We start from the raw sequence: 72,089 nt of genomic DNA, 5'->3' as shown, positions 1-72,089 counted from the left end.
ATCCTATTCATGTTCACTCAACTATTTCAATATTTCCCGGTTCTACTTTCACAACTTTTGACGCATGAGTTTGACTGATTCTGAACAAAATAGATAATTCAATATAATCATTGGCCTGTCTCAACTTGATTGTAGTTAAAAACAACTGATCTTCCGCTAATAATAAATCATAGACCATTCCATCAAGATTATTGACAGCTGGACCAAGCACAGAGAATATTAAGGAAAAATGTGCAAAGTCATTAAATCCTGTATAATACTGAATGGCCTTATTGTCATTTTTAAACAGGAAGATAGAGAATCTAACATTCATAGAATTTAGTATCTCACACTGGATACCGTGGTCCTGGACCGATTTCTCTCCGTCAGCGTCACTTTGTAGAATCTCATTTCCCCTTTCAGCTGACACTACCTCTTCGTTGCCAACATCTTGAATATCTGGTTCATTTTGAAATAAACGTCTCCTCTTAGCTACCCTTTCTGCATTTAGTGTTGAGGTGAACATGGATGGTGTTGTATTAAAATAAAAAATATATGGAACCGCACCAGGTTTCAGTCTCTCACGAGAACCTGAAATTAAAGCAAAGAAAAATTTAGTTCTTTGTTTATCTTAGGAAGCAATAGAGTAAGGTTAGGGTAAGTGGTAAGGTCAGGGTTTGAGTTTAGGAGTCATAAAAGAACTTTGAAAAAAACGTAGCTCTTGATTTTTTACGTAAGTGACATCACAATGAAAGTGTGTTAAAAAACCTACGTAACTGTAGACATATCCTAATTTAAATAGTCCTTTAAAATCATTATTACCTTTCTGAGAATATGTACAACGACAGGTACATGAGTTAAAAAATAATGGCTGCTCCCCATAACAAAATTCTTATATTACACACACTTGACATGATGACACAGCATGGGGAACGAGTTATCTTGCTGAATTGTTAAAAAAGAATAGTACTTGTTATTTTTCTTTATATATAAATGACAACAAAGTTGAATATCACTTACCTAAAAGACCAGCAGGCATGTAGTCATCTGCTGTAAAATGTTTTGCATAGGCAACACTGTATTTCCTTGGAATCCACGGCTTATTTGTACCTGGTTCAAGGCGTTTTATCGCTATTCTCCACTTCATATTCATCTTCTCATCTGACGGAAACTTGGGTCCACCCTTATGTGCTGAACGCAGTGGAACAGAGCAATGCTGAGGCATTTTAAAGTTAGTTTTATCACGTTTGGAAACAAGACTGTAAAACAGGACGTGAACTTCACGACTCACCACACAGTGCTGTCATCTGGTGAGGTAATGCGTGCTTACTCCCATTGTCGTGGGACAAATCGTACATTGTCATTCGTTCTGGAAACCTCTATGTATCGGATCTATCATATCATCATGGCAATACTGGGGAGCATATATATATATTCCTTACCTCATCTCTTCCCCTTCCTTCCTTTCCACCTTTGTCTTATAACATATTCATCGGTTGACTTCGGGAATATGGCAGACCACCTCTGCGTCAGCTAACAATTTTCAATTTGTCACGCAGTCTACGCTGTCGGCGGCAGATGCTTCTTTGGCGTCATGTCGTTTCTCGATTTCAAACGACAGAGAAGACATTCGCTCGTTTCGCCTATTCTTCCCAGCGTTCATTTGATTTTCTTCGTATTCTTTTGGTCTATTTATCTATCTATTCGTTTACCTATCTACTTATTCTTATGTTTTTCTATTCATGTTCATTCATACCAAGCATTTCGTTCCTACAGTCCTGCATGTTCTATGAGATCAACGATGGCTACCTACATAATTTATGAACTTCGACAAAATTTCTTCCGACTTTTCTATATTTGAGTGTGAAAGTGGAAGAGGATTGCTGTCCTTCCCGGGACACCGGTTACCGGGAAGTGGTTGGAATGTCCATTCACGACCACAGGGGTGAGGGCGGGAAAGAGGGTGGAGACATATAATTCGTTGTGACTTAAACTCCACCCCTTCAAAACTCCGACCTTGGAAGAAGATACATACTGACCCGGCCAACTCCTCTGGTGTCCTGAAGGATGTTCCTACTCCACCCACGGTATCCATAGACCAAATGGCCAAGGAAATGGTCAAGGGTGGGAGTGTAGATTTTTAGTATACCACACAAACATTTTCCATGTTTGTTAAAAATGTGTTCAGTCTACATGACGTCACATCGCCAATGTGACGTCACTATTGACAAGCCCCGCCTTCTTGCATGCGGGTGGATTTTGTGTATTTGTGTTTCGGAGGTGTCAATGGTGGCTGCCTGGGCGAGATATTTGTGTAGGATGGACATTGGAGAGGAGCATTTCCACTCTACCGGTCTTCAAAGCCACTCCACTATGATCGATCGAAATGATCTTCCCCACTTTTGTGATAGAGAGAAACAAAAGGAGAATGAATGAGAGTTCCCTTAGCAAGTAGCCATTAGGCGCTTTCATTTCTTTGCGCTACAGACACAATGACCCATCACAGCATAAGCGAAATCTCTGTACAGCTGTGTAGAACTTGTTTTTCGTCTTTTTAATTCCCTCTTCTTTGTTTTCTTTTTTCTCTCTCTCGCCATCAATGTGGGTCAAAGTATCCTATAAATCTTCGCCAGGGCCTCCAAACGATAAAGAGAGCCATTGTTTAGACAATGCAAAAGGGTTTGCTGGAAGTAGCTGAAATCTAATGGCAAAGGGGCGGGGCTTATGATGAGTAACGTCAAGTCGTCTGTTGAGTTTGACTTGAATTTCAAGAATGTATGAGGGCCCGTGACGTCATGTCAACTGTGACAATTTTCAGAATGTTTATCTTCTTATCTATTTACTTATTTATTAATTTATTCATCTATTTATTTATTCATTTATATATTTATCTATTTATTCATCTGTTTACTTATTTATCTAACAAATTAATATGTTTATTGGTTTGTTTTCCAAAAACGTTGACGTAGCCTAACCCGAGTTAACCTAATATAATCTACTTACTTTCTATAACAGACGTTTAGTACAAAAAAAAAAGTGGATACTTTTTGGGAGTAGACGTTTTAGGGAAATCTCACAATAATGAGCCCTCAGCCGCATAATAGTGCGAGGAATTAGAACCTTTTCGCACGGAACAGACGAACATTACGCCACGTCGCGTCAGAGAGGAAGAGACTGGATGTAGAAGGAGGAGGAGGAGGAAAAGGAGGAGGCAGAGGTGGAATGTGAGGCAAGGTGAAATGAAAAAGATGGGGAGCCACGGAGGTGAATAAAATAGCCTGGCGGCTGTCAGAATAGAATGAAAAGGGCCACAAGGTAAGGAAGGAGTTGAAGGTGACGTCAAAGCTCACATCTAGCGAGTGACATCTAGCCTCTCCCGTGGATTTGGAAGATGAAGACATACTTGCGACTGCAGATGCCATGTCACTTAAAACTTGCTTATTCTAGTTGTAGACGACTGGATCAGACTTACACTATGTCCCAAATTTTGTTTTCTCACGAATTGCAATATTTTTTCATAAAATACCCTGGATGAGACGCTTGTGTTGATTTGTATATATTTGTTGTGTGATGTATTTGTTGCCAGTATTCGAACCGTCGTCCGAACGACTCTTCCATACAAGAGTACTTATAATTTTTATTTTGGCTCTCGCCAGATTAATGTTTTAATCATTTTAATCATTCCAATGCTATAAATTATTTTTGTTGCATTCTTCAGTTTTAATTCGTGTTTATATCAGGTCCATATGAAATCACTAAATCTTGGTAGTTGCTCCATCCTTTCCTTTAAAAAAAAATCAACAAATAAATCGTGTTTCATGTACGCTGCCGAGTGCTGCACTGAGAGACGTGGCCTGAAAGGTCGCCTCATGTGCCCATACACGCTCAAACTAGCCTGAAGCAGACGATGGCCGGACAGGCCGCCTGAACGTGTATGGGGTCCCTTAGACAGTAGAGATGGGAAGAAGGGGAAGAGGAAGAAGAGGAGGAGGAAGGGGACTGTATACATAACTGTTGCCTCGACGGGTTTTGAAAATGGGGAGCAGGGAGACGCTCCTCTCTGACGCCCATCTTGCAGGGCCACACCAACAACAGGTACCCATCATTGGTCTCTAAGGGGATTATCGCATTGGGCTATATTTCCTCCAGCACATTTTCCGCTAAAGAATCACAATGACAAGTTATTTTGTCTTCTCAACAATTAACATAGAATGCAATTTGATATTCTGGAAGAAATTTGTTTTCCACCGGTATATCAGATTCCTTTCCAAAAGCTGTGGGGGTGGAAATTTGCTTCAACAGCTGGAGGAAAAACAGCCCAATGATAGCGCCTTCAGCGGGGGGGGGGGGTAGAAACTTGGAAACGAAACAAACTTGTTATTTTAACCAAATCAACGTAAGTCTAGCCCAACGTCTCTTGTTCTCCATAATTCCTGTTTTTATTTATTTATTTATTTTTTTATGATCTCTTGTCGATCATTCTTCCAGAGATGGGCGCGTTCCTAGGTGCGTTCCTCGGCGGTGTCTTGAGCAAAGTCATACCAGTTAGGACAATGAGGAACGCACCGAGGGACGCTCCCAGTTCTGCATTCTTCTCGTACTAGTAATCCTTTTCTGCCCACTTTATCTAAATCGGTTTCCGGTTGAAATATCGTTGCCACGTTTCCTCTCTTCACTCCTCCAATGTGGGAATTCCTGTTTAATCTTTCCTCATACAGTAGCTTGTCGTTTAGACCAGGGATGATCGTATTAGTTGCCGTCTTTTGTATTTTTCATTTATATCTTTTCTTTTTTATATATTTTATGATGACCACATCACCGATGCGTATTCTATTCTGGGTCATATCAAGCTTTAGGTGGTTTTCTTAATCATGTCCTCAGTGTTTTTCTTCGCCACAATTATATTATTCAACAGTATGATCTCTCCTCTTGTTTTCTTTGTTGTAGCGGCATGGCTACAGAAAGTATAAGAACAACGGTTGGATTGAGAATACATTCTTGGCAAAAATCACAGGCCAATCACACGAATCTAGCGGCTCAAGAAGTGCGTGAATGGACCAATCACATGCGAGGCGTGATCCTGACCTGACCTGACCTCGTATATGATCATATACTCAGCACCACACCTACATAACCTGAGGGTGGGGTCGTCGTCGTCGTCGTCGTCTTGGATGAATGCTGGCGGCTTGAGGCGACCCGACGACATTACGTCATCGTCGTCCGCTCCCCTAACCGAACTCTGATGTCGTTTCCGAAGAAGAGGAACTTCGATAATTGTGGAAGTGTAGGTCCTTGGGGGACATTTGCTGGCTTGTACAGTAGGTATGTCCGCAAGGGGGGAATTTGACCATTTTTCATCTATCACTACTGTCATCATGTATGTGTGTGTATGGATGTGTATGTTTGTGTGTGTTTGTGTGTGTGTGTGTGTGTGTGGATGTGTATGTTTGTGTGTGTGTTTGTGTGTGTGTGTGTGTATGTGTATGTGCGTGTGATTGTGTGTATGTGTTTGTGTGTGTATGTGCATGTGTGTGTTTGTGTGTGTGATTGTGTGTTTGTGTGTGTGATTGTGTGTGTGTGTGTGTGTGTGTATGTGCGTGTGTGTGTTTGTGTGTGTGATTGTGTGTTTGTTTGTGTGTGTGTGTGTATGTACGTGTGTGTGTGTGTGTGTGTGTGTGTGTGTGTTTGTGTATTTTTTACCTAGTTGTATTTTACGAGACGAGACCTATGGTCGTAGTCAAGGTCGTAGTCAAGATCTAAGAATATAAGGTCTAATCACTTCCGACCGAATTTCGAGGGAGTTGGCGCAGCGGGCCCGTGAACGTCACCTGGCTGTTCAAAGTGGGGTTAGCGGGTCCTATAGCTGTCAGTTGAAGCTGGACCGTCGTTGGAAAATGACGTCGCCTTCGCTCGCACTGCTCCACGCAATTAGTTATATTCTGACAAATATTATATAAAATATATATATAAATATATATAAAATATTATAGTTCCTGTCTATATATATGAATATATAATATATAAAATATTATAGTTCCTGTCTTCCTTGGCGTTTCAGTTTTCTTCAGTGTATCACAAAGAGAAAATGGACTCAGCCAAATGACGTCAGAAGCTGCGCAGAAGAATGTAAACGGTCTGACCTGTATATTTAGACCTTGGTCGTAGTGACCCGTTCTCGTATCTCTCCGTATCCAGTTTATTCTTAAAATCGTGTATAGTTTTGTCACTCACTGTTTCTCCGTTTAGTTTGTTCTGTGGGAAGCTATTCTTTTTCAGGTCTCTTCTGTAACTGCCCTCCTTTAGCTTCTTTTCGTGCCCTCTTGTTTCTCTTCTGTCCCATTTTAATAAGTCGTCCCTATCGAGAATTTCCATCTCTTTCATAATTATGTAAATGGTCAACAAATCACCTCTTTCTCTTCTCTGTTCCAGTGTTGATAGATGTGTGTGTGTGTGTGTGTGTGTGTGTGTGTGTGTTTGAGGCTTTCTCTTGTCATCTTGTGATTTGGACTTGATTGACGTAACATGATTTGGTGGCGACATGACGTAAATATTACACCGTGTTGGATCAAGATTTAGAAAGACTTTTACAAATCAGTGGCTGGTGAACAAATTGTTGTTCATAAAAATTATGGGGAGGAATTGTCATTTTATGGGGGACGGAAATTTTAAATGTGAGAAAGAGAAAAGGTTTCGCTTTTCGTCTTGGTGAGGATGTGTGGTTAGCTGGTGGGTCGTCTTACGCGAACTCGGGGAAGGGGATGTCGGGTGAAGTTACTTGCAGATACAAAAATGACACGACAGTTACGCCAGTTTGGCATGAAGATAGAGCAAATGACTGGTAATGTATAATTATTCAGAGAACAGGGGTGGATTAGAATAGCGACTAAAAACGGAAGGTAATGTAGTGGGGTGTCAGTGACAACAACAAAGGAATGTAATTATAAAACCGGTTACTCAGAGCCAAATGGAGTATGTTTAGAGATTTCATGGCAGGCTGTTTCAAACAATGACATGAGAAATAAGTAGATTTTTTTTCGTCCATGCAGAGAAAAATAAAAACACCTCTCATGGTTTATTTATTTGTTTATCAATATAAAATCCATGTGTCAATGTTTGTGCATCGTATCCCATGCAGCCGTTAGTGCATTTCTGAGCGTATGTAACAGTGATCAATAATAAATGCATTTGATATCGTGTCGAATTTTGTGAGGACGCACTGGAAATGTAGTCAACTGTTAACCTGTAGAGGGCTGGATAACGAACCGCAGCTTCACAGATGATGTTGTATAATGTCGAATTAATTATTGGCGAAGTTTACGTAACTGAGCGCGTTCGATAGGGAATGAATAAGATCAATATTGTGAGAGAACCACGCTTTTTCTGAGTGTGCGTGAAATAAGGCTGCACGGGGAAATTGGGAAAGATGCTCACGAGAAATAATATCTTTTCATCACTGTCTTGTCGACGTGTGGAGTATTCTTCACTGTAAAAGATCTGAATATGACTGTGCGCTAGAGGTACGTGGTCACACCTGACGTTGTGTCGTAATGTCGCTTTCGCGTCCACGAGAGAGGAGTTGGATATTTTACCACGCCGGCTCTTGGCGACATAAATATTTAAAGGATGTGAACAAGAACTGCGAGAAATCAGATAGATTATCCTCTAAGCCTTTCGAAGCATGAGATAAGAAGAATGGGACAATTTCTACTACGATGAGATCTTGTGATTGAAGCAGTTTGTGTGATCAGGGCAGAGAGGGAATGGAAAAGGAGCTGGCATACAGGGTTGATAAAAATAATACTGAGATGGTTTGGGTAAATGGGAAAATGAGTGAAGAATAACAAAAAGAATGTGGAAAGCAGAGGTGAGTGGAATGAACTACAGCGAAAGACCGATGAATTATCTGTGTGGCATTGGATGCTGTCGAACAGGAAAGGAAGGGAGAACAAGAGATAGGTGTGATTGGAGGTCGGTTGGGAAAGGATGATAAATTGACGTTGCCAGAAGGGATTTCTTTTGGCTTTCTCTGTATTTCTACTGTTTCTGTCTTTCTGGATTGCTTCTGAATCAGCAGTGGGGTGGGGGAGGGGGAAGGGATGGCTATTTATCTAGGAGATAGGATAAAAAAATAGAATAAAATAAAATCGGATGAAGGGGGTTGTGCATGCCTTGTATGTGTATGAGAATGCCAACGTTGAATTGATAGGATTTTGTTTTTGTTTTTATTCTTTCGTCCAGTTGAAAGTCATCTTAGTTTTTATTTACTTATTGTTTGTTTATATCTATCTATATTTATCCATTGATCAATTTGCTTGTTTTTATCTATTTAATTATTTGTTTATCGCCATTAATATCACATGGTATTTTTTTGAGGTCTTATGGGTAATGTTTGTCACTGAATATGAATTATGATATTGAAATATATTGGAAATTCTTCACAAACTCGTCCTGTAGACGAATACAATTTCAGTGCGTTTGTATAATTATGCAATTCTTTACCAATTTATTAATCAATGAATCTGTTTGTTGATATATTTGCTCATTTATTTGTTTGGTGTAATTCTAACAGATATACATAACAAGTCTCATCGTTTGCATATATGGATGACCTACAATGAAGCATTTTTTCATATATAAGAAAATCTGTGCAAAATTTGAGGGTGAATATAATTTTTTTTTTTTTTTTTATAAATATAAATGTATGTTTTTAGCGTGGACTATTTTCGCGAGAAGCCAAAGGTGGGAAATTTGAACCCACAAGATTCAGTGCGTAACGTAAAATACTGTCTTAGATTACCGATCATCAACAAAGGCTGTCATCCCTAACCGCCCCGTAGAGCGGGGGGTAGGTGGATTATGGATGGAATTTTGGAAAGAAAAAAAAATCTCAAAGTGGTGGATAAAAGCTTTATTTCACTCTTTTGCCTTTTAATGTTTGTTATAAAACAGTGGGAATCAGCTTACATGTTTTTGTGTTATCCTCGGCATTTGTAATTGTTATTTCGAACTGTGTGTTCTTTTCATTATCTGCACTTCATGTATATTGATTCAATGCCAAATATGATTATTATTATTGTTATCATTATTATTATTATTATTAAGGTGATATGGCGATGCAGCAAAAAAAAAAAAAAAAAAAAAAAAAAAAATCGACCGGAGGATACTGCAGAAGAAGAAGAAAATAATACATCTCGGAAGACCAGATAATCATTCTGCAGAAGACAAAAAAAAAAAAAAAAAAAAAAATTATAGACCGGAGGACTTTCCTGTACCGACGGAAGCTAACGAAGGAAACATGAACAGGCCGTGGGGAACCTGTAGGTATCCAGGAAGAGCCCCTTGTACGGATCACACGGGTCCCACGACAGGAGCCTCTGATAGTTGTGCTTCTGCAGGCAGTGGCTCTGGTAAGAGGGCCCGATAGTGCGGCATGCTGCCCTTGGGAAGAGGCAGCTCTCGATGCGGATCGTCTGCATGACCTCCTGAAGATCATTCACAATAACCCTCCAGAAACCGCCAACGTTCCTTGCCCTCTTGGGGGTCGCGTAGGACACCTCCGAGGGACAGACGAAGCCGCTAGGCCCGGTCCAGTGGGTCAGGTCGAAGGGCGAGGACCCGGTCGAGGAACCCGTGTAGAAGGAGTAGTCCATGGTTTCCTCGTGTTCCCTCGTGATCCCGTCCACGAGATTGTCCGCCGACTGGCCCGGGACTTCGGCGTACTTGAGGCCGAACGTAGCGTCGGCCTGCACGAAGGCCTGGACCTCGAAGAGCGGGTAGTCCTCGTCCTCGAGGCAGTAGGTCAAGGACGTGTTGAGGGCGCACGCGGGCGGCTGGGAAGCGTCGCAGAAGATCCTCCTCGTGTACACGAAGTTGACGTAGTGGAGCCCGTGCGGGTCGGAGTCCGACCCCGGACCACCTCTTCTCTTGGGGTCAGACCCCCGTTGAGCTGCCGGGTCCGGCAAAGGCTCCGGGTAGGCTCCAGGATCCGGCAAGGGACCCGGGTAGGCTGCAGGATCCGGCAAGGGACCCGGATAGGCTGCAGGATCCGGCAAGGGATCCGGGTAGGCTTCAGGATCCGGCAAAGGCCCCGGATAGGCTTCAGGGTCCGGCAAGGGCTCCGGGTAGGCTGCGGCCTCGGGCGAAGGCAAGGGCTCGGGAGAGGCAGTAGCCATTAGTCCAGCCAGCACCAGCATCTGCACATTCAATGAATAAATGAAAATAGATAAACAAAGTAATACACAAATAAATAAATAAATAAAAATAAATAGATAATAAATAAAACATAAATGAATAAATCAATAAATGAATCAATTAATAAATAACAGATAAACAAATGAACAAATGAATAAATAAATAAATGAAGTAATACACAAGTAAATGAGCGAATGAACAAATGATTAAAATAGACAACAAATAATTGAATGAAAATATAATGAAATAAAATAGAATCAAATAATCACTCAATACAGGGGTGCAGGATAAGGTGCCATGACTATCAGTGAAATAATTTGACAAAAAAAAAAAAAAAAAAAGGCGATTAGGCGACAGTGTTAATTAGCATTTTGGACTCTGGAGTTAACTTCAGTTGTCAGAAACGACGGCCGCAGGTGTCGGAAACAGATGCAATGTCTAGGTCAGGGACAGATGTATTGGGGTAGATGTGTTTGTACTGTCTAATGCGAACAGGACAGTCATGTATCTGCGTACCAGCGTAGAGACAAATTCATCAACGGTTTTTGGTTCTCCCACTCCCCGCTAGCTATGGGGAGTAGTACTGTATTGTAGAACTTTTTGCTCCCGTTTTCAAACGGATACCAGTGTTGTGTGATTTTCGTAATTTTCTCAATAAAAATAAACACTACACTCGTTAACAACATCACAATGTTTCTTTATCTATTTTCTATATAGGTTGCGTATTCTTGATGATAAATAAGACTGAAAATCACCTGATTATGAAAATGTTCGGAAAGCCTTTGATTCAAACGACCGGACGAAATAATGACAGATAATATCTTAGAAAGGAGAGTTCGATTAGCAACGAAAAGGTAATTATACTCTCATGTCTTGATTCAAAGATCGGACGAAATGACACGAAATAAAGAAAGTAGAGTTCGATGAGCAACGAAAAGATGTTACTACTCTCGCGTCTGCCTCAGTGCCCTCTTTGCTTGTACAACATTCACTCGGCGTCAGGCGCCAAGAAGCAAGCAAGCCAATGAGGAGACAAGTTGCAGGTGTTCACTTACGTGCAGGTGCTACAAATCGTCTGGTCGTTCACTGAGTACACTAAAGATGTCTAACACCTTTGGAGTTGCGTTTGTAGGACGCCAAGATTTATTTATTATTTTTTTTTTTTTATAATCACGGGTTTCGGAAGGTGCAAAACTGCCCTTGGGTAATCGTCGTAGGACCCTCACACCCTTCTCTCCCCCATCCTTCTCCTCCCGTAGGACAACGACGACGCCCTCTTCAGGAGAACTCACCAGGTGGCCTGCCATGGCGGTTAGGGATCCAGTTGGTTGTGTATGTCGCGGGCTCCATCGTAAGGGAGCTTTATATACTTGACCCTGGGGTCCGGTCCATTTCCGCTTCCCACTCCCATTCCCCTCGCAAACACACTCACGCCCATCTTAGGCTCCTCCTCTTCCTGCTTCTTCTCTTTTTGTCCATCTTCTCCCGCCCCCACCTTCAGGTGATGCGTCTTGTCTCTTGTCATTTATTTCTTCGTTTTCCTTCTCATCCTCTTTCTCCCTCCTTCTCGTTCTCCTTCTCCTCCTCCTGTATTCTTCTCCCCCCCCCCCACACACACACCTTCAGGTGATGCGTCTTGTCTCTTGTCATTTATTTAAATTCATTTACTTCTTCGTTCTCCTTCTCATCCTCTTTCTTATTTCTCCTCCTCCTTTTCGTTCTCCTCCTCCTCCTCCTCCTGCATCCTTCTTCGCCTTTATTTTCTAATATTTTCTTTCATTTCTTTCTTTTCTTCCCTCTCTCCTTAATCTTTTTCTGCCCATTCCTCTCTCCTCTGTAATGTGGAAATTAGCTTTCCCCAGTTTCTCTATTGGAGATGTTCTCAAGCGAACATTTAATCAATTAATCTATTTATTAACCTATTCGCTGACTTATTTTCCTCAGGTCGTACAATTACAGTCACTTCAGCACGAGCCTGCCTGGCCCACATGCTGAATAAAGCAGTTTGGCTTTAGCCAGAATAAAATATGTAAACAATGTCATTATGATGAGGTTCTTTATTAAAATTCCCCCAGTGGGAGCCTTGTAACTAGGGCTTAGCCAAGAGGGGTGGGGGGCTATAGGAGGCTTAGCCCCCCAAAAAAATCCAATTAGCCCCCCAAATTGATTTTTGTTGAAAAATATTATAAATACACTCCACAAAAAAAAAAAAATAATAATAATAATAAATAAAATACAAAAAAGTAAGCTAAGTTTATGGTGAATTTGTGATAATGGCGTGTATACATAAGATATAAAATTGTAGCTCTCATTACAGGCATATCAAATATAATCAAATATTATATATTTATGTGTGTGTGTGTGGGCACATCACAGCGGTAGTCCCCCCTCCCCCCCAAAAAAGCATAATTACCCCCCCCCCCCAAAAAAAAAAAAAAAATCTGGCTACGGCCCTGCTTGTAACTCTTCCATAGACCAAAAAGCATTTTTCTCCTTATAAGGGAGGTGGGAAGGGGGCAAACTAGAGCATACACCCTAAACCTATTTCAAAACACATTTTCTATCTCTCCTTAGTATTTCGTAAATCAGCGTTTCCCAGACTTTTTTGTCCTCAGGCGACCGCATTAATCTATTTGTATACGTGTTAATATATATGATTAGTTGTTGATTGTAAAAAAGTAGGGGACAAGTATAATAAATATATGTGTAAGAAAGGTAATGTAAGGTTATAAAAGACAAATTTATAATTAAATTTTATTATAGCAATATGAATTTAGAAAAGAAAAAAATAGCATACAAGATGTCTTGGCGACCCAAGGAAACACGTTTGGGGACCCCACTTGGGGTCGCCTCCCCAGGGTTGATAAAGTGTCGTAGTTGTATTATACGAGAAGGGAGCTATGCTCGTGGTGACCCGTCTTTGTATCTTCCAGCATCAAGTTTTTTCTTAAAATCTTGAATAGTGTTTGCATACATTCTCTTTAAGTTATTCCAGATATCCAGCACTCTGTGTGGGAAGCTATTTTTTCAGATCTCTTCTATAGTTATCCTTTTTGAGTTTCTTTTCATGATCTGTGTGTGTGTGTGTGTGTGTATGTGTGTGCGCGCGCGCGCGTGCGTGTGTAGTTTATGTGTGTTGTATTTACCTAATTGTAATATACATGATACGAAGGCACGTGGGGATACGGTTTCTCTATCGATCAAGTTATAAATTCGTTTATGTTTTTTTTCCTTCAAGTTTACACATCATTCTGTAGAGCACAAAAAAAAAAACTTCCATTTAATAATTTTCCAGTCCCAGATCAAAAGATCTTGTCAATTATATTCACTCTTCTATTCTTTCTTTCAAGGTCCAATAATTCCAACAGTAATTTTGATATGGTTCACCTACTAAGCGTGATTATCATTGGTCATGATCTTGGATCACGTGCTGGACTAATTACATACATCTGTTATCCTTTATCATGAGATCATGTATGCGTATATGTAGGCTAATATTTATGTTATTGTATGTGTACACAAATGTAGGACTAAACAATACAAAGGTGGAAGTACACTTAGTGAGATAAACATGCGTTCTTGTTTGTACTCCAGTCGACCTAGACTATGTAAAGTCTTGGGTGTGTTTATCTTATCTGTCTTGCCACTCGTGAAAATTCTAATTATACAAAAGTACAGGAGTTTATTATGTTCAAACAGGTTTCCGCATTGCAACCGTGGCCCATAAACATCTATAGATTTCCCCAGTCAGAATAATTTTATTTAATGATAAAAAACATAAATACGGCTCCCATTATTTATTGGTAACTGAATAAACTTCTAACCTTTTGTCGAAATTAAACGAGATAGAATTAAGTAAGATTTTCAAGAAGTAGAAAAAAATATGAAAACGCATGTCGTCGTCTGTGGATTAAACACAACTAGACTGCATGGCGTGTTGGAGAAATGACGAAAACAAATGCACATCGCTTTGTCAGTTCCGCCGAACCACCCGATACCCGTCTATGAGCCATCTGGCGGTCACCAGACAAATGTCAGCATGACCTATAGCACACATCTCCGAACAACACAAATGCATCTAAATGTTGCTGCATGGATACAGTTTGGTTTACGAAAATTCACCTTCATTACATGGAAGCTGAAAGTATAAACAATACTTAACCGAGAAAGATATTTTGAAAAGTTATCATATAACACGGACCAGGTTCCAGTTGCCGCAATAATCACGAGTTTCTTAAATAATCACGAGTTTCTTAAAACCATGTACTTTAATGCTCGTAGTATTAGAAAAAAAAATCAAGAAATACAGGCGTATATCAAAAGCGAAAATCTCGATATGATAGGAATAACTGAGACATGGTTAAATGGTACAGAGTTCGAAGCTGAATTTAATATTGCGGGATTTAAACACTTTCATCAGGATAGAAACCACAAGAAAGGTGGGGGTGTTCTGTTGTACGTTAAAAACAATATTCATGCTTGTGTTTTAGAGAAAGTGAAACAGGATGCATATGATAGTTTGTGGGTTGAGTTAACCCAAACAAATGGACAAAAAATTAATATAGGTGTAGTATCATTAGCAGACGACAAACTGTTATTTCAAGAACTGTCTAGTTTCTGCAACCGGGATTTATTGATAATGGGTGATTTCAGTTTTACTGACATTGATTGGATGACCCTTGAACATGGCCATATAGGTAGTCGCTTGATTGATTTTCTTGGTGACAATTACTTAATTCAGCATGTAAAAGAGCCCACAAGATATGGAAACTTACTCGATCTATTGTTGCAAATAGCGATCACAACTTAGTTAGATTCAAACTCCTAAACAATTTTAGAATAGATACTTGTGTTTCTAAAATACCCGATTTCAGTAAAGCTCAGTTCATAGGACTACGTCAGGAGCTTCAGCTTACAGATTGGGAGGCAAAATTAAGGGGACCCCCCGCCCCCAGATTTAAGAAAAATTCGATTTTTTTTATTGCATTAATACATAGTAGGGATCTTGCTCTAGATGCTGGTAAAGTGTTTTTATCGTACCGCCATTTTTAAAGGGTTTAAAGGGCCTACCCTCCCTCCCCCCGGCAGCCACATGCTGCGCACGACCATTGTTTACATAAGTTTTGACCATATTTTACCCTATTTTTTTGCATTTGATACACTCATAAAGTTTTCTCTTACGTCCGGCATGCACGTGAGTATGTGGTGTGAGGAAGTTCAGCCTGCACAACTGGCAGTGGCCTGAGTCTTACAAAGTAAAGGACATGTACACATTAGCTTGCCGCATTCACTAATTTGCCGTGTGAAATTCGCATCTATTTTTCAGTGAAGAGATATTTGAAGATATTAGCCATGCCTAAGCTATCCAAACAAAAGGCACACTTGCAGAAGATAAGAACGTCTACATTAGCAACTCAAGGGGAGAAAGAAAGAACCCCAGCATCAACTTTGTTATCACCACCTCCGCCACCACCACTAGTACTCCCTCCAGCAGCTCTCTCCCTTCCATCTACATCCACATCCTCAGCACCTGATCCTCTGTCCTCTACAACTATATCAGACAAGTTGTCTCTACGCAAACAACTGTTTGCTAACAAGTGGCTACAAGGATGCCTCCTTGTTGCAACACCTTGGGTTTAGAGTCTCAAACCTCACAGTGATGTCCCTGATGCAGCAAGAGCCTGTTCCAACACCAGAAAGGAAACCCAAGAAAAGAAAGAGAGCTGAATCCCAGCAATCAGACTACCTTGCTGGGTCATTCTAGACCAAGAACTCAAACTTTGCGACAAAGAGTGAGGTGGCGGCTTATGAGACCCTCACTTTGAGTGAATGATATCCTACACTGTAGGAGGGTACAAAGTGCCTGAGTTACTTGAAAGATGCAAAATCATCATGAAAATACAATGGAACCTGTTTTCAATGGGTCTTAGGAGGTCCAATGTAAAATTTAGTCAAACTAAGGATAAAAAAACAACTTTAACACTCATTTCTGAAAAATGTAAGTTTTTGATACTCAAAGTCTATCTCCCTCAATTTTCAACCAATTTTTGCATATGAGGTCTCTATTAATAGCTAGATAAATGACAAAAAATAAAATAGTTTTTTTGCATATGTTAAATATTTCTTTTTAATAACGTGTCAAAGTCAAAATTTTGCTTTTTTTTCGATAATTTTATTTTTTTTATTTTTTTCCCTCGGCGTTAAACAAAGATATTAAAAAAAGCTCTCTATTTTGTTTTTTTATATATGTAGAAGATTCTTTTGCTGTAAAATGAAAGACATCGAATAAAAATTGTAAGAGGTGATAGGATTTGAAAGCCCAAAAATACGGTATTTTTCACGTTTTTTATTAAAAAATAAAAAACTACTCGTCAGATCTGAATAAAACTCATGCTGTGAAGGTTTCCTCAGACCTAGATATCACACAGACAAAATCAGCAAGATCCTTCAGAAAAAAAGATTTTGGTCGGGGGGGTCCCTTAAACGAAAGACCTGTAGATCAGATGTGGGAAATATTTCAAAATACGCTCACTAAGATGATTCAAACTTACATTCCTTTTAAGGACAGACGTCCCCCAAATCAGGCTCGCCCAAAGTGGCTCGACAAAGAAACTGAAAAAAGTATTGCTAAAAAGAGACAGGCTTATAAGAAATATAAGTGCTCGGGTGCATCTAATGACTATGAAAGTTATGTATCAATACAGAGAGATTTAAAAAAGACAATAAGAAAAAGAAAACGACAATACGAAATGAATATCGCTGATAAATCCAAAGAGAATCCCAAAGAATTCTATAGTTACATTAGAGATAAAAAGGTTGTTAGGAATCACATTGGTCCACTATTATCTGCTGACGGTCAACTTGAATATTCAAATGAAGGAATGTGTAATATCTTAAACAATTATTTTAGCTCGGTATTCGTAAACGAAACACCTCAAGGTGAACTCCAAACTGAAACCTGTGAAAAGTCTAGGGTAAACTTACTCACTACGGTAAATATAACAAAAGAAAATATTAAAAGGTGTATAGATAAACTCAAAGTTAATAAAACACCAGGGCCTGACGGTTGGCATCCAGGAATCTTAAAGGAAATGAAAAATGAGATTGTTGTTCCATTAGAATTTATTTTCAAGAAATTCATCATATCCGGAGATGTCCCAAGAGAATGGAAGCTAGCTAACGTTACTCCCATATTCAAAAAAGGTGACAAAAAGAAGCCAAATAACTATAGGCCTATAAGTTTGACTTCAATCGTAGGAAAAATAATGGAAACTATCGAACATCATTTAGAAAGTAACCGTTTGATAAATGATAGCCAGCATGGTTTCAGACGGAAACGTTCTTGCGTGACTAACTTACTCGAATTCTACAACACAGTTATCTCGAATTAAGACAAAAGAAACAATATAGACTTAGTATATCTAGACTTTGCAAAAGCTTTTGATACCGTCCTACACGAAAGACTACTTACTAAATTAGCTTTACACGGAATAAGTGGTAGCCTATTAGGTTGGACTAGTAATTGGTTGAATGGTCGAAAACAGAGTTGTTTTAAATGGAAAAACTTCTAGATGGAAAAATGTTACAAGTGGAGTTCCTCAGGGTTCCGTTCTTGGGCCACTTCTATTCATAGTATATATAAATGATATAGACCATGGACTAAAATCTACTGTTTCCAAATTTGCTGATGATACAAAACTGTGCGGAGTGGCAAATGATCACTCAAACCAATTAGATATTCAAGAAGATTTAGATAAATTACAGCAATGGTCTGAAAAGTGGCTAATGAAATTTAACACAAGTAAATGCAAGGTAATGCACATAGGTAAAAATAACAGTAAGTACGATTACAAGTTATTTGGAAATTCGTTAACAAAAGTGGATAGTGAAAAAGATCTCGGCGTAATTATCAGTAACGACCTCAAATCATCTAAGCAGTGTATTTCAGCCTCTGAGAAAGCAAATCAGATTCTAGGACTGCTTGCGCGATCTTTTGATTTCAAAAGTCCATCACTCATTAACAAGCTATACAAGTCGTTAGTTCGTCCACATTTGGAATATGCTGTTTCCGTATGGTCACCGAATCTCATTAAAGGCATTGACAGACTGGAAAAAGTACAACGGCGAGCCACAAAACTGATTCCAAATATTAAAAATAAATCATACGAAAATCGACTAAAACATATGAATCTATTTTCCCTAAAAAAGCGTAGACTCAGAGGTGACTTGATACAGGTCTTTAAAATTCTAAAGGGAATTGACAACATCAAAAGTGACCAAATTTTCACATTGAATGAGAATCAGACAAGAAACAATGGTCTCAAACTGTCCGGAAATAGATTCAATTTGGAAGTAGGTAGAAACAACTTTGCCAACCGTGTAGTTAATGAATGGAATAAACTTCCTGCACAGGTAGTGCAATGTAGTTCAGTTCGAAGCTTTAAGAATCATTTAGATAAACACCTAAGCAAGATGCTGTAATGATTATAATTTATTTTATATTATTTGTTTTTGTTTTGTCATAATTTGTCTGTCTGATTTTAATCTATTATTAGTTATATGTTAATTTATCATTATTTACTATTTACCTGTTTATTATTTAACTATACATATGCATTTATTTATTTTGTTATTTACATTATTATATTTTTATTATTTTATTATTATTATGATTTTTTTTCGTATCCGACCTAGATATGGACCAAAAGGTCTCCTGTCAGCATGCTCCGCCTTTGTAATCCTTTGTATTTTTAACTTTGGTATAGCCGCGCATTGTTTGGATTGACAAGCATCAAACGATTTTATTTAACTTGAACGGAGGGATGTAACAAGAGATGGGGCAAGTGGGAGGTGATGAGGGGAGTGAGAGGTGATGGGGGTGTTAGGTGCAACCAATCACATTGTACTGACCCCCTCCTCCTCACCTCAGTATGCGAATTTGGGGATGGGAACTTAGACGCTTTTAATGTGTGCATGTAAGGGAAATGTATCGAGTCGATTTTGTTTGTGTTTATTTTGTCATCGATCATTCGCCAATGCTTTCTTCCATGGAGAAGCTGAGTGGGATGCGATTAGGGCGAATAGGAGGTAAGATGATTAGGAGGATTGAGGAGTGATTGGGAAGATACTGATTGGGAGGTGATCAAGATTGTGACTGGCATGGGAAAGAGACGAGTGATTTTGAAATTATTAAGTGATTGGACAGATTGGTTTTATCCTGTGGGGCTTAAAAATGATTTTTAACCTAAATAGAATCGCCCGATTTCAGCCAGAAAAATATCTATTATTAGAAAGCGAGAGAGGGAGACGGAGAGAGGGAGAGAGGGACGAGGGAGACATGTTGGGAGAAGAGGGAGGTTAATTGATCGAGGAGAGCGAGGAAAGATTTGTTGCGCAAGGAGAGGGAGGAGAGAAATATTGGGTGAGCGAGGAGAGGGAAAATGATAGAGAGAATAGAGGGGGGTTATGCCAGTGAGAAAATAAGAGAAACAGACTGGAGACGGGAAGGGAGTGGAGGGGAGTACTGTACACCACGTCAGAGGCCATACACACCAAGTGGGAGCAATCAGCTTATGAATTGAAATTAAGTCATCTCGGGGTCCCTCTAGCCGCTCCGCGTGAGAGCAGAGCAAAGACCAGCAGAAGTGATACGAGAACTGAACCAAGAAAAGGACAGAAAAGGAAAACAAGGAATATACGGAATCATTGTTATTTCGTCAATAGCTAGCGTTTCTATCCGTTAGGACTGCTGCGTTGAGGAAGTGGAGTTTAAGATATGGTAAAGGAGAGACTGAAGGAGGGTAGTGGAAGTGAGAGGAGCCGGGGGCGAGGGAGAAAGGAGGAGAGGAGGAGGACGACCTAAAAAAGCGAAAGAAATAAAGTACAGGAGGGCAGGGCGGAGCACAGGGGAGGAGGGCAGAGGTGAGAGGAGAGGGGAGCCCGGTAGAGCAGGACAGCAGAGCAGAGGGGGGCAGGGCATAGAGTAGGGTAGAGCAAAGCACAGGGGAGCAGGGCAGAGCACAGGGGAATGCAGGTAGCAGGGCAGAACAGGGTACATCAGAGCACAGGGGAGTAGGGCAAAGAAAAGCAGGTAGCAGGGCAGAACAGAGCACAGTGGAATAGGACACTGCAGAGCAGAGGGGAGCAGGACAGAGGGTATGAGGGCAAAGCTGGGCAAACGAGAGCAGAGGGGAGCAGATTATTATGTGAAAATCACATAAAAGCCTTCGTGTTGAATGCTCTGCTTGCACTGTGGAAGACAACAATGGTCTCCCCTTTTCCCGATATTTCACATGTTCCCCATTCTGCAAGGTGGCTAATTATGATGGCTTTTACTAGAGCTTGGGCATTTGAGTTACTGGAAAGTACTGAAGGTCTTGGAATTTTCATACTTGATCCTGATTTTGAGGCCCAAGGGTTTCATGTGATCCAACATACAATATAGCAAGAAGTTGTAGGGTACTCAATTATATCCACAAGCATATCTAGTAGGTTCACTCACTCCTTTGGCACTACAGGCCCATTGAGGCCCCTGGCCACTACAAAAAGATGCCTCCAGACTCTCCGATCTGCTGTTAACATCTCTATATCGTCGGGGTCGACGTCCAGGGCTCATAAGTTCTCCACCACATTCTTTCATCTAGTACGTGGGCGTCCTCGAGGTCTCCTGCCAACTATATTCTCGGAGTAAACATGAAAAGTGAATCTGTCTGGTCCAGATCTGAGAATGTGACCAAGTCACCTCAGTCTCGATGATCTAATGTAGTCAGTCACTTGAGGTATGGGTATTAGATCCTGGACTTCACGTGTAACACCTGCTCCATAAATTTAACTCTCCATCATATATGGGCCCCGATTGATTTGAGAGTATTATTCTCAAATCAGAGTAATTTTGTCTGCCAGTTGATTGAGGCTCTAGGTTTTGGCCCCAAATGTGAGCACAGGCCATATCATGGTGGAACATGGTCATGTCTTTGTTTTTCTAAATAGAATATTTGATTTGAACAAGGATCCTAAGCCATGGAATGCTTTCGTTGCGGATCTGATGCGCTCATCCATTTCAAGATATATATTATTTTCTGGTGACAATTTGGAGCCAAGCAGGACTTAATGAAATAACAATATAAAAACTTTATATTTATTGTCATTCCTAACTTATGAAATCATTCAGTTATCAGAATGAGATGTAAATCACAATCATTTTACAGATATTCCCTTACATTAGGATCACAAAGGCATATTGCATTAAATATTGGCTAAGCTTTTCCTGTTGGGAGAATCCCCCCTGCCCCCCCAAAAAAATGACAATAATAAATAAATACACATTGCCTGCTTCATCGTGAACCTCTCATCATTCTCTACCAGGGCACGAATTACCATTACTCTAAAGGAAGATACCTTGGCTTATTTATGAGTCGGAACCACCACCAGGTACCTGCATTGGTGGTCCTATGAGATGGATGTCATATAATCACCTCCGTGTTGCCCATCTCCGAGACCCATCAATGTTACCCTCACCTCCATCTACAGGGCTGGCACTCAAGAGCCTAAACTAGCTATCTTTCAAATTCGCTTATTTTCCTCTCCTCCCCTTTTCTATGCAAGGAGAGGCAACAACTGGTGATTGCTCCATGCTAGTGCAACACATGACAATAGTTTAAAGTTTCTTCACAGAGGAATCTATGGGAAAATCCATGGATCACTGCTGGTTGTTGTGGAGCTACGAGTTGGAAAAACGAGTGAAACTCGAAGTTATAATAGTCCGAGATTCTCCAACACGCATTACCAATTGAAAATGTCTTTACTCAGCCATAACCCAAGATATGATTCAGAAGAGTATCTATAATCACTAGCTCACCGAGAGAAAAATGCTGGTTGGTGATCAAGGTACTCTAGGAATAAAGCTTGCCAGGCATTCATCACTTCAGCTACTATGTACCTCCCTGGTTGAAATTACACTATCAACACTACGAGTAATGTTCTATAGTGTCGGGTATATTTAGATTAATTTATACATAACTGGAGACAATGCCACAAAAAAGAAAAAATCACAATTTCATGTCTACATAAAAACTGAAGTCCATCCTTGGCCTGGACTAACCTTCTTCTAGTATATACGACTATAAATCTGAACGTCTTTGGTTAACTCAGTGGTCCTAATCTTGCAAACCAAGATTCAATATTAAAAAAATATATAATAATTCTAGGTAATTTTATATCATGTGTGTGACCCTGGTAGGAACTTGGGAGTTTGATGTATCAAGTTCAGAGTTTCGAAGGAAAGGGAAGGCACCTGGTCAGAACCATAAGGAGTCTAGTACATTTCCAGAACAATAATATTCACAATTATTAATTACCAACCTTCTAATAAAACTTGAGGGAATTATCCCAACAGCAGTGTATAAAATTTTAGGCTCGTTCAATGTAGGATATAAACATTGATAGTGGATTTTATCCATTTACATTCAGTGTCAAAGACCTCTGTGAGGGGCACCGTCCTAGCCTCCCGATAGGGGGGAGTGTGCGACGTTAAACCATATCACATTCAGTGTCAGTTTCATGAATTTCCAGAATAATGCCAAGTAATTTAATTCACCTGAAGAGTGATCTTTGGTCACCACAAGGTTCAGTCTATTGTTATCCTTTCTAGTTATGTTATGGCCAACACCAGTCACTTCTATTCAGGTTGCAGGGACCTCTGGGCAAAGAAGATACGATATCGATATCACTTTGATGACGTTGCCAGAGCAGATCTTTTATTTAATTTTGTGAGGTGACTGCATACAGTCTTGAGGTACACTCGTTCAATCATTATTTAAATTACAAATGTTCAAGACACTTTCCGCAATTCTATGTAGTAAAAGCACAAGTGAAAATAAAATTAACCACCTTCAAAATGCAACATTGCAAAATAAGGGCATCATGAAAAGCAATGGTAAAATGGTAATTGCTGCCATTTAACTAAATTCTTCCTTTTCATACACACAACAGTTCCAACATTAAGATTTCCCTCCAAAAGAACAATGGCAGATCAACTTGAGAAAAGTAAAGAGTTTTCGACATACGGGAAAATTACATTCTATTGAATTAAAACAACTTTCTAGCAAATTCATGGCAATTTCCATATTCACAATTTCATGTAAACCTAATTGAAAAAATATATGCACATTTATAGATACAAAAGAGTATGTACAACTGAATTCATAGAAATTAAGCAAGCATACTGAAACTTGTTAAATTTTCATTTATGACATATTTCCCCCCCACTAGGGAGGGGTACTACCCATACATATGCATATCAAGGGGTCTTCCTCTCCATACAGGGTGGAGGTGGCGGCAGAGTAAATACGTACACATACACCCACCTCACACCCATCCATCACCTTCTGCATAGCACCTTGTGGATGAAGGGTTGCCCTCATCCCACCACTCATGTCAAAGGCATTGCAGCAAGACTGCACCTTCAGAGTAGGGGGCTCGTTAGTACTTGTACCTTTGTGAAAATTTGTTTCACAATTTCTACAAGATCCAGGGGGAAAGAACAACTCCTTGGCACCCCCTATAAGAACCTAGGCTACTTTTTTGCATCCTCATACTCTTATAATCCTTGGGAATATGATTATCAACCGTTCGTTTCTCTACTTGTGTTTCCAAAAGGTAGATATAGATTCAACTCACTAGAAAAGATTCTTCTCTGCACCAGTGTAAGCTCAAATGACAAGTATAAGAAGACACGAGAGAAAAAAAATACATACCAAAGGCTTGTTCCCCCTTACAAGGGAGGTAGCCAAAGTCAAAAGGCATAAATCCACTCCCACCCTCCCTTTTTTCTTGTCTCCTGGATGACTTCCTCAATCCCTTTTACGTCCGCTTTTTTTGGGGGAATGTCCCCTTTGGGGCTACAGAGAGTAGGATGCCTAGTTCTATCCCCATCCCATTTTTGTCACCTTATACAACTCAAATGGGAACACTGTGGCAATATTCTTTCTCCCCAACCATAGGGTTTGGGGAAAACGTAAACGTTTAATCAGATAAGTGGTACAGGGTAGCATTAAGAGTGGGGGGGGGGAAGCACAACAGAGGGACAGTCACAGTATAATAAAGTATCAATGAATTAATACATACATACATATACCAAGGCTTTTTCCCCCTTTCAAGGGAGGTAGCCAAAAAGGGAAAGGCATAAAAACACTCCCACCCATTTCATCCCTAAATACACTCCACACCCCTCCCTCTCATCTGAGCACCTCCTGGATGACGGGTCATCCCTGCACCTTGCCCACCGCCCTGGGTCAGAAGCAGTGTCGCAAGACACAGCACATCCACAGCAAGGCCGCTTCATTTAATCGGCGACCCCCCCTTGCATACAAGGAGAGGACGGGGAGAAATCCCTTCGGGCTGCGTCAAAATTTACTCCCACTTACTACCCCACCCCCCATTCCTCCTCATGCAATCACATCATCCATATACAACCATTCTCCACTCACCTCTGTCTTCCGTCCTCTCCCTTCCTTCCTCAACAGACATTCCCCTCTTCCCCAAAGCCCCCTTCACCCCATCCATCCACCTCATCCTAGGACATCCCCTCATGTTCACTCCCTCCACATCTGCCTTCCATACCTCTTTTACTAGTCTTTCTTTACTCATTCTTTCCATGTGTCCAAACCATCCTAATATTCTTTCATCAACCCTATCTCCCAGCTCCTTTTTCACCCCTGTTCTCCTCCTCACCTCCACATTTCTCACTCTATCCAGCCTAGTAACCCCCACCATACTTCTCAGACACCTCATCTCAAACACATTCAAACTCCTCTCTTCTTCTCTTATGTTCCACGTTTCTGCCCCATACAGTGCTGTTGGCACAATCACTCCTTCATACAGTCTCCTCTTCGCATCCATTCCTAAATGTCTATTCCTCATTACACTCTTTAATCCACCAAGGCATTTACTCGCTTCTCTCAATCTACATTCTACCTCCACCTTTTCCTGCTACACTTGCACCCAAGTATCTAAAACTATCCACTTCCTCCAGTTGCTCTCCCTTAATGTTCACTTCCAGTCTACTGCCACTTTCACCCCTTGTACATCTCATCACCTTACTTTTACCCACATTTATCTTTAGCTTTCTTCTATCACATTCTCTCCCAAACTCTGCCACCAGCTTCCTCAATCCCTCCTCCGATCCTGCCACAAGCGCAGTGTCGTCAGCAAACAACAGCTGGCTCACCTCCCACTTTTCTCCATTTTCTTTAACCATCTCCAATCCCTGACCCACTACCCTAGCATTCACCTCTCGCACCACCCCAACCATGTATAAGTTGAACAGCCAGGGCGACATAACGCATCCTTGACGAAGTCCCACCTTTACTTCAAACCACTCACTCTCTCCATTTCTAATCCTGACACAAGCTCTACTACTCTCATAAAAATTCTGGACAGCTCCCAAAAGCTTTCCTCCTATCCCATAAATCTGCATAACCTCCCACAGTGCCTTTCTGTCTACCCTATCATAAGCCTTTTCCAGATCCATAAAAGCCCAAAAAACATCCTTCCCCTTTCCTATAGCTTTCTCACATATCTGTCTTACCAGAAAGATCTGATCTACACAACCTCTACCTGTCCTAAATCCACACTGTTCCTCACCAATTACTCCTTCTGTTCCTCTCCTAATCCTCTCAATCAAGATCCTCCCATAAGCCTTCCCTACTACACTTAACAGGCTAATCCCTCTGAAACTACTACATTCACACTTGTCCCCTTTTCCCTTGTAAAGAGGAACTATACAGGCACTTCTCCAGTCCTCTACCCTCTCTCCAGCAAACATTAAATAACCTCACCAACCAGTCCACCATCACTGAACCTCCCTTTTTCAGACATTCTGCATGGCATCCATCCAGACCAGGTGCCTTACCTGCTTTCATCATCTTAACAACTGCCTTCACCTCATCCTTCCTTATTTCTCCTCCATTCTCCTCACTCATTTTCTTCGCATTTCCCACTGCAGCTATCTTTCCTTCCCTATCCTCCTTCACATTTAGCAACTCCCTAAAATATTCTGCCCATCTTCCCCTTACTGCCTTCTCTTCCATTATCATCTATCCATCTGCACCTTTTACCTTTTCTTCCCTACTTGATTCGCCTCCTCTTCCTCTCTTAATTTCTTTCCAAAACATCTTATTACTTTCAAAATTTTCTGTCATACTCTTACCCCATTTCACATCTGCTCTCCTCTTTGCAATTTTCAAGTTTCACATTCAAAAGCATCCATTTTAAGTGCAAGAGATAATTTATTTGTGTTTTTGTTTGGTGGCAAACCATAGTGAATTAGTCTCATTGTAGCAATGGTCCAAGGGAGAGTGACTGACAAACGCGAGTTCCTATTCAGGGAGTTCTGCAGCAGATGAGTCAGCTTTGAGTTGCAGTATGAAAACAAACTTTGCTACTGAACCAGCCAAGCCCACCAAACACAGATTACCTTCACAATTCTCCATTGTTTTTGAGTTACCAGTCAGTCGAAGTGTGAAAACTGAATGTGACCAAGATGACCTTCCATTCATGTTTGAAGAACCTACAGCTTGTTGCCGAGCTATACCGAGGAAATTATGAACAAAATAACTTATGAAAAAATAAAATTGAAAAGGAAAGCAGAAACAAATGCGGGTCTTCTGAAAGTGACCCAGGGCAGTGGATTCATCGATTGGCTCAATGCCGTTAATTTCTGGGTTTCTGATGAAGTATAGAATTTGACAGTGTTGTGGAGTGTTTTTATGGAGGTATTGTTGCAATACTGGGGGCAGGTTGTTGCATAGAACTTTAGCTATCATTCTCATGTGATAATCTATGGGAAAGATCTTGGCTTTAGTGTGTAGATGATCTACTGGTGTTTTGGTGCAGGCTGTCATTCTTATCATTGAAACCAAGCTCTGGATGTATAGTTAAGAGTTCTTACGAGTAGTTTATGCAGGGTTTGACTTTACTGTGGGGTTTTAAATGTTACTTCTTGGGTCAGTGGAGAGGTTGACAACCAAGCATTTCTTAGAACCATGAAAGTCTAAGCAGAATCACTGAGGACTTCTGCAGGGATGCAAATATTCTAATTTATGTTGGCCCTAACTTCAGCTTGAGTTTCTGGCAGGTATTTTCTAGCTGTGGTTCACAACATTTGTTGTTAGGTAATCTAGGACTAGTGCCCTGAATCCAAGCGTGAACATTTTTTTTGGCTGGAAAAAAAAAAAAAAAAAAAAAAAAAAAAAAAAATATATATATATATATATATATATATATATATATATTAATTAAAAATCAGCATGCGACTGTGAGGGATGTGGGGGGGGGGGAAATATATATATATACAATATAAATATATTAATTAAAAATCAGCATGCGACTGTGAGGGATGTGGGGACGTCGCATACCACTCTGCCAGCCCCTAGAACATTGTTTTGGCATTCCAAAGTTTAAAGGGCGATATTTGTCACAGCTGACAATACTCGAACATAACCTAGGATACCAGTTGAATATATTCATTCACTATATAGGCTTCCCTTTGACATCTGAGGCAAGAACATACATATACCAAAGGTTTTTTCCCCCTTACATGGGAGGCAAGATAAACAAGGGAAATCATGGACAAGGCCAGAATATCTTCATGCCAAGTCAAACAGAAGTGAAGTGCAAGAAAAACCAGGTCTACAGATTATCAGCCTGGGGGCATTGATGCATAGACCTACATTGGGCCTATCCTGGCAACAAGGAGTCTGTTGGTGCCCAATGATGCCATCCTCTGAGGGATTAGTATTTTGTCTTTTAGAATACATTTGCATTCATTTATGTATTACAAAAAACAAAAGGGGACCAGATGCCTATATCAACATTGATGACCTCTCACACCTTCCCCATGAGTGACCTGAGGTGACCTGAATGACCTTCCTTGAAAATCTGACCTCTTGAACATTATCAGGTGTAAGCTCAAATAGTAGTAGTAGTAGTAGTTTAAAAAAAAAAAATCTAGATGAATAGTCATTATTCGCTTCATAAAATTTTCAAGAGGCTGATGGGGCACATTGCTTTGGAGGCAGCACGTCCTACTCTACTGTTTGACCCACTGTGGTACAGGACAGATTATCCATGATCTTCATCCACAAGGTGCTGGGATTGGAAAAAAATGTACGCATGTATGTGAAGGAGCCATAATGGTCAGAAATTGACAATTTAGCCTCGAACCACCCTAGCCACACAAACTGTCCACCTGTATACCAAAAGGCCTCTTCCCCCCTTATAAGGGAGGTAGCCAGCTAAGGCATGCACCCACCATCCACCCATTTCTTTTCCCTTTTATCTCGATTACTTTTGGATATACAGTAAGTAATGCACAGAACAGATATTGCTAGATGTATCTATTAAATCAATTAACCAATCCTTTGGCATAGTTCCCTCTTACAGTGGACTCAGTCTCCACAAGACCATTCATTTGTTTTGTCACAAGTCACTATGAAATTTTATGTTGCGTCAGGAAAGTGCGAGTGTAGGCAAATGTAGTATAAAGTGGTTTATGTCTGTGTGATGACTGTATCTGGGGTAATTGTTGTCAAATGCCATACTCCACCTACATTCCCCAGGGATCAACAAAACTAAATAAAATACTTCTCATTACAAAAACTACACTGATACGACTGTGCCAACACTTAGCTTTGAAACCGTACCCACACACAACAGGCCTTGCTACAGAAGCAAACTACTTCACATGTAATAACCACACAGACAATAGAGCACCTTATCCCATACTACCCTATTCTAACATTACTTGGACAACAATCTCCTCGTGCGAGTTGTAGGCCAATCTGGGGAGCAAATTGCCAGTCATTTGGGACCTGTGGGTCTCCTGAAAGAATTTTGGGGACAACAGATCAACTGACAATTGGTGTTGCCAGGCAAATTCTATGTTGTTACAAGTATACAAAAAATCAAATTTCAAATTACTTGCACTGTTCAACCTTGACCTTCAATAAGACCCTGATGCAGTAATAAATTATGTGGATTTATCCTTATGTTCACATAACTTGTAGTGCTATCTGTAACTGGCTAAAACCCATACAATGCAGCCCACACACAATCACAATTGAATTTATCCTAAGCAGCTGTGAACTGCTCAAAGTGCCAGCATCTACATAGCACAATAAACTATACATTTACATCTACAATGAATAACCTTTGCAAGGTGGAGATTGTATTCACAAGATTCCTCAGATTCAAACGTCTTAAAGTATAGGAATCTCGTCTTTCAAATTTCTTCTCAGTTGGTAAATAGATCAGTTCCTGCAGTGAATATATATAAGAGACTTACAGAAGAAACTTGATACAAGTTATAACTAATGTTGCTCCAGCCGTTGTACTGATTTGTAGAAGTCATTTGAAATGTGTCGCCCACACACACTCTTAAGAAACTATGAATACAACCATTTTTGTGTACAATAGAAATGAAAAAATACAAAATCAAACTGAATAATGGAAGTGTGGTGTTGTATATCAAACACCATATGGAGTTGTAAGAGCGATGGTGGAAAAAAAGTGGTGTTGAAAGCAGGGATAGCAAACTGGAACAGAGTCCACATTCGTTTACAATTGGAGATCAACCTTACATATTAAAAACAACTGTGCTACCAAGGACACAGATGTTATTAAAGTCCCTACATCAATTACTGTATAAATTTATATTAACAGGGTGGAATTATATAAATTTATATTAACAAATCAGTTATGGCTGATTTTAGAATATGCAAGTATTATCCTCAGTATTCCCAGATACACACAACCTACCAAGCACTTTAATCACATATGCAAAGCTATTTTTGCACATTTGTTTCAGGGAATGAGGAGGTTGGGGGGGGGGGGCTGTTGTGTCTCTCTGCATTACCTTCAACTTGAACAGTGTGGCAGGGGACAAGAACAATTTTATCCACTAGGTGCCAAGATGGAAGGGGTATTAAATGGATTTTAATGTATATGTATGTACTGTGTATGTGCTTTGACTTTGCCACCCCCTTTATATGTGAGAAAGGGGTATTTATATGTATGTATACATCTTCATTTGAGGATAGGTATGCATCCCCCACAGTTGGGGGGGAGAGTAATATATACAATATATATAAATTTATATGGACATGCTCATTCTATGAAAATAATCCCTATGCACATAATAAACAAAAGTAGTTTATCACTTAACTTGGCTGCAAGGGTACCAATTGCATCACGTTAGTTCCTCTCCTAACAGTCCTCTTCCACTTATATTAACACAAACATAAATTGAGCAGTCTTTTTCACTCCCACCCAGGAAAGATAAGGGTACTAAAGATGCCAAAATGGCATGAATTGTTTGTAAACCTTATTTCAACCTTGCTTGTAAACACAATTGGAATACAACAAACTTTCTACAAGCCTTCCTTTGCTATTCTATTCAATATTCACTCATCCAATACCAGGATGATTTTATTTAGCCGAGGCCTGACAAAACAAGAGAACTTATATAAAGGATCTATGGAATGAATCAAAACTATCGCAACTAAGTCAAATAGTGTAACGGATCTTGCAGTCAGTCTTTCGGCCAAATGAAAATGTGCAGTTCGTTAATTCAAAGGCATCATTTAGGTATGGTGGAGGGGGTGGGGAAGAACCTGTAACCTTTAGAAATTTTCGAAAACCTTTTCAGCACGTTATCAAAAAGATACTGATCTTAATTCCATTTGCTTTGATAGATATTCACTATAAATCTTGCTGGAAAAATTAATAGTTTAACTATTGCCAAATCTTGCTAAAAATTGATTTGCTTTCTGAACTTTGCAGTGTACATAGCGAGTTGATAACGTTGACATCCACATATAACCAACATATTGTTAGAAGAAAAGTCCCCTGAGGATCTACAAGGCAGGAATTCTTACCATTTTTCTACAAGAGTTACCACCCTCTCCCACCCCCAAATGCATATTTACTGTTCAGCTCTGCTGCCCATATAAAAACCCTAACATAATTGGGGTGGAGGACTCTCTGCCTGGAACCTGAGAGGGTGATTCTGTTCCCTCGGTAACTCCTGCATTCCCAATGCCAATGCAGGCTATATAACAGCAACAATAATAACAATAACAAGCACCCCCACCCCACACATCTGAGACTGTGTGAACTGTACAGTTGGTATCATTGGACTAATAACATAATCCTTTCATATGCCATGCCTACAACAGAGGGTTCATTGATGACAAATCAAGCTTCACCTGGTACACAACAGAATACTGGAACTTAAAATACTGGGTTGGATGAAAGCCTAAGAAATTGAAGTGATAAAATCATGTGTTAATGTCAGATAATTCAAAATTCAGTAAATTAGGAAAATTAAATGCCATTGGTTAGGCTATGAAGACAAGAACTTGTGACAGGAAGAACTGGAAGTAAAGTCTTCGGAGATCCTCTAATTATAACGAGTGCTGCTGTTGTGTCAGTTGTTTAAGTTGCTTCAACACAGTTTCTAAGAGTTTCTTCTTGTCACTTCTCTTTAAGATTGAAAACATTCCACGTTTTTCTCCTTCTCTAAGCCTGCAATATTAATCAAAAGATAATGAAATTGTCTCGTCAGGAACAATATATCATAGCAAAACTACAAAGCTTCTGAACTTGTCAAACACCTGAGAAACACAGGCCCTAACAACAACAACACATGGATATCTTAAATATTCAAACCCAAATTCCTGACTTACTTTTCAACTATAATGATGGCAGTGTTTGGATTGACTCTCAAGTATTTGGAACTCTCCGAGCCATAGTCATGGAAATATGTTGACCAATCATCAGTCATGAAGAGGTCTAGGAGTTGGCGGAGGTCAGAGAAACACATCAGAAGAGCACCTTCCTCAAACCCTTCCACTGGCTCGCTAGCCGCAAACTCTGAAAGGGAAAAAGGAACAACACAAATACAGACCAAGTGTAAAAATAAACTTCTACATTCAAATTCTCCCAACACACAGTATACTTTAGTAATACAAATAAATCATGATATTATTTTTGTGAAAAAGACCCTTGACTGGGGTTTCCATAAAGTGAAGACTTGTTCAGTTTGGAGTTTTTCATTGGACTGTATTTTTTGGTGCAAAAGGCACCCTATCTGGGGTATTGGCTGCATGTTACTGTGGGGTTAAAATCTGCTCAGTAGCATGCAGCTGATACTTTAGGGTTTATATGGGGTGTCCCTATGGACTAGAGCCATACATACTGTTCCTCTGTTACATTGTCCCCCCACTCTTAATACTGTCCTCTACCCCTCGAGTTGTAAAAGGCGACAAAATTGAGATGGGGATAGGACTAGGCATCCTACTCTCTGTAACCCCAAAGGTCAGAATGTTAATGCAACTTACTATACTGAAACAGCTCTCAGGTCAGTTGTGAAAAATCTAGAGAAGAGAAGAGAAGAGAAGAGGAGAGAGAGAGAGAGGAGAGAGAGAGAGAGAGAGAGAGAGAGAGAGAGAGAGGAGAGAGAGAGAGAGAGGAGAGAGAGAGAGAGAGAGAGGAAAAAAATAATAATAATAATAATAATAATGCCCACACGCCTTACTTCATGAAAGGTTCACCTCCACCATGACAATGCCTCCATTCGCACTGTTGTCAAAACTCGCCAGTTTGTAGAGGAAAACAAGCTGCAACTCATTGACCATCCACCTTACAGTCTTTTGGTTACTCCCCAAGTGGTCAGAAAATTTTGCTGGGATCAATTTTCACAGGAAACAGGACCTTGCCAGAAGGATAAATGCAGAACTGAAAAGTATACCTGCTTTTGAATACTCTGAGTGCTTTGTCAAGTGGACGACACTGCTCCAGAAGTGTGGAAACCTTGGAGGAGAATATGTGGAAGGAGTGTGAGGATCAATGTGTATCTTAATTTTGTTTTTGTTACCATTGCCAAAACTTTAATGCTCCCTCGTATAAAATGAAAATACCCAAAACCTTACCAGTTGTCAGTGTGCTGATGACAGAAATTTAATGAAGTAATTGCAATATCATAGCTCTTGCTACAGAATATTGTGTGGCATGGGCCATCAACAAGTCTGCTAAGACAGTGGTTGGCAGAGACTTTAGAAATCTAATTTCATTGTTTGGTGCTCCAAGGAAACTTCTGACAATGGACTTTAATTTAATAATAATGATAATAATATAGAGGGCCTATGTGATAAGATAGTGCATGAGGAATCAAACGGGTTTCCTTCATATGCACATCTGGAAAAAGATGAATGGAGAGGAAAAAGATGAAAAATGTATGAATGCAAAAAATCATGAAAAGAAAAACAAGACGGGAAAAAAAAAAAAAAAAAAAAAAAAAAAAAAAAAAATGGATCAATGGGTAAAAAATATCAATGTTTAGAGAAAAAAATAAGATGGATGATTGGAGAAGTAAAATAAGATGGATGATTGGAGAAGTAAAATAAGATGGATGATTGGAGAAGTAAAATAAGATGGATGATTGGAGAAGTAAAATAAGATGGATGATTGGAGAAGTAAAATAAGATGGATGATTGGAGAGAAGTAAAATAAGATGGATGATTGGAGAAGTAAAATAAGATGGATGATTGGAGAAGTAAAATAAGATGGATGATTGGAGAAGTAAAATAAGATGGATGATTGGAGAAGTAAAATAAGATGGATGATTGGAGAAGTAAAATAAGATGGATGATTGGAGAAGTAAAATAAGATGGATGATTGGAGAAGTAAAATAAGATGGATGATTGGAGAAGTAAAATAAGATGGATGATTGCAGAAAAATATAACTATGGATAATTGCACAACAAAAATAAGATGGACAATTGCAAAAAAAAAATAAAAAGATGGATGATTGGAGAAGAAAAATAAAGAAATGAATGATTGGACAAGAAAAAAAAATGAACAATTGGAGAAGAAAAACAACATGATGACTGGAGAAGAAAAATGAGATGGATGACTGGAGAAGAAAAATAAGATGGATGATTGGAGAAGAAAAATAAGATGGATGATTGGAGAAGAAAAATAAGATGGATGATTGGAGAAGAAAAATAAGATGGATGATTGGAGAAGCAAAATAAGATGGATGATTGGAGAAGCAAAATAAGATGGATGATTGGAGAAGCAAAATAAGATGGATGATTGGAGAAGAAAAATAAGAAGATGGGTGATTGGAAAAGAAATATAAGAAGATGGATGATTGGAGAAGAAAATAAGATGGGTGATTGGAGAAGAAAATAAGATGGGTGATTGGAGAAGAAAAATATGAAGATGATTGGAGAAGAAAAATGAGATGGATGATTGAAGAAAAATAAGATGGATGATTGGAAAAGAAAAATAAGATGGATGATTGGAAAATAAAAACAAGATGGATGATTGGAAAAGAAAAATAAGATGGATGATTGGAGAAGAAAAATAAGATGGATGATTGAAGAAAAACAAGAAAATGGATGATTGGAGAAGAAAAACAAGAAAATGGATGGAGAAGAAAAAAGGAAAAGAAATTGGATGATTGGAGAAGAAAAACAAGAAAATGGATGATTGGAGAAGAAAAACAAGAAAATAGATGATTGGAGAAGAAAAACAAGAAGATGGATGATTGGAGAAGAAAAACAAGATGGATGATTGGAAAAGAGAAACAAGATGGATGATTGGAGAAGAAAAATAAGACTGATGTTTGGAGAAAAAAATAAGATGGATGATTGGAGAAGAAAAACAAGAATATGGATGTTTGGAGAAGAAAAATAAGAATATGGATGTTTGGAGAAGAAAAATAAGATGGATGTTTGGAGAAGAAAAATAAGATGGATGTTTGGAGAAGAAAAATAAGATGGATGTTTGGAGAAGAAAAATAAGACGATGGATGTTTGGAGAAGAAAAAGAAGACGATGGATGTTTGGAGAAGAAAAATAAGACGATGGATGTTTGGAGAAGAAAAATAAGATGATGGATGTTTGGAGAAGAAAAATAAGATGATGGATGTTTGGAGAAGAAAAATAAGACTATGGATGTTAGGAGAAGAAAAATAAGATGGATGGATGTTTGGAGAGAAAAAAATATAAATGGATTATTGGAGAAGTAAAATAAGATGGATGATTGGAAAAGAAAAATAAGATGATGGTTGCACAAGAAAAATAAGAAGGCGGATGGTTGGAGAAGAAAAATAAGATGGATGTTTGGAGAAGAAAAATAAGAAGATGGATGTTTAGAGAAGAAAAATAAGAAGATGGATGTTTAGAGAAGAAAAATAAGAAGATGGATGTTTAGAGAAGAAAAATAAGAAGATGGATGTTTAGAGAAGAAAAATAAGATGGATGTATGGAAAAGAAAAATAAGATGGGTGGATGTTTGGAGAAGATAATGAAGTGTTTGGAGAAGAAAAATAAGAAGATGGATGTTTGGGGAAGAAAAATAAGATGGATGTTTGGGGAAGAAAAATAAGATGGATGTTTGGAGAAGAAAAATAAGAAGATGGATGTTTGGAGAAGAAAAATAAGATGGATGGAGAAGAAAAATAAGATGGATGGAGAAGAAAAATAAGATGGATGGAGAAGAAAAATAAGATGGATGGAGAAGAAAAATAAGAAGATGGATGGTTAGAAGAAAAATACGAAGATGGATTTTTGGAACAGAAAAATAAGAAGATTGATGTTTGGAGAAGGAAAATAAGATGGGTGGATGTTTGGAGAAGATAATGAAGTGTTTAAAGAAGAAAAATAAGATGGATGTTTGGAGAAGAAAACAAGATGGATGTTTGGAGAAGAAAACAAGATGTATGTTTGGAGAAGAAAAATAAGAAGATGGATGTTTGGAGAAGAAAAATAAGAAGATGGATGTTTGGAGAAGAAAAATAAGAAGATGGATGTTTGGAGAAGAAAAATAAGAAGATGGATGTTTGGAGAAGAAAAATAAGAAGATGGATGTTTGGAGAAGAAAAATAAGATGGATGTTTGGAGACGAAAAATAAGAAGATGGATGTTTGGAGACGAAAAATAAGAAGATGGATGTTTGGAGACGAAAAATAAGAAGATGGATGTTTGGAGACGAAAAATAAGATGGATGTTTGGAGAAGAAAAATAAGATGGATGTTTGGAGAAGAAAAATAAGATGGATGTTTGGAGAAGAAAAATAATAAGATTGATGATTGGAGAAGAAAAATAATAAGATTGATGATTGGAGAAGAAAAATAAGAAAAAGGATGATTGGAGAAGAAAAATAAGATGGATGTTTGGAGAAGAAAAATAAGATAGATGGATGTTTGGAGAAGAAAAATAAGAAGATGGATGTTTGGAGAAGAAATATAAGATGGATTTTTTTTAGAAGAAAAGTAAGATGGATGTTTGGAGAAGAAAAATAAGATGGATGCTTGTTGAAGAAAAATAAGATGGATGTTTGAAGAAAAATAAGATGGATATTTGTTGAAGAAAAATAAGAAGATGGATGTTTACGGAAGAAAAATAAGATGGATGTTTGGAGAAGAAAAATAAGATGGATGTTTGGAGAAGAAAAATAAGATGGATGTTTGGAGAAGAAAAATAAGATGGATGTTTGGAGAAGAAAAATAAGATGGATGTTTGGAGAAGAAAAATAAGAAGATGGATGCTTGGAGAAGAAAAATAAGATGGATGTTATGAGAAGAAAAATAAGATGGATGTTATGAGAAGAAAAATAAGATGGATGTTTGGAGAAGAAAAATTAGATGGATGTTTGGAGAAGATAATAAAAATGTTTGGAGAAGAAAAATAAGATGAGTGATGTTTGGAGAAGAAAAATAAGAAGAGTGATGTTTGGAGAAGAAAAATAAGAAGAGTGATGTTTGGAGAAGAAAAATAAGAAGAGTGATGTTTGGAGAAGAAAAATAAGAAGATGAATGTTTGGAGAAGAAAAATAAGATGGATGTTTGGAGAAGAAAATAAGATGGATGTTTGCAGAAGAAAAATATGAAGATGGATGTTTGGAGAAGAAAATTACAAAGACGGATGTTTGGAGAAGAAAAATACGAAGACGGATGTTTGGAGAAGAAAAATACGAAGACGGATGTTTGGAGAAGAAAAATACGAAGACGGATGTTTGGAGAAGAAAAATAAGATTGATGTTTGGAGAATAATAAGAAGGTTGTTTGGAGAAGTAAAATAAGATGGATGATTGGAGAAGAAAAATAAGATGTTTTTAGAAGAAAAACAAGATGGATGTTCGGAGAAGAAAAATAAGATGGATGTTTGGAGAAGAAAAATAAGAAGATGGATGTTTGGAGAAGAAAAATAAGAAGATGGATGTTTGGAGAAGAAAAATAAGAAGATGGATGTTTGGAGAAGTAAAATAAGAAGATGGATGTTTGGAGAAGTAAAATAAGAAGATGGAAGTTTGGATAAGTAAAATAAGAAGATAGATGTTTGGAGAAGTAAAATAAGAAGATGGATGTTTGGAGAAGTAAAATAAGAAGATGGATGTTTGGAGAAGAAAAATAAGATGGATGTTTTGAGAAGAAAAATAAGAAGATGGATGTTTGGAGTAGATAATAAAAATGTTTGGAGAAGAAAAATAAGAAGAGTGATGTTTGGAGAAGAAAAATAAGATGGATGGATGTTAGGAGAAGAAAAATAAGATGGATGTTTGGAGAAGAAAATAAGATGGATGTTTGGAGAAGAAAATAAGATGGATGTTTGGAGAAGAAAAATATGAAGATGGATGTTTGGAGAAGAAAAATATGAAGATGGATGTTTGGAGAAGAAAAATACGAAGACAGATGTTTGGAGAAGAAAAATAAGATTGATGTTTGGAGAAGAATAAGAAGATTGATGTTTGGAGAAGTAAAATAAGATGGATGATTGTAGAAGAAAAATAAGAAGATGGATGTTTGGAGAAGAAAAATAAGATGGATGATTGGAGAAGAAAAATAAAATGTTTGTAGAAGAAAAATAAGAAGATGGATGTTCGGAGAAGAAAAATAAGATGGACGTTTGGAGAAGAAAAATAAGATGGACGTTTGGAGAAGAAAAATAAGAAGATGGAAGTTTGGAGAAGAAAAATATGAAGATGGATGTCTGGAGAAGAAAAATAAGATGGAAGTTTGGAGAAGAAAAATAAGAAGATGGATGATTGGAGAAGAAAAATAAGATGGATGTTTGGAGAAGAAAAATAAGAAGATGGACGTTTGGATTAGAAAAATAAGAAGATGGATGTTTGGAGAAGAGATATAAGAAGGTGGATGTTTGGAGAAGAGATATAACAAGGTGGATGTTTGGAGAAGAAAAATAAGAAGATGGATGTTTGGAGAAGAAAAATAAGAAGATGAATGCTTGGAGAAGAAAAATATGAAGATGGATGTTTGGAGAAGAAAAATATGAAGATGGATGTTTGGAGAAGAAAAATATGAAGATGGATGTTTGGAGAAGAAAAATAAGAAGATGGATGTTTGAATAAAAATAAGAAGATGGCTGTTTGGAGAATAAAAATAAGAAGGATGATTGGAGAAGAAAAATAAGAAGATTCATGATTGGAGAAGTAAAATAAGAAGATTGCTGATTGGAGAAGAAAAATAAGAAGATGGGTGATTGGAAAAGAAAAATAAGATGGATGATTGGAGAAGAAAAATAAGAAGACGGATAATTGTAAAAGAAAAATAAGAAGATGGTTGATTGGAGAAAAAAATGAGGGATGAATGGAGTAGAAAAAAGATGAACAGAAGAAAAATATGGATGAACGGAGAAGACAAATTTATGAGCAGAGAAGATGGATGGAAAGAGATGGAGGAACAGAGAATGAATAGAAGAATGAAAGAAGAATGGAAGAATTTTGAACTTAGAAAAAGGATGAATGAAGAAGGATGAACACAGAAAAAGAAGGAACGGAGAAAAAGCAGGAACGGAGAAACAGAAGGATTAATGGAGAAGGATGAATGAAGATGAAAAAGAATAAACGAAGAAAAGAAGGATAAACAGAATAAGGGGCATAAGGAGGAGAATAATAACAAGAGTAAGAATAATTATTATTATTATTAACATTCCATGGATCTAAAGGACGAGAAAGTGGAGCCATGGGTGAACGAGCATGGAGTATCAGTACAAGACTAACGGCAATGACACTGACCAAAGAAATCAACATTAATGAATTTGAAGGTTGCCCATCAAGGCATTTCTGTTTTATGCATTGAAAGGAACTGGGGATTTGAACAAGAAAGACTGCCAAAAACTCCCAGCTGACTGGCAAGAGAAGGTTACAACTTTCAGAGGATATACGAGGCATAATCAGAACAGGATATTCATCTCTACCAGGTAGCCAACATGGATGAGGTGCTGCTGACATTTGAAATCCCAAATGACCTGCACAGTTGTAAAAATGGGAACCAAAAGCATGCCTATCCACTCTACTTGTCATTATGAGAGTTTAACAAGTCCTTGAGTGCACAGCAGAGAGAGAGAGAGAGAAAGAGAGAGAGAAATTATTATATATAAATACATAAATGAATAAAATAAAATAAAATAAAAAATAATAATAATGCTGCTGCCACTAACGATTTCCAAAAGGAAGACTACTCCAAAGGAGAAATTCCAGCTGGGTGTCATTATTTGTGCCAATCCCAAGGAGTGGATGGAAGAATCAGTGATGAAAGACTGCTTGGACAGTGCCTACATAGAGACCACGAGGCTTTTTCCATGTGCAGCCATCACTACTCATCATGGATTCAATGAATGCTCACCTCAAACAACAGAATTCCAAGCTTGGAATAATTCTTTGGTCAAGGATGTGGGAGAAATGGATATGTGAAGGAGAGGAAATCATCACAATAACCAATCGTCGACATGATGAATATGCTCAGGCTGCAGGATGGATTACTGAATCATGGAAATTAAAGAATCAACTACAATCACCCTGATTCAGATGCTGATTCCCTAATGGGTACGATTACACCAGAGCTAGCCGAACTGTATAACAATCGGTTTTGATACAGCACCGAAGACGAGGATTTTGATTGCTTTCTCAGTGAAGAATGCCACAGCAACTGAAGGACTAATGCTTGCTGGCATGTATGCTAGGTGCGGTAAATTCTTCTATGGTGTTGTTGGTTGATCAACTGATCTTCTTGAATATTCTATGTCCTTCTGGCATGGAAACGATCTGTATTGTCCCTGTACCTTATACAATGGTACACTTCTTACACAAATTTACTAGAGGCATTGGGAGGGTGTGCCTCTTATGCCAGTGCGCCAGACACGCTGAAAAATACTTTCACACGACTAAATACATTTCATGATCACAAGCCACTGGGCTTCACCACCATCAATGACATCTGGCGAAACAATCCCACTATAAAAGAGTCCAAAATTTCTTTCCAGATAAATCTATGGGTTGGTGTGCGGACTGTTGACAGCCACTGGTGCAAGTTAAACCCCCAGGGCACCATGTAGAGATGATGCAGGGGTGGACAATTCGGTCGCCCTCGCGCCCTGGACACTCAGATTTCGTCTACGGGCAACCACGAGTTGCTCTGCAGGATCCCACTGGGCAATTACTCTAAAACTGGAATTGTCCAACCCTGTGATGATGTAGCTCTTAGCTACAAGGACAACATAACCTTCCCCCTAAACCTCCACTTGGCATCACCATAATAAATGTGGGACTTACGTTCACACTGAATGACGTCCAAGTTCAGTTGCTCCAAGGCAGCTAGAGACATTTGCTTGATATCTTCACTGAGGAGTAGGTCCATGAGAGACTTTGCAATGTGCTGGCAGGCAGACATACATGCTGTCTGAGCAACTCTTGACTGTAGATAAAAACGTTTTCCATTACTATGGAAACCTTAAGACAAAAGCAAAACGAGAATATTAATCATTCCCTGGGTACTCTATTCTACTAATCCCCAGGGTCTGTGTGTAAAATTTGGTCACTAACAAACACAAAGAACTCACAGGCAAGTTGGTGAAGGCCATGAATGTGGAGTGTAGAAAAGCAATCACATCAGTTACGTAAGACGAAGATTGGCCAGAGGCTTCAGCCAGCATCCAGTCGTAAGCTGCCAATTCAAGGAACTCGTCAAGTTTCTGCCGAAGTGCTAGATAAATCTGCTCTTCAGCCTCTCCTCTTATGTCCTTAAACATGGCTCTACCCTGGAGGTGTCCCAACCCAGCTGATGTACTATCTTCCGAAGTCCTGCAAAATTATGAAAAGGCGAATGAAAAACAATAACAAAACTGACCCTCATATAAGCTCTACTACTCCAAGTACCCTCAACAGGTTTCCCCATCCCATAAATCTGCAACATAATCCATAATGCCTCTGTTAACACATTCCATGTGCATAAATACTTGAAAAATCCTTTTTCCCCTTTAAACAGAAAGCGAGAGGAGAGGAGAGGAGAGAGAGAGAGAAGAGTGAGAGAGAGAGAGAGAAGAGTGAGAGGAGAGTGAGAGTGAGAGAGAGAGAGAAGAGTGAGAGAGAGAGAGAAGAGTGAGAGAGTGAGAGGAGAGTGAGAGAGTGAGAGGAGAGTGAGAGAGGAGAGTGAGAGGAGAGTGAGAGAGGAGAGTGAGAGTGGAGAGAGTGAGAGAGGAGAGTGAGAGTGGAGAGAGTGAGAGAGGAGAGTAAGAGAGGAGAGTGAGAGAGGAGAGTGAGAGAGGAGAGTGAGAGAGGAGAGTGAGAGAGAGGAGAGTGAGAGGGAGAGGAGAGTGAGAGAGGAGAGAGAGGGAGAGAGAGGGAGAGAGAGGGAGAGAGAGGGAGAGAGAAACAGCTTTCCATACAGAGTGGTGGATGTCTGGAACAAATTGAACAAAACAATAGTGTGTGCAAAAAATATGTACATGAATTTAAGAGCAAATTTAATACTGTGAGATACAAAGACTGGACACCACGAGCCTAGCTCCCCTTCCCGTAGAATACAAATAGGTAAATGAAACCTACCCTGTTAGCCTGGCCACATAATTTTCTAGTAGGACATTAGCGTGTTCCAAGTGTAGGGTGTTGATAGTAATCTGAATCAACTGCAGTAATCCAAGGCCCGGTCTCTTAATCAGTGTTGCTAAGCAGCCACTCAGTGTTCGAGTTAGCAGAAGATTTGTAGACTTTCTGACCATGTCCTCTTTTTCAGTTTCACTGTCAAAATAAATACAAGTTTTAATCTTTTACATTATGTGAATGGAATGGGTGGGAATGGTTTTTATGCCTTTGTTTTTTGGCTATCTCCCTTGTATGGGGGAAAAAGCCTTTGGTATATGTATGTACAATGTGCACATAAACATAAAAACAACATTCAAGCGCATGTATTTATGTGCATTTGTCAAATACTAGTCCATATAAACAAGGAATGTTGGATTATTAATCTCTATTCACTTGGGTACACAAGGTCTTCATTCATCCAATTCACTTTAATATAAACACACAAATATAAGAAACACATACTGCTTTCCTTCTATAATTTGCAAGAATAAAAACTATCTTTATACCAAAGGCTTCTTCCCCCTTATAAGGGAACAGGAGAGGTAGCCAAGGCCCCCGTCACACCAAGCTTACGACCCGTTTCTGACCACCTTCGACAGTGACACTTTTGTTTCTATTGTGGTTACCATCAGGCTATTTCATACTCATCTTCATGAGGGGGAGATACATTCCTATTGCATTGTCTTTGATTCTTTTTATAAACAAAGAAACAGCACAAATTAGCCTAGTCACTGCTGGTGGGAAACAGGTCGTAAGCTTGGTGTGACTGGGCCCCAAGTTAAATACTGCGACCACTTCCACTCGCTGCCCTCGTTTCCTTCTCAACTCGGCTCCTCATGGATAAAGGGTTATTTACGTTTCCTGCCCACTGCCTGGGTCAGAAGCAATGCAGCAAAACAAAAAGGGCATATGAAGAACTGTCACCCCAGAAGGCCCACATGAAGAATTGTCACCCCAGAGGGCCCACATGAAGAATTGTCACCCCAGAAGGCCCACATGAAGAATTGTCACCCCAGAAGGCCCACATGAAGAATTGTCACCCCAGAAGGCCCACATGAAGAATTGTCACCCAAGAAGGCCCACATGAAGAATCGTCACCCCAGAAGACCCACATGAAGAATCGTCACCCCAGAAGACCCACATGAAGAATCGTCACCCCAGAAGACCCACATGAAAAATCATCACCCTACGAGATCCCACATGAAGAATCGTCACCCTAGAAGATCCACATGAAGAATAGTCACCCTACGAGATCCCACATGAAGAATAGTCACCCTACGAGTTCCCACATGAAGAATCGTCACCCTACGAGATCCCACATGAAGAATCGTCACCCTACGAGATCCCACATGAAGAACTGTCAGCCCATACGCCGAATATGAACAATGGAATAAAGGTTAGATTAGGTTAGGTTGAATGAAGGTTATGATTATTGTCTTCAACTTATACAAACGAAGAATCATAAACCCAGGATGGCTCACACGAAAAATTGTCACCCTACGATAGCCCACATGAAGAATTGTCACCCTGTTGAAGTCTGGGGTGACAATTCTTCATGTGATCCACAAAGTACATCCACAGCAAGGCCACTTCATTTAATGAGCAACCCCCTGCCCCCCCCCCCCCTCCATTCTCTATGTTGAGAATGGAAACAATGTGTACATAAAAACTTACCTGAGATTTAAATCTTCTGAAAACTCCAGACAAGCTGCAATGTAGTTTTTCACTTGTCTGTAAACTTTAGGAACCATCAAACTGAAGGGGAAATTCTTGGGGAACGAAGCCTACGAAAGAAAATCCCAGTGAAGATTAATTCCACAACACTTTTTCTATATACAGGTATTTGTGAAAATAAGGAAAATACACATGATCTCTGCTCATGGCAAAGTATGATTTCCATACCTTCTCAAGACTGGAATCATGGTATGGGAAGACCTCTGTGATGCGATGGTATTCTTCTAAGGAATCGACGTGTATTGGGTGATAGTTATCTTCATCAAATATCTCACGAAACACCTGATGAAAAGTAATTACATTTGTAGTTCTGAAAGCCAAACTAATCCAGAAAGTAAGAAAAGAAAAAGAAAGAAAGAAAAAAAAAAAAAAAAAAAAAAAAAAATAATAATAATAATAATTATACATATATATAAACTCACACAAACATACATAATTATGTACCATCTATTGATACAAGAAATTCTATCTACATACCAAGACCTTTTCCCTCTTACAAGGAAGGTAGTAAGTCAAAGGTATGTACCTACTCCCACCCAGTCCACTCCCCTCCACCACCCATTCCTTCCTCTTGTCTTAGCTCCTCATAGATGAGGTCATCCCTGTATCCTGCCCACTGCCCTGGGTCAGAAGCAATGTAGCAAGATAACAGTACATCCACAGCAAGGCCACTTCACATAATTGGACACAAATTAGTGAAAAAGGAGAGAAGGTAGCAAGAAAATAGGAATGGGTGATAAATACTGGTAATAACAAAAATTTAGTAAATTGTTAAAACATGAGCAATACATACTTGGACCCATTTTTGCATAAGAACTTCATTGTAATGGTCTTTGATTTCTAACAACAATTCATGTAGTGGTGCGACTGTGTAACCATAATTCTGAAATGTACAAAGGTATGGTTACTGCCCGTACATTAAGCAATAATTTGCAGTTAAAAGTCATGAAATTCACACAATATACAGAAATGAAATAGAAACTGCTAATACAAAATACATAATCTCACCTGAAGTGTGTGAGCAAAAAGCATAACAATCTTCTTTATATTCAACATCAAGAAAGTATCTGTACAGTATGATGAATGATTCCTTATGTTGTTGACCACCTGAGAAGAAAGAAAAAAAATTCTAAATAAATTAAAAATACCAGTGTATAAAACTAAACACCTACATGCGGAAATCCAGGAGAGTTTAGAGTTCAGCCTTCATGGGCATATGTAGGACCATTCCACCCTAAAGGAAGACACTGCCTTTGTACCTTACAATCTGGCTTGGGAAGGTTCTATGTAAAGTGAGAAATACATGTTTATCTATAGTTCTGTTGGAATTGTTATGGGTACAAGTGTAACCACCTCAATTATACTGATCAGGTGCTAACTCTGAATTGTGACAATGACCTACTGCATCTTTGCACAGGTGGAATAGCCATGAATGTACAGCTTATACGACAGTTTTGCACTTAGGAAAGGTCAAACCAGGTCTCCTGCAAACAAATCACACTACACAAATTTGACAAAGCTCCTACCCTATTACACTGCAAATCTCTGCTACTTGGTTCTTGTAATATAGTTGGACATTGTACTAGAATCTTTACTTTCATTTTGTCTTTCAGTGAAATGAATACTTTCCAACTCAAAGAATCTGCTATTTTCACCCAATAACTCAAATTCTTTATGTATAATGCTTCACTTGTACAAACTCGAAACATTTGCTTAACACCCACACGTCTTTTTCACCACTCCATCCACATACATTTTGAACAATCATGGTGAGATTACACAATCCTTGTGCAGCCCCACCTTCACACTGAATCACTTGCTGTCTCCATTCCCAACCTTTGCACAAGTTCTAATGATATGGTTTAACATCATAAACTCCCTTCTTATCAAGAGGTGAGGACAGTGCCCCCTCACAGAAGACTTGGTTGTGTGGAATTTAATGAACCAGGCCCTTAGTTAAACTTTGCCGGTGGCAGGATTTGAACCGCCATCCCCTCGACCTCCGCAAGTAATGATGCTTTAAGGGGTCCCCCCGCCCAAAATCTTTTTTTCTGAAGGATCCTGCTGATTTTTTCTGGTTGATATCTAGGTCTGAGGAAACCTTCACAGCATGAGTTTTATTCAGATCTGACGAGTAGTTTATTTTTTATTTTTTAATAAAATACGTGAAAAATACCGTTTTTTGGGCTAATTTCAAATCCTATCTCCTCTTACAATTTTTATTCGATGTCTTTCATTTTACAGCAAAAGAATCTTCTACATATATAAAAAAACAAAATAGAGAGTTTTTTTAAATATCTTTGTTTAACGCCGAGGGGAAAAAATATAAACAAAATTATCGAAAAAAAAAAAGCAAAATTGTGACCGACACGTTATTAAAAAAAAAATTATTTAACATATGCAAAAAAACTATTTTATTTTTTGTCATTTATCTAGCTATTAATAGAGACCTCATATGCAAAAATCGGTTGAAAATTGAGGGAGGAGATAAGACCGAGTATCAAAAACTTACATTTTTCAGAAATGAGTGAAAGTTTTTTTTTTCCTTAGTTTGACTAAATTTTACATTGGACCTCCTAAGACCCATTGAAAACAGGTTCCATTGTATTTTCATGATGATTTTGCATCTTTCAAGTAACTCAGGCACTTTGTACCCTCCTACAGTGTAGGATATTATTCACTCAAAGTGAGGGTCTCATAAGCCGCCACCTCACTCTTTGTCGCAAAGTTTGAGTTCTTGGTCTAGAATGACCCAGCAAGGTAGTCTGATTGCTGGGATTCAGCTCTCTTTCTTTTCTTGGGTTTCCTTTCTGGTGTTGGAACAGGCTCTTGCTGCAATAGGGACATCACTGAGGTTTGAGACTCTAAACCCAAGGTGTTGCAACAAGGAGGCATCCTTGTAGCCACTTGTTAGCAAACAGTTGTTTGCGTAGAGACAACTTGTCTGATATAGGTGTAGAGGACAGAGGATCAGGTGCTGAGGATGTGGATGTAGATGGAAGGGAGAGAGCTGCTGGAGGGAGTACTAGTGGTGGTGGCGGAGGTGGTGATAAAGTTGATGCTGGGGTTCTTTCTTTCTCCCCTTGAGTTGCTAATGTAGACGTTCATATCTTCTGCAAGTGTGCCTTTTGTTTGGATAGCTTAGGCATGGCTAATATCTTCAAATATCTCTTCACTGAAAAATAGATGCGAATTTCACACGGCAAATTAGTGAATGCGGCAAGCTAATGTGTACATGTCCTTTACTTTGTAAGACTCAGGCCACTGCCAGTCGTGCAGGCTGAACTTCCTCACACCACATACTCACGTGCATGCCGGACGTAAGAGAAAACTTTACGAGTGTATCAAACGCAAAAAAATAGGGTAAAATATGGTCAAAATGTATGTAAACAATGGTCGTGCGCAGCATGTGGTTGCCGGGGGGAGGGAGGGTAGGCCCTTTAAACCCTTTAAAAATGGCGGTACGATAAAAACACTTTACCAGCATCTAGAGCAAGATCCCTACTATGTATTTATGCAATAATAATAAAAAAAAAAAATAGAATTTTTCTTAAATCTTAAGTCAGCGAGCTTCCTGGCTCTAATAATTGCGTAAAAACTCCTGGAAGCCTTCAACAGACTTCCCCTCTCCCATACAACAGGAACACATTCTCCATATTTAGGGAAGTCCAATAGGCATTCTTACCCATTTGCAAAAACCTTGAAATCAAAACCGAATCCATGCACACTCTTCTTTTCCTAATCCCAGACTGCTCTTTTCCAATTAATCCTCTTGTTCCCTTCCTAATCCTCTTTATTAACATCCCCCCCACATACACCATACAGACTACATTTAACAGTGGAAAATACCAAGGTTTAAAATTTATAACACCAGAAACTATTCAACTTGTACAGACCTTGCCAGATGCCATCTCCCAAACTTCATCCAGGTACACTCTGTTTACAAGCCCGTTGCCTGTATTCAGAACATGATCTTCCACAACAAAAAAGCCTATGACTCCGTGCAGGTACTGTCGATAGCCTTCTAAGGATTCATGCTGGTAAACAAGAAAAAAATATTATGAGCTCCCTATCTGCACTTTTCTTCTTTAAAGAATCTGACCCAGGGTAGTGGACAAGATGCAGGGATGACCTGTCCGTCATCCAGGAGGTGTCAAAACAAGAGGGAGGGAAGAGGGTAGAGGGGAGTGGGGTGTGATACGGATGGAATGGGTGGGTGTGGTTTCTATGCCTTTGTTTTTTTGGCTACCTCCCTTGTAAGGGGGAAGAAAGCCTTAGGTATATGTATGTAAAGAATCAAGGCTTCACCATCTCCCTTACATGGGGGGAAAAGGCCATTGATATATCTATACACCAAAGGCTCTATCCCCCTTACAAGGGAGGTAGCCAAGTCCACCACCCTTTCTTCCCTCTCATCTTAGCTCCTCATGGATGACGGGTCATCACTGTATCCTGCCCACTGCCCTGGGTCAGAAGCAATACAGCAAGACAGCACATCCACAGTAAGGCCATTTATTTAAATAAATATAATAAAATATATACCATGTTTGTGGGAGGCTGCAGTGCCAACCTGGCTTGCTCTTTCCGTTGTTGTCTATAATATGTCTCAAACTGTTCTCTGGCTCCAAGTACAGTGAAAATATGAAGACAGCGGTAAATTGGAGCAAAGTTGATGAGGTCTTGTGCACAAAGTTCTTCTTCTTCGTCACTCTGAGCTTCAGACTGTGCCTCGTAGACCTCACCTGAAAATACACATCACTCCAGTCAATTTCAGGACTAAAACAAAACTGTTCAGCATTATGGTATTGCATACAACTTCAACAAAGGCTTAATATATTATCCTAATTAATGGCATATACCTATGTATACCAAAAATCTTTTTCCCTTTTTATGCTTGGGGGCATGGTTCATTAAATTCCAGGCTACAAAGTCTACTGTAAGGGGCACTGTTCTAGCCTCATGATAGGGGGGAGGGGGGGTTGTGATGTTAAACCAAATCAAATCTAATTACAAGGGGTAACCCGGTCAAGTCATACACCTGGCCACATCCATCCAAAACCCATTCATTGTTCCTCCAATCTTGAGACCTTGTGGATGAAGGGTCATCCATGTCCCCTGCTACAATGCTCGAGTCAAGGGCAATGCAGCAAGGCACAGTGCTTCCATAGTGGGGTCCAACAGCCACAGACTGTTTACCCTCACTAGATTTGGCTGTTGGGCACTGATAGGGAAACTAGAAGGAACACTTACAGATGAACATGGAAACTATGGACACAAATGTCTATTTCTCATAACACTTTTTAATCCACCAAGGCATTTACGTGCTTCTCTCAATCTACATTCTACCTCCACCTTCACCCCTCCCTCTTCCTGCCACATTTGCACCCAAATATCTAAAACAATTCACTTTCTCAAGTCTCTCTCCCTTAATACTCGCTTCCAGCCTGCTGCCACTTTCTCCCCTTGTGCATCTCATCACCTTACTTTTGCTTACACTTGTCTTCAACTTCCTTCTTTCGCACACCTTCCCAAATTGTCAAGAACTTCCTCGATCCCTCCTGTGATCCTTCACAAGCACAGTGTCATCAGCAAATAACAACTGGCTTATCTCCCACTTTTTTTCCATTTCCTTTAACCATCTCCAATCCCCGACCCATTACCTCTTGCATAATGAAAAAAACTATTTAATCGCAAGTTAAAAAAAGTTTTTTTTACACGTCCAAATTTGTTCATATATTAAATATAAGGTATATGAAAACAGGTGTAAGTACTTGATTTATCCCTCTACATACGTGTATCTACCTTATCCAAAGAGACATCACTACAAAAATAAACAAGTAATTGACCTTTCTAGTCAGGACTCGGATACGGCAAAAAGTGTAGATACTGTATATGGGCCAATATGGCTACCTTACAAAATTTACTTTAGTATAATCTTCAAAGATTAAACACTCCAAATTTCCTCGTCATCAATGGTTAAACATACACATAAAATAGGATATACAATAAGGTATGCACAAATTAATCATGGTCTATGGGCCTGGGAGAAAAAAAATAAAATAAAATAAAATAACCCATGTTTTTCGGTAAAAAAAAAAAAAAAAAAAAAAAAAAAAAAAAAAACACGTTTATACAAAAAACAGCATTTTTTTTTTTTAGAGTGGCATCTATACTCTTGCACCACCCCATGTATAAATTGAATAATGATACTATATCAATACTATACCCAGGATTTAGGGTATGGTTATGATTGTGTGTTTCTTTACAGTTGTATTTACCAGGGCTGTGGAGTCAGAGTCGTGGAGTCTGAGTGAGTCACAAGCAATTACGGTGTCACTGGAGTCTGAATCTGAGTTGGTAAAAATATAGACTCAGACTCAAGTTAAATTTAAACTTTATAAGGCCTTTGTCTAGTCTGTAGAGTTATGCAGTGCACACTCCTTATAAGTAATTATAAAAAGAAATCACTTTATACATACATATACCAAGGCTTTTTCCCCCTTCCAAGGGAGGTAGCCAAAAAGGGAAAGGCATAAAAACACTCCCACCCATTTCATCCCTAAATACACTCCACACCCCTCCCACCCTTCCTCTCATCTGAGCACCTCCTGGATGACGGGTCATCCCTGCACCCTGCCCACCGCCCTGGGTCAGAAGCAGTGTCGCAAGACACAGTACATCCACAGCAAGGCCGCTTCATTTAATCGGCGACCCCCCCTCTCCGTCCCCCTTTGCATAATAAATCTCATCATCTTATCTTTGTGGTCATTCCACTAAACCCCACAAAACGTCCTTGTGCAACACTGGCTTTCAAATTTATACATAGACCGATAAACATACAAAGTATTACTTAAATAAATTAAATGAACACCTCTATTTTACACCTGTTGACATACAGTCAGAGGAGTTGTAATATTCCTGTCAAGTTCCATATGCATCGTTTCCATCACTCCATCAGTTTGGTGGTTTCTCCCACTGCTGTGTTGCCAAACAGTAGGATAATTACACTGGGTAACAATTTTTTTTTTTTTTTTTAAATCGTCCAGGGTTTTCCAGCGGAATTAGACTAATTGTGATGCTCTGAGTCCGAAAATGCCCTTGGTTTTTCTCAATCAGGTCAGGATTGTTCGCTACAGACATTTAAGAAAAAAATGATTTTTCGTCCAAAAACCCAATTTCTGTGGATCATAAAAATTCGGTTTTTCCGTTTTCCTGGGGAAATAAAAGTCAACGTATCCAAATTCATTCATTTTTTTATATACTCGTTACGTGACACAAAAGTTCGGAGTTCACGGTGTAAATCGCCGTTTCCTCGAATTCCGTGTGTGAGCAGCTGCTGGGTTGTCTCTCTTCAGCGACCAGCAGTAGTCCGCGAGCATGACTGCGTCCCACCTCCCCTGGTACCTCTCCTCCATTTGACGCATGTCCTGATGGAACCTTTCTCCCTGCTCGTCGCTGACCGCACCAAGGTTTTCAGGAAACTTCTCCATGTGTGAGAACAGGAAATGCATCTTTATACTCATCAAACACCCGAGGTTTTGGAAGTTCTTTATCATGCTGTTGACGAGTGTGGCGTGGTTTGCTGCCTTCTTGTTCCCCAGGAAGTTGTCCACCACCTGCACAAACGACCTCCAGGCGGCGCACTCTAGCGTGTTCATGGAGTTTTCGAACTCTGTGTCCTTGATGAGCTACCGTATCTGTGGGCCATCGAAAATGCCGGCCTTCAGCTTCTCAATGGTCATTCCAGGGAAGGCTCACCACAGGTAGTTGAAGCACCTCCCATCCGCTTGATGTGAAGCGGTGGGAACAAAATCTTTTCCCGGTCAACAAGAGGTTCGTTTATGATGTTGCTCGCCCCAGGTACTAACTGCTCTCGTGCCGGCCACTCTTTCTTCACATAGTGCTGGGCTCTGTCTCGACTGTCCCACTTACATATAAAGCATGGGTACTTTGTGTACCTGGACTGCTGACCAAGTAGAAAGTTCACCATCTTAAGGTCGATGCAGATGAGCCATTGGTGCTGCTCATATTGGATTTTGTCGAGCACGTACTTGACTGCTTCATATTTCTCTTTGAGAGTTGTGGAGTGCACAAGAGGAATTGAGGCAAACTCGTTCCCGTTGTGGATGAGCACACTCTTCAAAGAGCGCTTGCTACTGTCTATGAAGAGTCGCCAATCTCTCGGATCATATTGAGGAGCGCCGAGTTTAACAAGAAGACCGGCGACATCTCGGCAGTACACGAGGTCTTCCTCCTGGCAGAAGTAGCCCATGTAGTCCTGATGCCTTTTACGAAAGAACGTGATACGCACGTCCTCGCCGAGTAGATTTTTCTCTGAGTCTGGAGGCCAACAGCTCGGCGGAAGTCTTCGACAAGCTGAGATCCCGAACCAGATCATTAAGCTCACATTGTGAAAAGGGCTGCAGACCATCTTGTGTTTCATACTCTTCTTCTGTATCTCCTCCCTCATATGCAGTGGTGGCCTCGTCGTCGCTGTCAGGAAGCTCTCTGCACGCTGGTACAGGAAGTTCTTCGCAGTGAGCAACTGGACGGCGGGCAGATGGAAGGTCAGGGTACTGGAGTCTGCTCCGATTCTTCTGGTTGATGCCAGTAGTATTGATGGCGCAGAAGTAACAATCCGATTCATGGTCAGACGGCTCCCTCCAAACCATCGGAATCCCAAACTTCAGTGAAGTTTTCGTGCCCTTCGTCCACCGCCGGAGGTATTCCACGCACGTCATGCACACCGTGTGCGGTGCCCAGGACTTATCTTGGTCACCCAGCTTGACTTGAAAGTAAGCCTGGTATGCGCGCTTCACAAAGCTTGTGATGCTCTTCCTGTGCATTGACAGCGTGTATTCTCCGCAAATGTAGCAGAAAATGTCAGGATTATTCCTGCATGACCGTCGCGCCGAAGCCATATCAATACCCTGAAAAGAAAGAAATAAGTCAATTAGTCAATTTCAAACAGAAACACACCAGAAGCAACCATTTATATATGAATAATTCGCTATATTCTTAAAGAAAAATAGGATTGAACTCAAAACCCTTCAAATTATCATATGTATAGCTCGTCAGGTAGGCCTATGGCTGTATCTCAAAAAGTTGACCTGATTGAGCAAAACCAATGTGATATTCGGACTCAGAACACCAAAATTAGTCAGCTGAGAAACCCCTGACGATTTTTTGGCTGTTACCCAGTGTTATGATTTCAACTGTAGACTTACACAATAATACTCTCTCCTTTCCCCTTCTTTTTTTTCCCTTTTATACTTTTTAACACTGAATTATTGAAATAAGGATATTTAAAGTTGAAAAAAACAAAAACAAAAAGTTTCACGTTTCAAACATGTTCAGCTGTATCTTGTACTGTACTTGTATCGATAAGATCGGTTCCAGAACCAGAGTAATGTCCATCGCAATAATCGCATAACAGTACCAGTATGTAGTTAAACCAAGAGGTACTTGTGTCAGTAATTTTAGTACATTAAGACAAAAGAAGGTATGAAAACATATGAAGGATAATGATACCCAAAAAATATGTATGATACATATACCTTTCAGTATCATACATGTTCAGCTGCAACACTAGACCTTGTACCGTACTCGTATCAATCTGGTTTGTTTCAAAAACAGTAAATGTGTGATGCATAGCATTGTGTAGTTGTTGTGCTTGAAAAGTATGTGGAAAGTTAATGTATATGCTCAGTATACAAGGTGATATAGGTGAAAGGTATCACAATCCATGTGATATTCAGTGTACATTTACCAAAACATGGACTTTGACCAATGCTTGAAAACATTACGTTTATCATATTCCGGTGTAATCAAAATACAATTATACAAGTGCAGTGTAGACACAAAACTCAAAAGCATACATACATACATATACCAAGGCTTTTTCCCCCTTACAGGGGAGGTAGCCAAAAAGGAAAAGGCATAAAATCACTCCCACCCATTCCATCCCCGAAAAAACTCAAAAGCACCATGACAAAATTTTGCTAAGCAAAAATCAAAACTTTATATTTTACTGTGTTGGTTATTGCATGACAATGAAAAACAGTATAACAAGGAAAATAAATCTGGCATCGACCTAGTTACTCAATATAAAACTTTCTACCGTTTTAAGCCACATCGGCTAGTTAAACTTGTCTTGAACAGTTTAAGGAATTTTCATCAATATCCTTTGAATTTTTTTTGTCTACTTCAGTTATAAAGTATTAATGAAGAGGTCAAAACTAGGAAAGCTCACTATAACATATTTTTGTTCTTTGATATAAACCAGTTATAATGATACAAGTCTACTCAAGATTGGAGCGTATGTGTGTTGTATAGGCTTTATAAAATATGTAGGCCATAATCAGTTAATTATATGAAGAGGAGTTGGAGTCGGACTCGGAGGTTTTGTGTTCTGACTCCACAGCCCTGGTATTAACTACCAACAATTGATGAAGATTCAAAAGATATGCATATCCAGGAGATATCAGAAATCTTAACATCAATATTGACATGGCCATATGCTTTCAAACTTGCAGATAATAAAACATGGCACAATATTAAGTTTGATGGGAGTTAACCATAGTAATAGTACTGTCACATAACTAAGGTTTTTTCAGCAAGATTAAAATGTACTCGGATGATGTATTTAGTCCTAGTCCTACTCAACATTCAAAAAAAGGTCAATCCTCAGACTCCAGTTAATTCTTCTTCCACAACAATGTCTTGAAGCTTTCTTCGACCTACCAGCTGGTAGTGCATCACATTTAAATCTTGATAATGATGTGGCCAAATGCTTTAAAATTTCCAGCACAAATAATTAATTTACACCAATATTAACTAAATGCAATGAATATCAGTTAATGGTTGTTGTCAATAATTAGAATGACCTTTTACAACATTCAACACACAGAACCTAAGGAAAAACGGATCAGAAGCCCCACCCCTTTAGTCCATAGTTCCTGGGCTCTTCTGTATTTTAATCTCGGGATTCTATTACAGGTAATACTGGAAAATTTCACTTAAGAGGTATTCAAATAAGTCATGGGCTTTAACAAGGATGATGCAGGCAAGGTAATCATATTAAGACAGCAGGGCAGGGCTCGTAGTAATGGATTCAAATTGGACAATTTTATGTTTAAGAAGGAAATAGGCAAAAACTGATTTATCAATAGTGGTTAATAAATGGAATCGACTTCATAACCATGTATCTAGTGCTGAAACAATTGGTTATTTTAAGAAGATTAGGCAATTTTATGGACGGGGAAGACAGGTAGTAAGGGACATGGAACTGCCTAGTGTAGGCTTCACTGTCTCTTTCAATCTCCTCCATTCTTCTGTTCTTAAGATTTAATCACTTCAGTACAAGTCAAATTCTTCTGCAGAGCATTCGGCTGCCATATGTACGATTCATCGCATTACTTGTATTATAAAATATAAAGTTCAAAAGTTCACAGAATCCAGGGGTAATTAATGTACAAAAAAACCTGCTTGCGCCTCATAATGCCTATGTAAGCATCATTGTACAGAAGGGAATAATTACCAATCTTACCCAAAGACTACATCAACCTTACCTGTGAAGGGATTGGGAGGAAGGGGTGCTCTGCCTTTCTTGCGAGCAATTGCAAGTGAGGGGTCCATGTTGTACTGCAAGGCTGCATGTTTCATTGCGACCTGACCAATGCGAGCCGATACTCTATAATAAACACGAGGCAAATTAGTCAGGAAACTCTTTTCTTCCAATCTAAATAATTCTACATTGATAGAAATTTAAAACCGAATCCTCCTAAAGTACAAGAGAAGATCCAAATCTCAGAGGTGAGAGAAACAACTGAATATAATGTCACCATTTCACTGTCTTTTCTTATTATCATTTGTTCTATTTCCATCTTTTTGGGTTCCTTTCTTCATTCGTTATATGTAAAAGTTGATCTGTTTTGTGTACATACCAAAAGACCCTTTCCTTTCCCCTTTATAAGGGAAATCCAAGTCAAAACATAGAACCACCTCACACCTATCCAAAATCCACTCATGGACTCCCTCATCTTAGCATCTTGTGGATGAAAGGTCATCCCCATCCCTTGCCACACTGCTCAGATCAAAGGCAATACAGCAAGATACGGCACCTCCATAGAAGGGCCATGAGGTGCTCAAATGAGAGGGAGAATGAACGAGTGTGGAGTGGGTGTATGCTTTGACTTTGCATCTCTACTTATAAGGGAGGAAAAGGCCCTTTGATATGGATTTCCCTGAAGCGTAGCCAGAAATGTAGCTTTTCATACAGAACTTTAGAACTAATTTTAAAGAGGGAATAATTGAATAAAATACATACATGAATTTAAACCCAAATTTGACACAAAGGCTACAAGTGTAGCTGTTTTCTTATAAATTACAATATGCATACACTGGGTTAGAGAGGTGAAGTAGGTACCCTGGTGCTAGATACAAGTCCTCACCCCCCCCCCCACAAGAACAATGAAACACACATACAATGTCTAAATCTATACAGAAAAATGAAAGCTTCTGACAATGCCACACTTTACCTTCTAATAGCTTCAAGGAAGTCCTTGATATCGGACATAGAAGCTTCTTGTATATCATGTCTCACTCTTGGAATATTGTCTCTCATTTGGTGGGCAAACCTATAACCAGCAACTCTCGGTAAGTAGGTGTGTTCCAACTGTTCTAAAGTCTTCAGAGCTGGGTAATATCTGGAACAAGGAACAATAAAAGATGAAGTTTCAAATGCCGGTCTACATATCCCATGCTCTATACACGCTCCTCAGCATCAATACACACGTCCCATATATTTGATCTTACCTCTTCTCTTGCATCTGCTTCTGGAGTTTTGAGTATGTTGTTAATACAGGAAGACAGAGTGTGAGAGCTTCCACAGCTCCTTGAATGTTCGCCTGCACTCTCCTTGTTTTGACCAGCTCCTCGCTCTTTTCAAGGAGCTGCTTGGCAGAGTCTTGAGCCTCTTCATCTATTTTGACCACTTCTGTCTGCAATAAAACAAACAATAGAATACCACAAATAATATGTAGTGTCATTATCATGTCAAAGGAATTCTGAGAATAAAAGAGAGAGAGAGAGAGAGAGAGAGAGAGAGAGAGAGAGAGAGATAGAATGTGAAGTTCATTCTTATTCTTACAATTAAACTCCCGAGTCATTACAAGGAATTAGTGATCTTATACTTGGCATCCATTATTTCACTTTTCAAAGTAATTATCTTAAGGACATTTGTCTGCTTCAGACACTTTTCCTAATTGAGCAAGGAAGCTTTTTTTTTTTTAAAGTCGTGCTGGTTGTAATCCTTCTAAGTTTCATTGAAGTTTGTCAATAGATACTGTACTTACATAATACAAATCTTATCTTATTGTACAAAAAATAACCAATGTTCAAACTGCTACTAGTCCCAAATTATTTGGACTTGTGCTTTGGCATTTTCTTTTCTTTAAGTATTGGGCATGGTTATAATCATCAACATACTAAAAATGTGTAGGTTCAGCGTTTACTTTTTGCTTTATTGATATTCCCCCCCCATACACACATCATAAAACAATGTTCAGACTGTAGAAAAAGACAATATTTTAGGAGAAAGAATATGGGCTTCCAAGTTTAGCTAGAGGTTTTTTACAATCCAGATATCAAGCTAATGGAAATGTATGTATGTATGTATGTGTGTGTATGTATGTATATATATGTACATACATATATATACACGTGTATATTATATACATACACACATGTGTGTGCGTGTGCGCGCGCGCGTGTGTACTACCAAACAAAACACCCGAGAACCTAACCTAACCTAGTCGGGGGGCAACGAATACAAAACTGTAGGAACTGGAGGAGGAGGAGGAGGAACCACCCTTGGGGGGGTAGGGGGCGTTACCTTGAGTTTGTGCGCCTGAGTGCGAACTTGGAGGAGAGGATGATGGAGTCGATGAGTATGGTGGATAAGACGCAGGGTGGAAAGGAGGGGAGGGTGTGCAAAATACCACAAACAAGAGAGAACGATGGGAGAGGGAGGGAGAGCGAAGGAGAGAGGAGGAGGGGAGAGAGGGAGAGAGAGGAGGAGAGAGAGAGCGAGAGGAGAGCGAGGAGAGAGAGAGCGAGCGAGAGGAGAGAGAGAGAGCGAGGGGAGGAGAAAGGAGAGAGAGAAAGGAGAGAGAGAGCGAGGGGAGAGAGAGAGAGCGAGGAGAGAGGAGAGCGAGAGAGAGCGAGGAGAGAGGAGAGAGAGAGAGAGCGAGGGGAGAGAGAGCGAGGAGAGAGGAGAGAGAGAGAGAGAGCGAGGAGAGAGAGAGAGAGGAGAGCGAGGAGAGAGAGAGAGAGGGAGAGAGAGAGAGAGGAGAGAGAGAGAGCGAGGGGAGAGAGAGAGAGAGAGCGAGGGGAGAGAGAGAGAGCGAGGGGAGAGAGAGGAGAGAGAGTGCGAGGAGAGAGGAGAGAGTGCGAGGAGAGAGGAGAGAGAGAGAGAGCGAGGAGAGAGGAGAGAGAGAGAGAGGAGAGGAGAGAGGGGGGCGAGAGAGAGAGAGGAGAGAGCGAAGAGAGAGCGAGGAGAAAGGAGAGAGAGAGCGAGGGGAGAGAGAGCGAGGAGAGAGGAGAGAGAGAGAGAGCGAGGAGAGAGGAGAGAGAGAGAGAGCGAGGAGAGAGAGAGAGAGAGAGAGGAGAGAGAGAGAGAGAGCGAGGAGAGAGAGAGAGAGCGAGGAGAGAGAGAGAGAGAGAGAGAGGAGAGAGAGCGAGGAGCGAGAGAGAGAGAGCGAGGAGAGAGAGAGAGAGCGAAGAGAGGAGAGAGAAAGAGAGCGAAGAGAGGAGGAGAGAGAGAGAGAGAGCGAGGAGCGAGGAGAGAGATAGAGAGCGAGGAGAGATAGAGAGCGAGGAGAGAGAGAGAGCGAGGAGAGAGAGAGAGAGAGAGCGAGGAGAGAGAGAGAGAGAGAGAGAGCGAGGAGAGAGAGAGAGAGCGAGGAGAGAGAGAGAGAGAGAGAGCGAGGAGAGAGAGAGAGAGAGGAGAGAGAGAGAGAGAGAGCGAGGAGAGAGTGAGGAGAGAGAGAGAGAGAGAGGAGAGAGAGAGAGAGGAGAGAAAGAGCGAGGAGGGAGAGGAGAGAGAGAGCGAGGAGAGAGAGGAGAGTGAGGAGAGAGAAAAGCGAGAGCGTGGAGAGAGAGGAAATTATTTGCGTGTCCATAACTTTACCTAGTGAAATTGGAAGAAAAAAATAAGATTTCCAATAATGTAATATCAAGAACATTTATACATCTCCCTGTTTATTTTGTTCCTCGCTATGAAAGAGTTTCGTCCCAGTACCGTACATACATAAACGCTCGGTTGGTATCGAGTACACACGCCAGGTATCATATGTGGCTTTGGTCTTGTGTCACATGTCAGGTCAGGTACTTACAGTGTTACGTTTGTGTGCGCGCCGGCACCTGTATGTACCCGCATGCGTGAACATGTGTACATGAAAATGTAAGTATGTGTGCGTGTGGGGAGCAATGAAGCGTGTGTGTGCGCCACAGTTACACTTACACACACACACACACACAGAGTTCGAATCCCACCCAGGACTGAAATAATTTCAGTATCACTGCGAGTCGTTACTCGAACTCTCGCGGGCGGGGAGTTGGGATGTGTGTGTGCGTGTAAGGTCACAGCATTACCCATAGATCCGTCATATACGAGCTCTCTTCCGGGAGGGAAATAGCTGTCGATCACGAGTCCACCACGTGATCCAAAACCATGGTGAATCACACGCACACACACAGGAAGTGTCCATGCACCCAAAATTGACAAGAGCGGTCCTTGCCCTACCCCGGGTCGGCTGCACGGGAGTTGGGCTCTCAAGTGGAGCATAGAAGAAATCATCACGTCAAGTCTGTATCTGCAACAGGTTAACATACTCTGCAAATACTCAAACACACACGCACACAACGCTTATCTTGAGACGTTTGCGACTTCACCATAGCTAGTCATTTTTGCTAAATTACTAATACGAATTATTATTATTATTATATATATATATATATATATATATATGTGTGTGTGTGCGTGTGTGTGTGTGTGGGCAGAAGATTCTCTCAAGCACGTTTAAATAAAATTTATGACGATTATTATTGCAGTGGTCGGCAACCCTTACAGCTCGGAGAGATTTTTCTAATAAAATTGTGCTCTCAGAGCACTCCTAAAAAATTAAATAACAATTAAAAAGAACAAGTAAACCATGATAATTGATGGCTACATATTTTACAAAGTTCAATGAATATTTATACACACGTAATTTTGTCTAATATTTTACAAACGTACAGGGCATGACGCCTTCGTTTTAATGTGGACTAATTACTTTATTAAGAAGCTTCTGGAACCATTCGAAGTGGCTGATCGGCAGGTTGCCCCCCCCCCCTCTCCCGTACACCGACGCTTGCAAGAATATGCAGGACTTGTCCAAACACATTACCAACATTATCATTATAATAATTATTATAATTACCAGTACAATTAGTATTATTATCAACTGTGTTTTTCAGTCTATCAGTCATACCGTCACCCCAGACAGATTGAGGAGGTAAACAAAACAGCGATTTGCAGGACTAACGAGGGGAAAATCGCAAACAGCATTTTATAATTTTTTCATTATCATTTATTTTAGCATCCGACGTGGATAATGACCAAAAGGTCTCCTGTCGGCATCATTTTCCTTTGTAACTTTGCATAATTACGTGGGAACGACCCGATCTTCTATCCGGATCACCATCGAAATTGTAATTTAATTGTGCGGCACATTCACACAAACGCTCATTTTTGCCAACCAAAAACAAACGAAAACTTCCTCCTTAGCGGATTAATAAACAAACAAATAAAAATAAAGACAACAAAAACACGAAGCTACCTACATCACTTCTTGGTAGAGGTTGGAAGTTGTAAATATTTGTTCAAACTCGTCCAGATGTTTCCCCTCGGACTGTCCACTTTCAGCCTCCACGTTTCCCAAGAAGCGAAAAATCAGCGACAATTTTCTTGGACAAAAGCTAAGGTTATCCAAACCTTTCCCATCCATTGTTACAAGTACGTAAATCTTTGCTGATCATCAAGTACTCGTTCTTCGAGATCCTTAGTAATTCATTATTTGTTTCTCCAGGTAAGTGTGTGTACGTGTGTGTGTGTGTGTGTGTGTGTGTGTGTGTGTGTGTGTGTGTGTGTGTGTGTGTGTGCGTATGCGCGCGCGCGTTACACACAAATCCTTATAACGTCATAAAATGTTTAATTCATTTTCCCAAGTAGGAATAGAAATTAATCGAATAAACAAAATCAAATAGAATGAAAATATAAAAAAAAACGACAACAGAACCACAATTGAACAATCCACACTCGATCACAGTTTCACGCCGACTGAGGAACATATCGTTCGTGGGTCAGATGGCTGATCGGCCAGTCAGAGGAAGGGGGCAGTGCCAACATGTGCCAACCAATAGGAGACATAACAACAACAACAAAACTACCTACAACAGACAAGGTAATGTAGGCTACTCCCATTCTCCATATCCAATCCCATTTTTGCATATTATTAACTTTAGAAAAAATACATCGAGGGTACCTGGTACCGACTACGTGGTACGGTTTTCAATCTGGCAAAAGCTGATATCTGAGAACCAGACACGCACGTACGAGTGTATCTTCCGAACCATTAGACCATTTTGTCTGATAAACTACTCCAAATGCAGCTTTATCAACATATATCAGAGCTGAACACGAAATACAAGTGCTTCATGACAGGCTACAGAACATGCAAACAATTCAGAGGTTAGATACATTTGAGGGAAGAGAAAGAAAACGAGCTCATGAAATGCATACTAGGTCAATTGCATTAATTATAACAAAACAAGGAGCGTGGCGTACATGAATTATTTCATTTACTCTAGGTCTGACTGTAACAAAATGCGTTAAAAATAAACATAAAATTATCTGGAATATTATATAGCTGTAAGCATGTCGGATTAAACAAATATGCACTACTTTTTTTTTGCTGCAGACTACAAACAATAAAAAGAATTTTAGGGAGAAAAAAAGAGAGAATGGAGGAAGAGATAAAGATAGATAAAGAGAAGGGGAGGGATAGGGGGAGAGGAAGGGAGAAAGACAGACAAAAAGAGACGAAGAGATGAACAGACGGATAAACAGACATAAATCCAGATAGACACTTCGTATTCCATTGCCGATTGACGAATCTATCCTTCGGCCCAACGTGTAGCAAAGAGGAGAACTCGCACAGGAGAGATTTGGGCAGAACAACGGTCAACACAAAATAGGGAATAGTCGAAGTTGGTTGTCGTCATCATCATCATCATCATCATCCTTCGAGTGAAGATGATCTCCAATCACAAAAGAGTGCTGCGTGATTCTCGTCCCTTAGGATGGATAAAGAAAAAAGGAGGAGGGGAGGGGGGAGGAGGGGAGGGGGAGGAGGGGAGGGGGGAGGAGGGGAGGGGGAGGAGGGGAGGGGGGAGGAGGGGAGGGGGGAGGAGGGGGAGGAGGGGAGGGAGGAAGAGGAAGAGGAGGGAGGAAGAGGAAGAGGAGGGAGGAAGAGGAAGAGGAGGGAGGAAGAGGAAGAGGAGGGAGGAAGAGGAGGGAGGAGGGGGAGGAAGAGGAGGGAGAGGAAGAGGAGGGAGGAGGGGGAGGAAGAGGAGGGAGGAGGGGGAGGAAGAGGAGGGAGGAGGGGGAGGAAGAGGAGGGAGGAGGGGGAGGAAGAGGAGGGAGGAGGGGGAGGAAGAGGAGGGGGAGGAGAGGGAGGAGAGGGAAAGGGGGGGGAAGAAAGAAGAGGAGGGAGGAGGAGGAGGAGGAGAGAGGAGGAAGATGCGCACACACACAAAACATACACGAGGAAGCACAGTGGATTTATGATTTATATCTAGGAAAGAGATTACACAAATATTTCAGATTAGACGAGATTACAAGCCCCCACGGCAAGGGCGGGGGAGGGGGAGGGAAGGGGGTTGTTTATTAGGTTGGTAAGAAAATCAAGAGAGGGAAGGAGGGTAAAAGAGGGGAAAGAGGGGGAGGAAAGGGAAGACGGAGAACGAGACTCAGAGGGGGAATCGAGGGACACTGTGGTAGAGGGAGGATAAGAGGGGAAAAGGTGGAGATGGGCCTGCAGTCAGGAGGGGGAAATATCGGGAAAGGAAGAGTGAGGAAGGTCTGGGGTGGTAAAGAAGGAAAGAGGAAGAGTGTGAGGTTAGGGAAGAGGAAGGGAAGGGAAGGGAAGGAGAGGGTAGATCAGGGGAGATGAAGAAAGAAAAAATTATGAAAAAGGAGAAAAGAGTGGATGGAAATGAGGAAGAGGGGAGATGAGGAATGGGAGGGGGAAGAGGGGAGGGTAGGAGACGGAAGGGGAGAGAGGCAGAAAAAAGGGGAAAGAGGGAGGACGAGAGGGAGAGGAAGAAAGAGGGAAGGAGGAGAAAGGAGTGGGGAGAGGGAGATGGAGAAATATTGGGGAGATTTGTGCACAGAAGCATTATTTCTCTCGCAAAGATGCTCCCCGCAACCTAGTAACTTGGCACAACACGTCTTATCACTTACGCACGCACACGCGCGTGCACGCAGGCACACACGCAAACACACACCTGGGAGGGTTATTGCAGTCAATCGCGAGCCCAAAAAGTGATCCAAGACCATGGTGGTGAAACAAACACACAAACACACACACACACACACACACACACACAAAAGGTGGGGTGTCCATGTTGCGTTTACATACCACTCTCACTAGATAAATAAGGCTTCAAGAAAGATAATCTGTCCAGCAGAACACCACTCCCGAGGAGGAGGAAGGATTAAGGGAAATAGGAGGAAAGTGGGGGAAGATTAATGGGAAATAGGAGGAAAGAGGAGGAAGATTAAGAGAAATAGGAGGAAAGAGGAGGAAGATTAAGAGAAATAGGAGGAAAGAGGAGGAAGATTAAGAGAAATAGGAGGAAAGAGGAAGATTAAGAGAAATAGGAGGAAAGATGTGGAGAAATAGGGAGTGGAGAAATAGGAGGAAAGAAGTGGAGAAATAGAAAGTGGAGAAATAGGAGGAAAGAAGTGGAGAAATAGAAGGAAAGAAGTGGTGAATTAGGAAAGAGGAGGAAAGGGGAGGAAGTGGAGAAATAGGAGGAAAGAGAATGAAGTGGAGAAATAGGAGGAAAGAGGAGGATGTGGAGAAATAGGAAGTGGAGAAATAGGAGGAAAGAAGAGGAGAAATAGGAAAGAGGAGGAAGTGGAGAAATAGGAGGAAAGAGAATGAAGTGGAGAAATAAGAGGAAAGAGGAGGATGTGGAGAAATAGGAGGAAAGAAGAGGAGAAATAGGAAAGAGGAGGAAGTGGAGAAATAGGAGGAAAGAGGAGGATGGAGAAATAGGAGGAAAGAGGAGGATGGAGAAATAGGAGGAAAGAAGAGGAAAGAGGTGGAAAATGAAGTGGAGAAAGAGGAGGAAGAGAGAAAGGAGGAGGAGGAGGAAGAGGAGGAAAAGTGAAGAAAACAGGGAAGAATGGCCAACGCAGAGAGCCATGACAAGGTAATACGAAATCAGCATTTTCCTTAACCAAAACAATTCACAAAGATGTCTTTATGGTGTACAGTGCAACATTCTCTCCAACAAAGATTGGTTTCTTTTCAAGCTTTGCCGATCCAGGAAAAAATCAATTACACACTTTTCAGTCACCTCCCTCCCCCCTCCTAATTGCAAGAACATTCTATCCTGCCATAAAAAAAAATTCATCATCTTGGATCTTGCACTAAACTGTATTAATAGGAAACATGTAACCCAATAATGCCTATCAATGGTCCTTCCATATACATCTTAGGAAAGTTGGATTTGACTGGTGACTATTTTAAGGTTACCTACTACCACTGGTCCCTGTCCAGGCACCAAGTGCCAGCCCCTTGGGACTGCACCTACAGACAGAGGTGAAGAAGTTGATAGATTCTGACGATGGGCTACAGGAAGACAATTCTAACATTATTCTCAAAGGAACCACAGTCATTTGACTATTGTCCCAAATGCATGAAATCTATGGTAATCTGATTTTGAGCCAAAGTTCTCAAAACTTCTCAGAATATCATGGATGGGAAATAAATCCCTCTGCAACAAACTTACCACAATTTTACACAAACCTATTTCTCTCAAAAACATCACCTCATAAAAGTATGTACCAACACAAATCATCGACAAAATGCTACACAACAGAATAACCTAATACCAAATCACACATCCTGACACAATAATGGAGAGGGAGAGAGAGAGGGAGAGGGGGGAGAGAGAGAGAGAAAAAAAAAGAAAAAAAAATAATAATAAAAAAATAAAATAAATAAATAAAAAATCTGACCTGATCAGGCTTCTGTAACTGCTTCAGATGGGAACTAATTCATGCCTCAACACCTTTCCCAACACTGAGCAATGCTATCATTGCAGCCGTCAGTCTCTTTTTCTCCTTATGTATATGGACCATCCCCTTTTCCAAGTTGGAGGGAACAATACCAAAGTGCCAACATGCATGCAACCTATGGATTATAGGCTCACCTCTTGTCCTTGGCAGACGCCAGCCACCCTTTCCATCCTTCAATGACCTTACACCCCTTCTAACCTTACTCAAGGGGGACAGATTTTCATATACTGGTGAGCCAGTAACTCACTTAACACCAGCCAGGGGAAGCTGGCTGGTCAAAGGGTCAGATATAACTACTAAAAATACTCAGCCTAACAAGCTGTATACCTCTTTAAAGAGGGCTGAATTTTATATATTGGAGGACCAGTGATTACCGCTCAAACACCACCCAAGGGTGGTTGCTCAAAGAGTAAGCCATGTACAACGGCTCAAAATATGAGTAATTAGCTGAACGAGCTATATACACATTGGTGTCTGACACTAGCTGCCAATTATAGCTGTTCAGTGCTCACCTAGGTCGGATTTAGAGAAGAGTTTCTTCGAAGCTCATTCACTACTTCGGTATGATGACGTCTACATAGGTGTCATGAGGCACATGTGGGTACACAAAAATGCTGGTGTCTGCATCTTCATTATATACACATTTTTGTAGTTTTACACGAGTAACCGCCGGATACTGTGAATTCGTATGATCATGTTTTCTGCGGTTATTATTACTCAGAGTAAAAGAGAACAAGTAATACAGCAGTGGGTTTATATTTTATAATGCAAGTAGTGTGATGCAAGTTACATATGGCAGCCGATGCTGCGCACGAGAATGAGTCGTACTGAAGTGGTTAAGCAAGTTTTAGATCATTCACATGGAGATGGTCCTCAACACCCTCAATGATTCCCTCGACATACATCTAGTCCCTCCTCAAGAGAGCTCTGGTCTACCATTTCAGAGTCCTGTATTGGATTCCTGGTCAATCTGGAAGCACAACTCATCTCTACTTTCTCCAGTATCTCGTGCAATATACCACTCAACCTTGGATGCTCTCCAATACACTCCTTAGCAGCTTTTGGAGTTTTGTGTTTAAAGGCATCTCATTTCATCAGGGTCATCGAGGGCATAAGCACTTCAAACCGATTGGAGATTGCTACCACATACTCCTAAGCATATGCATCATCCCCGAACTTCTCCAGATGAAATCCAGGTGAATTACATCTCTGGATTCTCCTAGACTTGACATGCAGCCTGAATGCTGTAACCTCAAGTATACAATCATACAATAAATCTTGAAAATTCAGCATACTGGTAAATCCTTCAGTTCTGTACGATCCTTTAACGAGCATTACCAAGGATATGATTGATCTCATTTGCCACACCTGTGATATTGCTATACCAAGTCCACCTCTGGAACCAGGAACCAATAATCCCCATCTTCTGGATTTTGCAAAATTCAGGAGAAAAAGGCGAGAGTTCCCAGTTTCAGTGCCATGGGGACCAGCACACACTTCATGTCAACCACACTGAAGTCACTCAAAACAAGCATGTCCTGTGGTATGCAATGATCAACTATACTAAAACTTAGCATTATGAATATCCTTTTTCTCAAGTTCTAATATCTTGGTAGGAGCATAGACTGCAATAATAGGGACGAGACCAAAGATGTGCTTTAACTTCATCATCATATTCTTGTTTATTGGAATAGCTCCCCACAACGGCAAACTGTAGTTTGTCTGTAGCTACCCTTCCTGAGGTGGGCCTCGTTACCACTGTGGAACAACCAATAATAAGTGCAATTCTCACTACTGATCTCGCCACAATCCCTAATCTCCTCACCTCAGGGCCACAATAAAATGGGAAATTGATAGTCTTTGAAAAGGGGAACAATGTTTCAAGCATCCATATAGACAACCTGCCTGGCCATACATACTTGTACCTCATTTACACCATCCTTCCTGCCTCTGTGGTGGGCCTGGTGAACTTAAATGGGAGCAGATTACAAGCCCAACCTTACCAGAAGTGTCACATCCAGATGCCAGCAATTCCTTTTATTTATAGATGCACACTGTACATATGCTATCAATTTCTCCCTTGAAAACTAGCTTTTCCTCTACTGCAGAAGATACATTTCCGCCTTCCAAGGCACTGAGGAGTTGCAGCTCCCAGCCAAGGATATTGAAGTAAATTTCCTCGTAGCAATGGTAGTTGGACCCACTAATACACTAATCAATGCAAGTGAATCTGGAGAGTAATGCAGTAACTCACTCCACATGGATCACCACCGTGAGGCCTAAAGAGGTGATAAGTCAGACTTCAGTACATCTCTGTAACAATAAGGCAGACTCTTCCATAGCTCTAGTGACAAACCCAAGACACTGGGCTAACCAACAACAACAACATTCCGCATTTGAAAACGGATCTGCAAATGGCAGATTAGCATCTGAACACAAGAACATAAAAATGAAGGAGACTGCAAGAGACCATAAGGCCTCAACCAAAGCTAGGAAACCAGGAACTTGTTTTTTTCTATTCTCACTACCACCAGGCTACTTTTCAGCTATGACAAGGCTCTTCTATTCTAAGAGCAAAGGCGTTGGGGCAGGCTGGACCTAACTTTCTTGCCTTAACAGCAGTTCTTTCGGCATGGCATGCAAAAGAAATTCAGGGATTTCTCGATTTATGTGAGGGATACATTCCTAAAGGGATTGTGTAATGTAAAAATCGCAAAAAGTGAACAGTTAAGTTTTCCTACTGCTTACTTGATTTTTTACATTATTTAATTCTAAATAATTTGTAATTTGAAAAAATGACTAGTTTTTTTTTTACCTCGTGTTGTTCCAAAATCGTACAAGTCGAGAAATCCCTGTACATTGTGACGTGTGTGGAGAGGAGTCATTATTCTGCCTTCTCCCTATCTCTACTTGCATTGCCATTTCACAACTGATGTCCCTCAGACATATACAAACACACATGTGCATATACACACACACAAATATGCATATACACATACATTTTCCCTTTACATGCTACTTGCTAGTATTTATTTCATTTGAGATCTATACACAATATCTACTACACACATGAACACAAACACACGTATATACATGCATACAAGTTATCCTATTAATGAATGTACAATCTTCATAAATGTATATTTTGGTATAGATCATTCTACAACATGTGCCATACATAGTCTAATAGCTATAAATAAACCATGGTATGCATAGTAAAAGATAAATATACCAACATACAATGGCAACTATATACAAACTACTCACCAAATCAGTTTAACAATTTGCTTTTAGAAAAGATTCAAACCCTGTTTACAAGCATTTCTATATAAGACTTGTCTGTATTCTACTTTCTATGAGCACCATTGTATCTATAAAACAGCAAGACAACAAGAACAAAAAAACAAACAAACACCAACAGACCATACCCAATGCCTTGCAGCACCTCAGCCCCTGAAAAGGTCTCCATTCACACTGTGATTGGTGGCACAAACCACCAGAACCCTCTTATCTCCGTTTCACTTCCCCTCCTGAATTCTGTGCTCCAGCTTTCACATTCTGGCAGGAAGCCTGTGTAGTCTGAATTTTACTTGTTTCCCCTCAAATTCTCATACAAATTTATTTTTTCATCATCACACTTTATAAATAGTACTCTCACTTACACAAACATGTGTGTACACACAAATTCAAATCTAAATATAATTCGAAATTAAGAATATACACTAAGTTGGAACTGTACTGTACATGAACGAGACTGAATATGATAAACTGGCGAGTAGGAGATGGGACCCAATAAACATTGCTCCTTTCTTGTATGCTGCAAATGAGAGAGATACAGAGGAGAGGAAGAGGGAGGGAGGGGGAGGGGGAGGGAGGGAGGGAGGGAGAGTGGGGGAGGGAGGGAGGGAGAGTGGGGGAGGGAAGGAGGGAGGGAAGGGGAGAGGGAGGGAGGGGGAGAGGGAGGGAGGGGGAGGGGAGGGGGAGAGGGAGCGGGGTAGGGGGAGAGGGGGAGGGGGAGGGGGAGAGGGAGGGAGGGGGAGGGGAGGGGGAGAGGGAGCGGGGGAGGGGGAGAGGGAGCGAGGGAGGGGAAGAGGGAGAGAGGGGGAGGGAGGGAGGTAGAGTGGGGGAGGGAGGTAGAGTGGGGGAGGGAGAGAGGGCGGGAGGGAGAGTGGGGGAGGGAGAGAGGGCAGGGAGTGAGGGGGAGGGAGGATGAGGAGAAGCCTACCTTGTTGTTTGAAGAGTGATTTTGTAACAGAGAGGGATTAAGAGGCTTACATGGAAAACTGTACAAATGAACATTAGTTGAGTAACCACCACAATTATCAATGACATTTTCTGGTGTTTATTCAAACAAAAGAGCAAATCATCCACTGGTCAAAGTTGGAATGGACTATTCCTTCTACTTTGTATCTTTATCTTCTTCCTTTTCAAGTATTTCTCGGCATCATCCATTTTCCACTGCCTCTCACCTTTCCTTTCTATCATCTTTAAATGTTACACATTTCTCATTGATTTCCCTTTCATCTTATTTCCTTATGGAGTAGTGGTTACCCATCTTACTTCCTTATGGAGTAGTGGTTACCCGTCTCCTGTCCTCTGCCTGGGTCGTAAGCAATGCAACACGACACAGGAGAGCACATCTTCGGCAGAGCCAACCACTTTATTTACGTGGCGACCCTCCTTCCTTGTCCATTCAGCGGAAATTGAAATGACGACAAGGAGGTATCCCTTTGGGTTCACGTCAATCTCCGGTCCGTTCACAACTATTCTCCACTCACATCTATCCTTTGTCCCTTTTTCCCTCTATGCTCAACAGACATTCTTCTTTTACTCACATATCCTCTCACCCCCATCCATCCACCTCATTCTCTGCTGTCAAAACTCACTGATGAAGTGGATAACAGCAACTACAATAGTAACCACAACCTTTATCTTGTTTCTTTTTTTTTCCTGGTTTGTACTTTTTCTTGATACTTTTTCTTTTCATCAGATCATCTGCTCCTACATTTCATATTCCCCATCCTTACTTCATTTCCCCCCCTTTCTCTCATTTTTTCCACACTCGTTATGTTACCATGCCAATGGTTGGGTTTATCTTTAACTTCTCGTGCGTTTTCCTAAAGGCGACCAATTCCTGCTGCTCCTAATGAGTGCCTCCCCTCAGGTGCATCACACCCCCCCCTCAGTGGCGGCAACAGCAGCTGTGACCTCAAAGGACTGCCACCAGGACAAATTTACATTTACCTTCATATAGAGTACCTTCATCCCACAAAATTGTCAAATAAACAATTATGTAAATATACCATAGCTACTCAATATGAAGATCAAAATCTTGTGATTACAAATACTAGAAATGTCATTATATATGTAAACAGTCCTTAATTACCTCAGTTCAACAGAAGCATCTGCTATTAACCTGAATAAAATCTGTGAATGGTGACATGCTAACAAAAATCTACACTGATACCAAGATCCCCACCCCTTTACTTATAGTCTACAAACCATAGGAGGAAAAGCTACAAAAATATCATTACTAAATAAGAATAATTTAATGAACCCACGTACTACTAAACTTAAACTACCATATAAATGACAAATTTATTTACCACATTCAAATGTTAAGCATTCAGAAGTATGAAATGCAATAAAAATTTACAGAGATAATTATATATATAATTCACCCCCAGGCACAGGATAGGTTGGCAAATTATACAAGGAACATAATACAAGTTGAAACCTTGAAAACTAGGTAGTTTTCAGAAACCTAACATTTTGTTCATCCCATAGGTAAAGCTTTATCCATACCATGTCTTCTCAAACCACAATAACATACATCAACCATGATTCAGACACAGCCACACCCTTTAAGCTTAGTAACACAATGTTTTCTTAGCAACTTCATAGATGACCCCCATATTACGGGAATTTTGCTCCAAGATTTTGTATCAATATGTAATCACTGTAAATAGTATCGCAATGTCATAAGAGCGAAATTATTTACCTTATAACTAACGCTACTCTGCTTGTATCTGGGCCTTCTATCTCATTAAGAAGATGTGTTACTGTGTGTGGATCCTCCTCGGTCATGGCGAGCTTGTGTGTAGCAACGCCCGCAAACTTGTGTTTGAGAAAGCGCTTCAGTAGAGGAAGTTCCTCTGTCACGTATGTGTAAGCCAAGCAAACCACGATCAGCTGATTCGTTCTTACATGCGACGATATTTGCGAAATGAGAACATTTGTTCTTGTTTTCCTTTTCTTTCCATGAAGGGGTCACTGAATCTATGGCGTATACAAGACGGACATTACTGTAACTCGCTCGTTTACTTCCACTTCGTCTAAACTCTGAACAAACTATTTCACATAAATTTCCGACATTTCGGACTATTTAAATAAACTACGCGAGTTTCGCCTCCCCATGTTCTTAGCGCGGGAATAGCAGACGACGCGCGAGTTACTCGTGTCCGAATCCCTTTAAACATACCTAACTTCGACTTTGGATGTGAATTTCTACCGATTCATATTTACAATGTTCACAATTAAATCCTACATTTACCAGGGATATGATTAAAATATATTGCACAAATACAAACTACTAAGTTAATAATGTAAATTCTACACAGACTAATGGCATTATTACACCGGATGCCGAGGGGAGACTGAGGTCGATATTCGAAACTGTGTGATATTACCAGAACAGTCACACAGTGCCGTACTGTAGCGAGACAGGCAAGTTGTTAGTTATTTTTATTAATACAGTAATAATTGTTAGTGTTAGCATATATTACACCCAGCGGTTCAGAGGGCATCGGTGAAGCGTTACACAAGAGCG

General features: G+C 40.2%; 2 protein-coding genes across 2 annotated transcripts; both read right to left on the bottom strand.

The window, feature by feature from the left end:
* Positions 1-8,739: 8,739 nt before the first annotated feature.
* LOC143026927 (uncharacterized) lies at positions 8,740-11,573 on the bottom strand. The gene is made up of 2 exons (XM_076187716.1): positions 11,463-11,573; positions 8,740-10,172 (listed from the first exon to the last, which is right to left on the bottom strand). Exons 1-2 carry the CDS (start codon positions 11,475-11,477, stop codon positions 9,261-9,263), a joined length of 927 nt encoding a protein of 308 aa, XP_076043831.1. The 5' UTR covers positions 11,478-11,573; the 3' UTR covers positions 8,740-9,260.
* Positions 11,574-27,471: 15,898 nt separating this feature from the next.
* On the bottom strand, positions 27,472-57,791 carry Sec15 (exocyst complex component Sec15). The gene is made up of 15 exons (XM_076188249.1): positions 57,743-57,791; positions 56,665-56,849; positions 56,388-56,555; positions 55,419-55,540; positions 48,391-48,590; positions 47,745-47,885; positions 44,857-44,955; positions 44,642-44,731; positions 44,017-44,130; positions 43,789-43,898; positions 42,079-42,270; positions 41,094-41,334; positions 40,807-40,948; positions 31,914-32,100; positions 27,472-31,752 (listed from the first exon to the last, which is right to left on the bottom strand). The coding sequence occupies exons 2-15, from the start codon at positions 56,676-56,678 to the stop codon at positions 31,632-31,634; spliced, it is 1,941 nt and encodes a 646-aa protein (XP_076044364.1). The 5' UTR covers positions 56,679-56,849; positions 57,743-57,791; the 3' UTR covers positions 27,472-31,631.
* Between the last annotated feature and the right edge of the window lie 14,298 nt (positions 57,792-72,089).

This window comes from Oratosquilla oratoria, chromosome 7 (assembly GCF_046742065.1).
Source record: "Oratosquilla oratoria isolate Oo_2021 chromosome 7, ASM4674206v1, whole genome shotgun sequence".
Classification (NCBI taxonomy): domain Eukaryota; kingdom Metazoa; phylum Arthropoda; class Malacostraca; order Stomatopoda; family Squillidae; genus Oratosquilla; species Oratosquilla oratoria.
The sequence above is the reverse complement of the archived record's forward strand: the minus strand, read 5'-3'. Positions and strand labels throughout refer to the sequence as shown.

What these genes read in the sequence shown, in the direction of transcription:
- Sec15 (XM_076188249.1), bottom strand. An exon ending in ATGATTCCAGTCTTGAGAAG is followed by an intron (nt 43,899 to 44,016) that starts GTATGGAAATCA and finishes TTTCTTTCGTAG; the next exon opens with GCTTCGTTCCCCAAGAATTT. An exon ending in GGACGTCATTCAGTGTGAAC is followed by an intron (nt 32,101 to 40,806) that starts GTAAGTCCCACA and finishes TTTCCCTTTCAG; the next exon opens with AGTTTGCGGCTAGCGAGCCA.